The 71032-nt window shown below is 50.0% G+C and overlaps 2 protein-coding genes and 1 long non-coding RNA gene across 50 annotated transcripts; all 3 read left to right on the top strand.

Annotated features, from left to right (window-relative positions):
- Positions 1-14894: 14894 nt before the first annotated feature.
- wdr12 (WD repeat domain 12) lies at positions 14895-38167 on the top strand. Its single transcript, XM_052501452.1, has 13 exons — positions 14895-15028; positions 15561-15655; positions 17776-17870; positions 20637-20743; positions 22772-22887; positions 23056-23210; positions 23355-23400; positions 24297-24388; positions 26681-26821; positions 32002-32107; positions 36352-36484; positions 37328-37400; positions 37622-38167. Exons 1-13 carry the CDS (start codon positions 14988-14990, stop codon positions 37697-37699), a joined length of 1278 nt encoding a protein of 425 aa, XP_052357412.1. The 5' UTR covers positions 14895-14987; the 3' UTR covers positions 37700-38167.
- On the top strand, positions 34754-36119 carry LOC127918181 (uncharacterized). Of its 3 annotated transcripts, none has more exons than XR_008099368.1 (3): positions 34754-34899; positions 35349-35710; positions 36087-36119. It is a non-coding gene; the product is annotated as an uncharacterized LOC127918181 (long non-coding RNA). The 3 variants fall into 3 exon arrangements; XR_008099370.1 differs by lacking the exon at positions 36087-36119 and adding an exon at positions 35800-35841 and having other exon boundaries at positions 35349-35648; XR_008099369.1 differs by lacking the exon at positions 36087-36119 and adding an exon at positions 35759-35841 and having other exon boundaries at positions 35349-35674.
- A 4037-nt stretch (positions 38168-42204) lies between the features above and the next one.
- LOC127918180 (islet cell autoantigen 1-like protein) lies at positions 42205-68633 on the top strand. 46 transcript variants are annotated; one of them, XR_008099329.1, is made up of 9 exons: positions 42205-43520; positions 49655-49788; positions 49897-50071; positions 55854-56398; positions 57014-57248; positions 59247-59545; positions 59610-59706; positions 59803-61490; positions 62673-62693. XR_008099329.1 is itself a non-coding variant. In XM_052501451.1 (9 exons), exons 2-9 carry the CDS (start codon positions 49781-49783, stop codon positions 68551-68553), a joined length of 894 nt encoding a protein of 297 aa, XP_052357411.1. In that variant the 5' UTR covers positions 42205-43520; positions 49655-49780; the 3' UTR covers positions 68554-68633. The 46 variants fall into 46 exon arrangements, 1 of the variants encoding a protein (XP_052357411.1); XR_008099365.1 differs by having other exon boundaries at positions 59247-59813; positions 59964-60017; positions 61135-61490; XR_008099352.1 differs by having other exon boundaries at positions 59247-59813; positions 59964-60017; positions 60445-61490.
- The last annotated feature ends 2399 nt before the right edge of the window (positions 68634-71032 follow it).

The raw sequence follows: 71032 nt of genomic DNA, 5'->3' as shown, positions 1-71032 counted from the left end.
CGCTCACAGAACCAGACGGTGAAAGACAAGGTTCCATCCTATAAGACAACACACGCTCACAGAACCAGACGGTGAAAGACAAGGTTCCATCCTATAAGACAACACACGCTCACAGAACCAGACGGTGAAAGACAAGGTTCCATCCTATAAGACAACACACGCTCACAGAACCAGACGGTGAAAGACAAGGTTCCATCCTATAAGACAACACACGCTCACAGAACCAGACGGTGAAAGACAAGGTTCCATCCTATAAGACAACACACAGCTCACAGAACCAGACGGTGAAAGACAAGGTTCCATCCTATAAGACAACACACGCTCACAGAACCAGACGGTGAAAGACAAGGTTCCATCCTATAAGACAGAACACACGCCATCCTACAGAACCAGACAGTGAAAGACAAGGTTCCATCCTATAAGACAACACACGCTCACAGAACCAGACGGTGAAAGACAAGGTTCCATCCTATAAGACAACACACGCTCACAGAACCAGACGGTGAAAGACAAGGTTCCATCCTATAAGACAACACGCTCACAGAACCAGACGGTGAAAGACAAGGTTCCATCCTATAAGACAACACACGCTCACAGAACCAGACGGTGAAAGACAAGGTTCCATCCTATAAGACAACACACGCTCACAGAACCAGACGGTGAAAGACAAGGTTCCATCCTATAAGACAACACACGCTCACAGAACCAGACAGTGAAAGACAAGGTTCCATCCTATAAGACAACACACGCTCACAGAACCAGACGGTGAAAGACAAGGTTCCATCCTATAAGACAACACACGCTCACAGAACCACAACACACGCTCACAGAACCAGACGGTGAAAGACAAGGTTCCATCCTATAAGACAACACACGCTCACAGAACCAGACGGTGAAAGACAAGGTTCCATCCTATAAGACAACACACGCTCACAGAACCAGACGGTGAAAGACAAGGTTCCATCCTATAAGACAACACACGCTCACAGAACCAGACGGTGAAAGACAAGGTTCCATCCTATAAGACAACACACGCTCACAGAACCAGACGGTGAAAGACAAGGTTCCATCCTATAAGACAACACACGCTCACAGAACCAGACGGTGAAAGACAAGGTTCCATCCTATAAGACAACACACGCTCACAGAACCAGACGGTGAAAGACAAGGTTCCATCCTATAAGACAACACACGCTCACAGAACCAGACGGTGAAAGACAAGGTTCCATCCTATAAGACAACACACGCTCACAGAACCAGACGGTGAAAGACAAGATGCAGTGGTCAAGCTGTAAGTCTGGATGAACTGTTGAATGCAGAGGAGGCAATCATTCGCTTCACCCCCAAAGACAAAGATTTCCAGAGGAGATCTTGACTTTGACAATGACGCCATCTACAGTCAGGAAAGGTAGCAGCACTTTTAAGTTGGATGCAGTGTGTGTGGATGGAGTTCTCAGAGTGGGAGGACGGCTGTGTAAGGCAAGCTATGCCTGAAGAAGTCAAGCACCCTGTCATTCTCTCCAAAGACCTTCACATATCTACACTCATCCTCCACCACATACATCAACAAACAGGACATGGAAGAAATCACATGCTCTCACTTCTCCGTCAAAAGTATTGGATGATCAATGTAAACTCTGCAGCAAGAAACATCCTCTCAGAGTGTTGTGAGCAGAAGGCAAAGAGGCCAGATTGGTGAGCAGAAGGCAAAGAGGACAGATTGGTGAGCAGAAGGCAAAGAGGCCAGATTGGTGAGCAGAAGGCAAAGAGGCCAGATTGGTGAGCAGAAGGCAAAGAGGACAGATTGGTGAGCAGAAGGCAAAGAGGCCAGATTGGTGAGCAGAAGGCAAAGAGGACAGATTGGTGAGCAGAAGGCAAAGAGGCCAGATTGGTGAGCAGAAGGCAAAGAGGACAGATTGGTGAGCAGAAGGCAGAGGCCAGATTGGTGAGCAGAAGGCAAAGAGGCCAGATTGGTGAGCAGAAGGCAGAGGCCAGATTGGTGAGCAGAAGGCAAAGAGGACAGATTGGTGAGCAGAAGGCAGAGGCCAGATTGGTGAGCAGAAGGCAAAGAGGCCAGATTGGTGAGCAGAAGGCAAAGAGGACAGATTGGTGAGCAGAAGGCAAAGCAGAGGCCAGATTGGTGAGCAGAAGGCAAAGAGGACAGATTGGTGAGCAGAAGGCAAAGAGGCCAGATTGGTGAGCAGAAGGCAAAGAGGACAGATTGGTGAGAAGAAGGCAAAGAGGCCAGATTGGTGAGCAGAAGGCAAAGAGGCCAGATTGGTGAGCAGAAGGCAGAGGCCAGATTGGTGAGCAGAAGGCAAAGAGGACAGATTGGTGAGCAGAAGGCAGAGGCCAGATTGGTGAGCAGAAGGCAAAGAGGCCAGATTGGTGAGCAGAAGGCAGAGGCCAGATTGGTGAGCAGAAGGCAAAGAGGCCAGATTGGTGAGCAGAAGGCAAAGAGGCCAGATTGGTGAGCAGAAGGCAAAGAGGCCAGATTGGTGAGCAGAAGGCAAAGAGGCCAGATTGGTGAGCAGAAGGCAAAGAGGCCAGATTGGTGAGCAGAAGGCAAAGAGGCCAGATTGGTGAGCAGAAGGCAAAGAGGACAGATTGGTGAGCAGAAGGCAAAGAGGCCAGATTGGTGAGCAGAAGGCAAAGAGGCCAGATTGGTGAGCAGAAGGCAAAGAGGCCAGATTGGTGAGCAGAAGGCAAAGAGGCCAGATTGGTGAGCAGAAGGCAGAGGCCAGATTGGTGAGCAGAAGGCAGAGGCCAGATTGGTGAGCAGAAGGCAAAGAGGCCAGATTGGTGAGCAGAAGGCAAAGAGGCCAGATTGGTGAGCAGAAGGCAGAGGCCAGATTGGTGAGCAGAAGGCAAAGAGGCCAGATTGGTGAGCAGAAGGCAGAGGCCAGATTGGTGAGCAGAAGGCAGAGGCCAGATTGGTGAGCAGAAGGCAAAGAGGCCAGATTGGTGAGCAGAAGGCAGAGGCCAGATTGGTGAGCAGAAGGCAAAGAGGACAGATTGGTGAGCAGAAGGCAAAGAGGCCAGATTGGTGAGCAGAAGGCAGAGGCCAGATTGGTGAGCAGAAGGCAAAGAGGACAGATTGGTGAGCAGAAGGCAAAGAGGACAGATTGGTGAGCAGAAGGCAGAGGCCAGATTGGTGAGCAGAAGGCAAAGAGGCCAGATTGGTGAGCAGAAGGCAGAGGCCAGATTGGTGAGCAGAAGGCAAAGAGGCCAGATTGGTGAGCAGAAGGCAAAGAGGCCAGATTGGTGAGCAGAAGGCAAAGAGGCCAGATTGGTGAGCAGAAGGCAAAGAGGCCAGATTGGTGAGCAGAAGGCAAAGAGGCCAGATTGGTGAGCAGAAGGCAAAGAGGACAGATTGGTGAGCAGAAGGCAAAGAGGCCAGATTGGTGAGCAGAAGGCAGAGGCCAGATTGGTGAGCAGAAGGCAGAGGCCAGATTGGTGAGCAGAAGGCAAAGAGGCCAGATTGGTGAGCAGAAGGCAAAGAGGCCAGATTGGTGAGCAGAAGGCAGAGGCCAGATTGGTGAGCAGAAGGCAAAGAGGCCAGATTGGTGAGCAGAAGGCAGAGGCCAGGTTGGTGAGCAGAAGGCAGAGGCCAGATTGGTGAGCAGAAGGCAAAGAGGCCAGATTGGTGAGCAGAAGGCAGAGGCCAGATTGGTGAGCAGAAGGCAAAGAGGACAGATTGGTGAGCAGAAGGCAAAGAGGCCAGATTGGTGAGCAGAAGGCAGAGGCCAGATTGGTGATCAGAAGGCAAAGAGGACAGATTGGTGAGCAGAAGGCAAAGAGGACAGATTGGTGAGCAGAAGGCAGAGGCCAGATTGGTGAGCAGAAGGCAAAGAGGACAGATTGGTGAGCAGAAGGCAAAGAGGACAGATTGGTGAGCAGAAGATGACAGATATGCTACTTGAAAGGATCTTCGCTGACATCCAAATCAAATCAAATCAAAACAAATTTTATTTGTCACATACACATGGTTAGCAGATGTTAATGCGAGTGTAGCGAAATGCTTGTGCTTCTAGTTCCGACAATGCAGTGATAACCAACAAGTAATCTAACTATTCCAAAACTACTGTCTTATACACAGTGTAAGGGGATAAGGAACATGTACATAAGGATATATGAATGAGTAGGTGTGGATTACTTTGGTCCAACAGATATCAGAAAAGGATGAGAAAATGTAAAAAGATATGGAGTGATATTTACTGTCCAGTAGAGCAACACACATAGAAATAGCTTACTCTCTTAACACAGACTCGTGGATCAACGCCATAAGAAAATGTATGTGCAGAAGAGGACAAGCACATACCCTTACTTACCCTATCCTAGGTATTCCTTGAAGAGGTGGGGTTTCAGGTGTCTCCGGAAGGTGGTGATTGACTCCGCTGTCCTGGCGTCGTGAGGGAGTTTGTTCCACCATTGGGGGCCAGAGCAGCGAACAGTTTTGACTGGGCTGAGCGGGAACTGTACTTCCTCAGTGGTAGGGAGGCGAGCAGGCCAGAGGTGGATGAACGCAGTGCCCTTGTTTGGGTGTAGGGCCTGATCAGAGCCTGGAGGTACTGAGGTGCCGTTCCCCTCACAGCTCCGTGGGCGAGCACCATGGTCTTGTAGCGGATGCGAGCTTCAACTGGAAGCCAGTGGAGAGAGCGGAGGAGCGGGGTGACGTGAGAGAACTTGGGAAGGTTGAACACCAGACGGGCTGCGGCGTTCTGGATGAGTTGTAGGGGTTTAATGGCACAGGCAGGGAGCCCAGCCAACAGCGAGTTGCAGTAATCAAGACGGGAGATGACAAGTGCCTGGATTAGGACCTGCGCCGCTTCCTGTGTGAGGCAGGGTCGTACTCTGCGGATGTTGTAGAGCATGAACCTACAGGAACGGGACACCGCCTTGATGTTAGTTGAGAACGTCAGGGTGTTGTCCAGGATCACGCCAAGGTTCTTAGCGCTCTGGGAGGAGGACACAATGGAGTTGTCAACCGTGATGGCGAGATCATGGAGCGGGCAGTCCTTCCCGGGAGGAAGAGGAGCTCCGTCTTGCTGAGGTTCAGCTTGAGGTGGTGATCCGTCATCCACACTGATATGTCTGCCAGACATGCAGAGATGCGATTCGCCACCTGGTCATCAGAAGGGGAAAGGAGAAGATTAATTGTGTGTCGTCTGCATAGCAATGATAGGAGAGACCATGTGAGGTTATGACAGAGCCAAGTGACTTGGTGTATAGCGAGAATAAGAGAGGGCCTAGAACAGAGCCCTGGGGACACCAGTGGTGAGAGCGCGTGGTGAGGAGACAGATTCTCGCCACGCCACCTGGTAGGAGCGACCTGTCAGGTAGGACGCAATCAAGCGTGGGCCGCCGGAGATGCCCAACTCGGAGAGGGGGAGAGGAGGATCTGATGGTTCACAGTATCGAAGGCAGCCGATAGGTCTAGAAGGATGAGAGCAGAGGAGAGAGAGTTAGCTTTAGCAGTGCGGAGCGCCTCCGTGATACAGAGAAGAGCAGTCTCAGTTGAATGACTAGTCTTGAAACCTGACTGATTTGGATCAAGAAGGTCATTCTGAGAGAGATAGCGGTAGAGCTGGCCAAGGACGGCACGCTCAAGAGTTTTGGAGAGAAAAGAGAGAAGGGATACTGGTCTGTAGTTGTTGACATCGGAGGGATCGAGTGTAGGTTTTTCAGAGAAGGGGTGCAACTCTCGCTCTCTTGAAGACGGGAGGGACGTAGCCAGCGGTCAGGGATGAGTTGATGAGCGAGGTGAGGTAAGGGAGAGAAGGTCTCCGGAAATGGTCTGGAGAAGAGAGGAGGGGATAGGGTCAAGCGGGCAGGTTGTTGGGCGGCCGGCCGTCACAAGACGCGAGATTTCATCTGGAGAGAGAGGGAGAAAGAGGTCAGAGCATAGGGTAGGGCAGTGTGGGCAGAACCAGCAGTGTCGTTTGACTTAGCAAACGAGGATCGGATGTCATCGACCTTCTTTTCAAAATGGTTGACGAAGTCATCTGCAGAGAGGGGAGGGGGAGGATTCAGGAGGGAGGAGAAGGTGGCAAAGAGCTTCCTAGGGTTAGAGGCAGATGCTTGGAATTTAGAGTGGTAGAAAGTGGCTTTAGCAGCAGAGACAGAGGAGGAAAATGTAGAGAGGAGGGAGTGAAAGGATGCCAGGTCCGCAGGGAGGCGGGATTTTCCTCCATTTCCGCTCGGCTGCCCGGAGCCCTGTTCTGTGAGCTCGCAATGAGTCGTCGAGCCACGGAGCGGGAGGGGAGGACCGAGCCGGCCTGGAGGATAGGGGACATAGGGAGTCAAAGGATGCAGTAAGGGAGGAGAGGAGGGTTGAGGAGGCAGAATCAGGAGATAGGTTGGAGAAAGTTTGAGCAGAGGGAAGAGAAGATAGGATGGAAGAGGAGAGAGTAGCGGGGAGAGAGAGCGAAGGTTGGGACGGCGCGATACCATCCGAGTAGGGGCAGTGTGGGAAGTGTTGGATGAGAGCGAGAGGGAAAAGGATACAAGGTAGTGGTCGGAGACTTGGAGGGGAGTTGCAATGAGGTTAGTGGAAGAACAGCATCTAGTAAAGATGAGGTCAAGCGTATTGCCTGCCTTGTGAGTAGGGGGAAGGTGAGAGGGTGAGGTCAAAAGAGGAGAGGAGTGGAAAGAAGGAGGCAGAGAGGAATGAGTCAAAGGTAGACGTGGGGAGGTTAAAGTCGCCCAGAACTGTGAGAGGTGAGCCGTCCTCAGGAAAGGAGCTTATCAAGGCATCAAGCTCATTGATGAACTCTCCGAGGAACCTGGAGGGCGATAAATGATAAGGATGTTAAGCTTGAAAGGGCTGGTAACTGTGACAGCATGGAATTCAAAGGAGGCAATAGACAGATGGGTAAGGGGAGAAAGAGAGAAAGACCACTTGGGAGAGATGAGGATCCCGGTGCCACCACCCCGCTGACCAGAAGCTCTCGGGGTGTGCGAGAACACGTGGGCGGACGAGGAGAGAGCAGTAGGAGTAGCAGTGTTATCTGTGGTGATCCATGTTTCCGTCAGTGCCAAGAAGTCAAGGGACTGGAGGGAGGCATAGGCTGAGATGAACTCTGCCTTGTTGGCCGCAGATTGGCAGTTCCAGAGGCTACCAGAGACCTGGAACTCCACGTGGGTCGTACGCGCTGGGACCACCAGGTTAGGGTGGTCGCGGCCACGCGGTGTGGAGCGTTTGTATGGTCTGTGCAGAGAGGAGAGAACAGGGATAGACAGACACATAGTTGACAGGCTACAGAAAAGGCTACGCTAATGCAAGGAAATTGGAATGACAAGCGGACTACACGTCTCGAATGTTCAGAAAGTTAAGCTTACGTAGCAAGAATCTTATTGACTAAAATGATTAAAATGATACAGTACTGCTAAAGTAGGCTAGCTGGCAGTAGCTGCGTTGTTGACACTACACTAATCAAGTCGTTCCGTTGAGTGTAATAATTTCTACAGTGCTGCTGTTCGGGGCTAGCTGGCTAGCTAGCAGTGTTGTTTACGTTACGTTGAGTTAAAAGAACGACAATAGCTGGCTAGCTAACCTAGGAAATCGGTCTAGACTACACAATTATCTTTGAAACAAAGACGGCTATGTAGCTAGCTATGTAGCTAGCTACGATCAAACAAATCAAACCGTTGTACTGTAATGAAATGAAAATGTGATACTACCTGTGAATGCGACCGGGTTGTTGGGTTCTATTCAGTAGACGTTGGCTAGCTGTTAGCTGTTAGCTGTTGGCTAGCTAGCAGAGTCTCTTACGTTAAGGACGACAAATAGCTGGCTAGCGAACCTCAGTGAATTAAGATAATCACTCCAAGGCTACACACACTAAACTACACAATTATCTTGAAACAAAGACAGCTATGTAGCTAGCTAACACTGAACTAATCAAGTCGTACAGTTGAGTGAATAGCACTACAGTGATGCTAATCTGTGTGCGTTAGCTAGCGTTGCTAGCTCCTGGGCGAATAGCAGTGAAGGCTACGTTAGGGCGACGAAATACGAAATACGATAATTAATGCAATTATCTCTGATACAAGGACGGCTATGTAGCTAGCTAAGAAGAATGGCGAAGATTATGTAGCTAGCTAACAGTTCTGAGAGAGAAGCTCTCTTTGATGGAGCCATTTTGGCTCATTTATGTGTTGTGTATATGTTGTCTGTCAAGGGTTATTTTGACTTGTTTTCTACACTAAAGGCACTATATGTTGGGTTCATGGGTCACTAGTAACGTGTGTGTATATAGGTAGTACAGGTGACCAGGAAGGGTTAGTACAGGTGACCAGGAAGGGTTAGTACAGGTGACCAGGAAGGGTTAGTACAGGTGAGAGGAAGGGTTAGTACAGGTGAGAGGAAGGGTTAGTACAGGTGACCAGGAAGGGTTAGTACAGGTGACCAGGAAGGGTTAGTACAGGTGACCAGGAAGGGTTAGTACAGGTGACCAGGAAGGGTTAGTACATATTTAAGTATGAAGGTAGAGATGAGGTTATGGTTGTTTCTTGATGTTCCCGAATTCCAGGGCTGGGGCAGTAATCCGTTGATCTTTCGCCGTGTTCTTTGCAGACCGGGTTATTGCGATATGGAGATGGAGATGAGGTGTACCGATTGTTTCTTAACCTTCCCGAGCTCAAAGGCTGGGGCAGTAATCCGTTGTCCTTTCTGGGTCCAATCCAATGCATTGTTGCGTGTTTGTCTGACTGTATTTTCCTTGTTCCCATCCACCTTGTACTTGTTAGTTCACCCCCTAAAATTGCCTTTTGTCTCTGTTTGTTGTTTTGTGTTGTCAACTGGGGAACTTTGCTGGCCGGCTTGCTAGCTGGTTAGCTCGGCCTGGTCTGCTGGCGAGGCTCGCTAGCTGGTTGGCTTAGCCTGGTCGGCTGGTGAGGCTTGCTAGCTGGTTGGCTCGGCCTGGTCTGCTGGGGAGGCTCGCTAGCTGGTTGGCTTAGCCTGGTCGGCTGGTGAGGCTTGCTAGCTGGTTAGCTCGGCCTGGTCTGCTGGCGAGGCTTGCTAGCTGGTTAGCTCGGCCTGGTCTGCTGGCGAGGCTCGTTATCTGGTTGGCTTAGCCTGGTCTGCTGGTGAGGCTTGCTAGCTGGTTGGCTTAGCCTGGTCTGCTGGCGAGGCTCGCTAGCTGGTTGGCTTAGCCTGGTCGGCTGGTGAGGCTTGCTAGCTGGTTGGCTTAGCCTGGTCTGCTGATGAGGCTTGCCAGCTCTCGGCCCTCAAGTTTGGCAGGTGTTGTGTTGGTCAGTGTTCCTTTTTGTTTTCCCCTTAATTCCCCTCACCTAAATTTGTTTGTTAGTTATCCCCCCCCACCCGTTATTCTTTGGTTTGTGTTTTGTTTACTTTTGTCTTTCCCCCCCGGGGAAAAATTTATTTTAAAAAATTACAAAAAAAAAAAAAATCCCTCCTTGTGTCCCTTCCCATTGTTGATAAGATTAGTTTGGTGCTGTGCTAGATAGTTTGTTGTGAGTTCCGTGGTACTGGTAGGCCCAGTTCAGCACAGCCTGGCTGAGCCTGCCAGTTCCTTGGCTGTTTTACACCCCCCCGCACCAGGCCTCCTGTGCGCCTCCCTAGCCCTGCACGTCCTGTGCCAGCTTGGCGCCACAGCTCCCCAATACCTGCTCTGAGCCCGGTGCTTTTACATTCCAGCTCCCTGCATCTGCCGGGCTTGAGGATCCAGCCAGGACGGAGGGTGCCAGCCCTGCTCTCCAGACCGCCAGTGCGTCTCCTCGGCCAGGATTTGTATTTTTTTCAAGATGGCAGTTCAGACGTCTTTTGTCCTCGTCTTGTCGTGTCCTGTATATATATATATATTTACAACTTTTTTCACATACATTTTATTTTTATTTTCCATCAACTCATCTTCAAAACACTCTCCTGCAACCCGCCTCACCAATTTATATTAATAAAAAAGTATTATTTACCTCAAATCTGTAATCCTCCAAGAAGCTAGCCAGAAACTCCAAGAAGCTAGCCAGAAACTAGCCAGAAGCTAGCCAGGAGCTAGCCAGAAGCTAGCCAGGAGCTAGCCAGAAGCTAGCCCAGAAGATAATCCAGAAGCTAATCAGAAGCTAGTTCAGAAGCTAGTTAGCTTCTTTACTGGCAAATCGTTAGTATTCAGCTAACCACGGTTTGTGGTCATCAGCTATCCTTTAGCTTGAAAATCTATCGGCAGTTTTGTATGGCGCAGCGCAGCGCGGCTCGGAACGGAACATACCGGACCAATTTTTCTCTCCATGTCCCTGGATTTCAACTGCTCTCTGGACATTCATACCTGGATCTCACAGCTAGCTAGCTGCTATCCGTGTGACTATCGTCTTTCGTCGATTCCGGAGCAAACATCAATTATTCCGGAGCTAGCCAGCTCGGTCAATCACTCCTGAGTTCCATCAATCACTCCTGGGCTGCAGTCACCTATCCGGACCCGTTTTACTGCCTACGCGGAGCCCCACCGGGCCTTCACAACTGGACTGCCGACGTTATCTACCCGAAGGAGATCCGGCTGGCTCCTCCGTCGCGATGTTACCTGAACGCCCATCTGCGGCCTGCTAGCCGTTAGCTGTCTTACCGGCTGCTCTCAGAATAGACAATCGGACAATTTATTTATTTTTATTATTATTATGTTTCTTCTTGGGCCTCTGTAACTATATCTATTGTTTTTATTTTTGTTGTTGTTGTGTGATTTGGATTAATCCCCTCTACCACACGGAACCCCACTAATCTACTGACGGAACGCAAGAGGTGGCTAATAACAGACCTCCATCCTATGCTAGCTTGCTACCGATGGCCTGGCTAGCTTCTAAATCGCCGTGACCCCAACCAACCTCTCCACTCACTGGACCCTTTTGATCACTCGACTAAGCATGCCTCTCCTTAATGTCAATATGTCTTGTCTATTGCTGTTCTGGTTAGAGTTTATTGGCTTATTTCACTGTAGAGCCTCTAGTCCTGCTCACTATACCTTATCCAACCTATTAGTTCCACCACCCACACATGCAATGACATCTCCTGGTTTCAATGATGTTTCTAGGGACAATATCTCTCTCTTCATCACTCAATACCTAGGTTTACCTCCACTGTATTCACATCCTACCATACCTTTGTCTGTACATTATACCTTGATGGTATTTTATCGCCCCCAGAAACCTCCTTTTACTCTCTGTTCCAGACGTTCTAGACGACCAATTCTTATTGCTTTTAGCCGCACCCTTATTCTACTCCTCCTATGTTCCTCTGGCGATGTAGAGATGAATCCAGGCCCTGCAGTGCCTAGCTCCACTCCTATTCCCCAGGCGCTCTCTTTTGACGACTTCTGTAACCGTAATAGCCTTGGTTTCATGCATGTTAACATTAGAAGCCTCCTCCCTAAGTTTGTTCTATTCACTGCTTTAGCACACTCTGCCAACCCGGATGTTCTAGCTGTGTCTGAATCCTGGCTTAGGAAGACCACCAAAAATTCTGAAATTTTAATTCCAAACGACAACATTTTCAGACAAGATAGAACTGCCAAAGGGGCGGTGTTGCAATCTACTGCAAAGATAGCCTGCAGAGTTCTGTCCTACTATCCAGGTCTGTACCCAAACAATTTGAACTTCTACTTTTAAAAATCCACCTCTCTAAAAACAAGTCTCTCACCGTTGCCGCCTGCTATAGACCACCCTCTGCCCCCAGCTGTGCTCTGGACACCATATGTGAACTGATTGCCCCCCATCTATCTTCAGAGCTCGTGCTGCTAGGCGACCTAAACTGGAACATGCTTAACACCCCAGCCATCCTACAATCTAAACTTGATGCCCTCAATCTCACACAAATTATCAATGAACCTACCAGGTACCTCCCCAAAGCCTTAAACACGGGCACCCTCATAGATATCATCCTAACCAACTTCCCCTCTAAATACACCTCTGCTGTCTTCAACCAAGATCTCAGCGATCACTGCCTCATTGCCTGCATCCGTAATGGGTCAGCGGTCGAACGACCTCCACTCATCACTGTAAAACGCTCCCTGAAACACTTCAACGAGCAGGCCTTTCTAATCGACCTGGCCGGGGTATCCTGGAAGGATATTGATCTCATCCCGTCAGTAGAGGATGCCTGGATATTTTTTTTAAATGCCTTCCTAACCATCTTAAATAAACATGCCCTATTCAAGAAATTTAGAACCAGGAACAGATATAGCTCTTGGTTCTCCCCAGACCTGACTGCCCTTAACCAACACAAAAACATCCTATGGCGTTCTGCATTAGCATCGAACAGCCCCCGTGATATGCAGCTGTTCTGGGAAGCTAGAAACCATTATACACAGGCAGTTAGAAAAGCCAAGGCTAGCTTTTTCAAGCAGAAATTTGCTTCCTGCAACACTAACTCAAAAAAGTTCTGGGACACTGTAAAGTCCATGGAGAATAAGAACACCTCCTCCCAGCTGCCCACTGCACTGAAGATAGGAAACACTGTCACCACTGATAAATCCACCATAATTGAGAATTTCAATAAGCATTTTTCTACGGCTGGCCATGCTTTCCACCTGGCTACTCCTACCCCGGTCAACAGTACTGCACCCCCAACAGCAACTCGCCCAAGCCTTCCCCACTTCTCCTTCTCACAAATCCGTTCAGCTGATGTTCTGAAAGAGCTGCAAAATCTGGACCCCTACAAATCAGCCGGGCTAGACAATCTGGACCCTTTCTTTCTAAAATTATCTGTCGAAATTGTTGCCACCCCTATTACTAGCCTGTTCAACCTCTCTTTTGTGTCGTCTGAGATTCCCAAAGATTGGAAAGCAGCTGCGGTCATCCCCCTCTTCAAAGGGGGGGACACTCTTGACCCAAACTGCTACAGACCTATATCTATCCTACCATGCCTTTCTAAGGTCTTCGAAAGCCAAGTCAACAAACAGATTACCGACCATTTCGACCATTTCGAATCTCACCATACCTTCTATGCAATCTGGTTTCAGAGCTGGTCATGGGTGCACCTCAGCCACGCTCAAGGTCCTAAACGATATCTTAACCGCCATCGATAAGAAACATTACTGTGCAGCCGTATTCATTGATCTGGCCAAGGCTTTCGACTCTGTCAATCACCACATCCTCATCGGCAGACTCGACAGCCTTGGTTTCTCAAATGATTGCCTCGCCTGGTTCACCAACTACTTCTCTGATAGAGTTCAGTGTGTCAAATCGGAGGGTCTGCTGTCCGGACCTCTGGCAGTCTCTATGGAGGTGCCACAGGGTTCAATTCTTGGACCGACTCTCTTCTCTGTATACATCAATGAGGTCGCTCTTGCTGCTGGTGAGTCTCTGATCCACCTCTACGCAGACGACACCATTCTGTATACTTCTGGCCCTTCTTTGGACACTGTGTTAACAACCCTCCAGGCGAGCTTCAATGCCATACAACTCTCCTTCCGTGGCCTCCAATTGCTCTTAAATACAAGTAAAACTAAATGCATGCTCTTCAACCGATCGCTACCTGCACCTACCCGCCTGTCCAACATCACTACTCTGGACGGCTCTGACTCATGTGTAACTCTGTGTCGTTGTATCTGTCGAACTGCTATGCTTTATCTTGGCCAAGTCGCAGTTGCAAATGAGAACTTGTTCTCAACTAGCCTACCTGGTTAAATAAAGGTGAAAATATATATATATATATATATATATATATATATACTACCCACCATTGCGACCTGTACGCTCTTGTTGGCTGGCCCTCGCTTCATACTAGCTTTAAGCACCAACTGTCAGAGCAGCTCACAGATTACTGCACCTGTACATAGCCCACCTATAATTTAGCCCAAACAACTACCTCTTTCCCAACTGTATTTAATTAATTAATTTATTTTGCTCCTTTGCACCCCATTATTTTTATTTCTACTTTGCACATTCTTCCATTGCAAAACTACCATTCCAGTGTTTTACTTGCTATATTGTATTTACTTTGCCACCATGGCCTTTTTTGCCTTTTCCTCCCTTCTCACCTAATTTGCTCACATTGTATATAGACTTGTTTATACTGTATTATTGACTGTATGTTTGTTTTACTCCATGTGCAAAATCAAATCAAATCTAATTTTATTTGTCACATGTGTAACTCTGTGTCGTTGTATCTGTCGAACTGCTTTGCTTTATCTTGGCCAGGTCGCAATTTTAAATGAGAACTTGTTCTCAGCTTGCCTACCTGGTTAAATAAATAAATAAAATAAAAAGGATATCCTGCATCGGCTCTGCGCAATGTGTCTCCCGTGTGTCTGCACCCAGGTTGTGCAGGCCCTTAGTTCGAGACTGCCTCCACTGTCCGGTCTATCCTGTGCCTCCTCCAAGGACCAGGCTGTCTCTCCATCTCCTCCCTCCAGGGTTAGGGTTAGGGTTAGTCTCTTTTGAAAATCCCAGTAGATCCATAAATGTTCTTTGCAGTCACTAAATCATGATGATCAACTACCGAAAGGTGCAGAATTATGGGCAATTACTCTCCTTTTATGCATATTGCACCAAACTATTTCTTACACATCAGATTTGCTTCCTGATAACAAATTAAATACAATTTGATTTAAAGCTTTTTAAAAATGTTATAAACTAGCCCAGAGCCATTCTTAGCTAGCCTGTGGTTAAGAATAATGCAGTGTGAAAAGGCCTTTTAACATGCATTGCTGGCTATCGTAGCGTCTATAATATTCTGTCTATAGCCAGAACATTTTCCTAAATATGCTAAGGAAATGTGGTGCTCGGTGGCTGCTTTCAGGACAACAACAACAAACTATTTTATGTAAAAGCCTATTTTTGTGTGTTGTTGTTGTTGGCTCCAGACAATACTAGAGGAGTAGGGAAAAGTGATCGACTTTTGCCTTTTCTGTGATCCACTAACATGTCTTCCACATCTCACGCAGGCGCGCTGATTCTGACCCACGTGGCATGACGTCCTGCTTGATGTGTTCATCAGCGAATAACTAATACAGTTACTATTCAACAACAGAAGAGATATGTCTCAGTTACAAACCAGGTTCTTTACGGATAACAAAAAGTAAGTATTTATTGTTGAATTGTAAGGATAGCCACTAGCTAGTTAGCTTGCTCGTTTGGCCAGTAAGCTAACTAGTTAGCTCATTTGCTAGCGAGCATGAAGGAGAACTCAATGGGAGTGTTAGCCATGCTGTTGGTAACAGTAATCATATTGTGTCCTTAGCAGACGAGTTGAACAGGAGAACTCAATGGGAGTGTTAGCCATGCTGTTGGTAACAGTAATCATATTGTGTCCTTAGCAGACGAGTTGAACAGGAGAACTCTTGGGAGTGTTAGCCATGCTGTTGGTAACAGTAATCATATTGTGTCCTTAGCAGACGAGTTGCTTTGATAATGTTGATTTATTGAAGTTAATGTGAGTTAGCCTGACCAGGGAAGATTGTAAATAGAAATCCTATGGTTTGCTATGTTTGCTAGCCTAGCTGAATACTACAAGTTTGAAGTTAGTTAGCCAACTATCTATTTGTCTGTAAGCAGTGACTTGGTCATGTTAAATTATTGCTGTAGCATAACCTACCGACGTTGTCCCTCAGATATTCAGTCGATGACGTCCCATTCTCCATCCCTGCTGCCTCAGAGGTACAGGAACTCAGCAACGTCATCAACAAGCTGCTCGAAGCAAAGAATGGTGAGAATAGATTGTAGAATGGTGCTTTTCCATTCGTTGGGGTTTAATGGCGGTTGGCATCTGATATAATGTTGCATTACAGCCACCAACTGTAGCTACCTGTGTCTGTTTCAACCGGGCATTCTGAAGACCTTGATGACTACCTCCACAGTCACTACAAACTTCTGGCACTAACCGGATAACTGTCAACACCTATCAGGGAGAACCTCATGGCACAGCATCAGGGCCAGACTCTATTCCCTCCAGCCACTATATAGCACAGCATCAGGACCAGACTCTATTCCCTCCAGCCACTATATAGCACAGCATCAGGGCCAGACTCTATTCCCTCCAGCCACTATATAGCACAGCATCAGGGCCAGACTCTATTCCCTCCAGCCACTATATAGCAGAGCATCAGGACCAGACTCTATTCCCTCCAGCCACTATATAGCACAGCATCAGGGCCAGACTCTATTCCCTTCAGCCACTACATAGCACAGCATCAGGGCCAGACTCTCCTCCCTCCAGCCACTATATAGCACAGCATCAGGGCCAGACTCTCCTCCCTCCAGCCAGTACATAGCACAGCATCAGGACCAGACTCTCCTCCCTCCAGCCACTACGTAGCACAGCATCAGGGCCAGACTCTATTCTCTCCAGCCACTATATACATTTACATTTAAGTCATTTCAGGGCAGACTCTCTCCCTCCAGCCAGTACATAGCACAGCATCAGGGCCAGACTCTCCTCCAGCCAGTCCAGCCAGCATACATAGCACAGCATCAGGGCCAGACTCTCCTCCCTCCAGCCAGTACATAGCACAGCATCAGGGCCAGACTCTCCTCCCTCCAGCCAGTATATAGCACAGCATCAGGGCCAGACTCTCCTCCCTCCAGCCAGTATATAGCACAGCATCAGGGCCAGACTCTCCTCCCTCCAGCCAGTACATAGCACAGCATCAGGGCCAGACTCACCTCCCTCCAGCCAGTACATAGCACAGCATCAGGGCCAGACTCCTCCCTCCAGCCAGTACATAGCACAGCATCAGGGCCAGACTCTACCTCCCTCCAGCCAGTACATAGCACAGCATCAGGGCCAGACTCTATTCCCTCCAGCCACTATAGCACAGCATCAGGGCCAGACTCATCCCTCCAGCCAGTACATAGCACAGCATCAGGGCCAGACTCTCCTCCCTCCAGCCAGTACATAGCACAGCATCAGGGCCAGACTCTCCTCCCTCCAGCCAGTACATAGCACAGCATCAGGGCCAGACTCTATTCTCTCCAGCCACTATATAGCACAGCATCAAGACCAGACTCTCCTCCCTCCAGCCAGTACATAGCACAGCATCAGGGCCAGACTCTCCTCCCTCCAGCCAGTACATAGCACAGCATCAGGGCCAGACTCTCCTCCCCACAATCACAATGAGACTCCACTTCATGCTACCTGGACCAGCCAGTACATAGCACAGCATCAGGGCCAGACTCTATTCTCTCCAGCCACTATATAGCACACAGAGGTACTGTTATAACCCCTTGAGAGGAGCCCTTTTCCGCAGACTAAAACTTCTCCTTCCCCCAGTTGAACAAAGCTGATCCCTCTGGGAGATGGGGTGAACATATATCAGAGGAGGTTGGTGGCACCTTAATTGGGGAGGATGGACTCGTGATAATGGCTGGAGTGTAATGGTATCAAACACATGGTTTCCATGTGATGCCATTCCATTTGCTCCGTTCCGGACATTATTATGAGCCGTCTTCCCCTCAGCAGCCTCCACTGACATCAATCATAATGAATCCACTTCATGCTACCTGGACTGACTGCAGCTTTCCTAGCTTCCTCTCCACCCACCCTGATACCACAAACAGACCATAACAGCAGACATCTGAGCCCCCCAGGTCTATAGGAAGACGTGTGTCCACACTCAGGAGACCAATATTCCATGTCCACCCACTGCAGAGGTCCACTCCATGTCTTATATGGCCTTTTGTCACATTACACACATTGTTTATCCTTGTAACTATTATTCTCCAATTAAATTATTTCAGGACTGGTGCTGTCTTGGTTTGACCTAGATCACTGATGAATGTATTAGCATCATTGGGTGTCTCATCTTTGTGTGTGCTTTGTTGTTGTAGGGTCTCACAGCCAGATTGAGTTTGACTTCCTGGTGCGAGGTCAGTTCCTGCGGACATCGTTGTTAAATCACATGGAGGCTGAAGGCATCTCAACGGTGAGTAGGACCTCTGGGGGGGTAGTAGGACCTCTGGGGGGGTAGTAGGACCTCTGGGGGTAGGACCTCTGGGGGGGTAGTAGGACCTCTGGGGGGTAGTAGGACCTCTGGGGGGTAGTAGGACCTCTGGGGGGGTAGTAGGACCTCTGGGGGGGTAGTAGGACCTCTGGGGGGGGGTAGTAGGACCTCTGGGGGGTAGTAGGACCTCTGGGGGGGGGGTAGGACCTCTGGGGGGTAGTAGGACCTCTGGGGGGTAGTAGGACCTCTGGGGGGTAGTAGGACCTCTGGGGGGTAGTAGGACCTCTGGGGGGTAGTAGTAGGACCTCTGGGGTAGTAGGACCTCTGGGGGGTAGGGGGTAGGACCTCTGGGGGTAGTAGGACCTCTGGGGGTAGTAGGTAGTAGGACCTCTGGGGGGTAGTAGGACCTCTGGGGGTAGTACGGTAGTAGGACCTCTGGACGGGGGTAGTAGCCCCTCTGGACGGTAGTAGCCCCTCTGGGGGGTAGTAGGACCTCTGGGGGTAGTAGGACCTCTGGGGGTAGTAGGACCTCTGGGGGTAGTAGCACCCTCTGGACGGTAGTAGCCCCTCTGGACGGTAGTAGGACCTCTGGGGGGGTAGTAGGACCCTCTGGACGGTAGTAGGACCCTCTGGGGGGTAGTAGGACCTCTGGACGGTAGTAGGACCTCTGGACGGTAGTAGCCCCTCTGGACGGTAGTAGCCCCTCTGGGGGTAGTAGCCCCTCTGGACGGTAGTAGCCCCTCTGGAGTAGGACCCTCTGGTAGTAGCACCTCTGGGACCCTCTGGTAGTAGGACCCTCTGGAGTAGGTAGTAGCACCCTCTGGACGGTAGTAGCACCCTCTGGACGGTAGTAGGACCTCTGGACGGTAGTAGGACCTCTGGACGGTAGTAGCCCCCTCTGGGTAGTAGGACCCTCTGGACGGTAGTAGGTAGTAGGACCCTCTGGACGGTAGTAGCCCCCTCTGGACGGTAGTAGCCCCCTCTGGACGGTAGTAGCGGTAGTAGCCCTCTGGACGGTAGTAGCACCCTCTGGACCCCCCTCTGGACGGTAGTAGCACCCTCTGGACGGTAGTAGCACCCTCTGGACGGTAGTAGGACCCTCTGGACGGTAGTAGCCCCTCTGGACGGTAGTAGCACCCTCTGGACGGTAGTAGCACCCTCTGGACGGTAGTAGCCCCTCTGGACGGTAGTAGGACCCTCTGGACGGTAGTAGCACCCTCTGGACGGTAGTAGCACCCTCTGGACGGTAGTAGCACCCTCTGGACGGTAGTAGCACCCTCTGGACGGTAGTAGCCCCTCTGGACGGTAGTAGGACCTCTGGACGGTAGTAGCACCCTCTGGACGGTAGTAGCACCCTCTGGACGGTAGTAGCACCCTCTGGACGGTAGTAGCACCTCTGGACGGTAGTAGGACCTCTGGACGGTAGTAGCACCTCTGGACGGTAGTAGGACCTCTGGACGGTAGTAGCCCCCTCTGGACGGTAGTAGGACCCCTCTGGACGGTAGTAGCCCCTCTGGGTACGGTAGTAGCCCCCTCTGGACCCTCTGGACGGTAGTAGCCCCTCTGGACGGTAGTAGCCCCTCTGGACGGTAGTAGCACCCTCTGGACGGTAGTAGCCCCTCTGGACGGTAGTAGCCCCTCTGGACGGTAGTAGCCCCCTCTGGACGGTAGTAGCACCCTCTGGACGGTAGTAGCCCCTCTGGACGGTAGTAGCCCCCTCTGGACGGTAGTAGCCCTCTGGGGGTAGCACCCTCTGGTAGTAGCCCCCTCTGGACGGTAGTAGGCCCTCTGGACGGTAGTAGGACCCTCTGGACGGTAGTAGGACCTCTGGACGGTAGTAGGACCTCTGGACGGTAGTAGCACCCTCTGGACGGTAGTAGCCCCTCTGGACGGTAGTAGCCCCTCTGGACGGTAGTAGCCCCTCTGGACGGTAGTAGCCCCTCTGGACGGTAGTAGGACCCTCTGGACGGTAGTAGGTAGTAGCCCCCTCTGGACGGTAGTAGGACCTCTGGACGGTAGTAGCCCCTCTGGACGGTAGTAGCCCCCTCTGGACGGTAGTAGCCCCCTCTGGACGGTAGTAGCCCCCTCTGGACGGTAGTAGGACCTCTGGACGGTAGTAGCCCCTCTGGACGGTAGTAGCCCCTCTGGACGGTAGTAGCCCCCTCTGGACGGTAGTAGGACCCCTCTGGACGGTAGTAGCCCCCTCTGGACGGTAGTAGCCCCCTCTGGCCCCCTCTGGTAGTAGCCCCTCTGGACGGTAGTAGCCCCCTCTGGACGGTAGTAGCCCCTCTGGACGGTAGTAGCCCCCTCTGGACGGTAGTAGCCCCTCTGTAGTAGCCCCTCTGGGTAGTAGCCCCCTCTGGACGGTAGTAGCCCCCTCTGGACGGTAGTAGCCCCCTCTGGACGGTAGTAGCACCCTCTGGACGGTAGTAGCCCCCTCTGGACGGTAGTAGCCCCCTCTGGACGGTAGTAGCCCCTCTGGACGGTAGTAGCACCCTCTGGACGGGGACCTCTGGACGGTAGTAGCCCCCTCTGGACGGTAGTAGCCCCCTCTGGACGGTAGTAGCCCCCTCTGGACGGTAGTAGCCCCCTCTGGACGGTAGTAGCCCCCTCTGGACGGTAGTAGCCCCCTCTGGACGGTAGTAGGACCCCTGGATGGTAGTAGGACCCCTGGACAGTAGGGCTTACGCGTAGCCTGCCTAGTATGCCAATGTGACTTGAAGCGTGTTTTGTGTGTGTGTGTTACAGGAAGATGTGGTGGAGATCGAGTATGTGGAGAGGTTCACCGCTCCCCAACCAGAGGAGTGTATGATGCATGATGACTGGATCAGCTCAGTGGAGGCAGACTCTGAATGGTAAGAGGCATGACGTCTAACCCAGACTGAATGGTGAGAGACATGACGTCTAACCCAGACTGAATGGTGAGAGGCATGACGTCTAACCCAGACTGAATGGTAAGAGGCATGACGTCTAACCCAGACTGAATGGTAAGAGGCACGACGTCTAACCCAGACTGAATGGTAAGAGGCGTGACGTCTAACCCAGACTGAATGGTAAGAGACATGACGTCTAACCCAGACTGAATGGTGAGAGACCCTAACCCAGACTGAATGGTAAGAGGCATGACGTCTAACCCAGACTGAATGGTAAGAGACATGACGTCTAACCCAGACTGAATGGTAAGAGACATGACGTCTAACCCAGACTGAATGGTAAGAGACATGACGTCTAACCCAGACTGAATGGTAAGAGACATGACGTCTAACCCAGACTGAATGGTAAGAGACATGACGTCTAACCCAGACTGAATGGTAAGAGACATGACGTCTAACCCAGACTGAATGGTAAGAGACATGACGTCTAACCCAGACTGAATGGTGAGAGACATGACGTCTAACCCAGACTGAATGGTAAGAGACATGACGTCTAACCCAGACTGAATGGTAAGAGACATGACGTCTAACCCAGACTGAATGGTAAGAGACATGACGTCTAACCCAGACTGAATGGTAAGAGACATGACGTCTAACCCAGACTGAATGGTAAGAGACATGACGTCTAACCCAGACTGAATGGTAAGAGACATGACGTCTAACCCAGACTGAATGGTAAGAGACATGACGTCTAACCCAGACTGAATGGTAAGAGACATGACGTCTAACCCAGACTGAATGGTAAGAGACCCTAACCCAGACTGAATGGTAAGAGACATGACGTCTAACCCAGACTGAATGGTAAGAGACCCTAACCCAGACTGAATGGTAAGAGACATGACGTCTAACCCAGACTGAATGGTAAGAGACCCTAACCCAGACTGAATGGTAAGAGACCCAGACTGAATGGTAAGAGACATGACGAATGGTAAGAGACCCTAACCCAGACTGAATGGTGAGAGACATGACGTCTAACCCAGACTGAATGGTGAGAGACCCTAACCCAGACTGAATGGTGAGAGACATGACGTCTAACCCAGACTGAATGGTAAGAGACATGACGTCTAACCCAGACTGAATGGTAAGAGACATGACGTCTAACCCAGACTGAATGGTAAGAGACATGACGTCTAACCCAGACTGAATGGTAAGAGACATGACGTCTAACCCAGACTGAATGGTAAGAGACATGACGTCTAACCCAGACTGAATGGTAAGAGACATGACGTCTAACCCAGACTGAATGGTAAGAGGCATGACGTCTAACCCAGACTGAATGGTAAGAGACATGACGTCTAACCCAGACTGAATGGTAAGAGACATGACGTCTAACCCAGACTGAATGGTAAGAGACATGACGTCTAACCCAGACTGAATGGTAAGAGACATGACGTCTAACCCAGACTGAATGGTAAGAGACATGACGTCTAACCCAGACTGAATGGTAAGAGACCCTAACCCAGACTGAATGGTGAGAGACATGACGTCTAACCCAGACTGAATGGTGAGAGACCCTAACCCAGACTGAATGGTAAGAGACCCTAACCCAGACTGAATGGTGAGAGACATGACGTCTAACGCAGACTGAATGGTGAGAGACCCTAACCCAGACTGAATGGTAAGAGACCCTAACCCAGACTGAATGGTGAGAGACCTGACGTCTAACCCAGACTGAATGGTAAGAGACATGACGTCTAACCCAGACTGAATGGTAAGAGACATGACGTCTAACCCAGACTGAATGGTAAGAGACATGACGTCTAACCCAGACTGAATGGTGAGAGACATGACGTCTAACCCAGACTGAATGGTAAGAGACCCTAACCCAGACTGAATGGTAAGAGACATGACGTCTAACCCAGACTGAATGGTAAGAGACATGACGTCTAACCCAGACTCTGAATGGCAGAGACCCTAACCCAGATACCCTGTTAATGATGTCTGCTCCAGGATCCTGACGGGTTCCTATGATAAGACGGCCAGGATCTGGTCTCTGGAGGGCAAGGCTGTGATGACGGTGGCCGGACACACGGACGTGGTGAAGGACGTGGCCTGGGTCAGGAGAGGTGAGGGGAGGGTCACTTGGAGCTGAGTTGCTGGTGTTTTTACAGTTGTTGTTTTTAAAACATGGGGGGCCAAATAAAATCACCCGCGGGCCAAATTCAGCCTGAGGGCCGCCTGTTGGGGAACGTTGGTCTTGATCGTCTCATCCTGACACCCCTATGTTCGTCTAGATGGCCTGACCTCACTGCTGCTCACGGCCTCTCTGGACCAAACCATTCTGCTGTGGGAGTGGAACTCTGAGAGGAACAAGCTGAAAGCTAGACACTGTTGCCGTGGACACGCTGGGAGTGTTGACACTATCGCCACGGATCCCACACGCACCAAGGTGACAGGGGGGTAGGAGGAGAAGACGGGGGGAGGAAACATGGGGGAGGGGGGACATGGGGGAGGAGAAGACTGGGGGGATATGCAGCTGTCAACATCACTGCTCAGCAACTAATAGATTTATTTTTGTCTCCATTCCTCTCAGTTCTGCAGTGGTTCCTGGGACAAGATGCTGAAGATCTGGTCAGCAGGTACTATTGGACTCTGGGTTGTCTGGTACAGTCCTACTGGACTCTGGGTTGTCTGGTACAGTCCTATTGGACTCTGGGTTGTCTGGTACAGTCCTACTGGACTCTGGGTTGTCTGGTACAGTCCTACTGGACTCTGGGTTGTCTGGTACAGTCCTACTGGACTCTGGGTTGTCTGGTACAGTCCTACTGGACTCTGGGTTGTCTGGTACAGTCCTACTGGACTCTGGGTTGTCTGGTACAGTCCTATTGGACTCTGGGTTGTCTAGTACAGTCCTATTGGACTCTGGGTTGTCTGGTACAGTCCTATTGGACTCTGGGTTGTCTGGTACAGTCCTATTGGACTCTGGGTTGTCTGGTACAGTCCTATTTGTCTGGTACAGTCTATTGGACTCTGGGTTGTCTGGTACAGTCCTATTGGACTCTGGGTTGTCTGGTACAGTCCTATTGGACTCTGGGTTGTCTGGTACAGTCCTATTGGACTCTGGGTTGTCTGGTACAGTCCTATTGGACTCTGGGTTGTCTGGTACAGTCCTACTGGACTCTGGGTTGTCTGGTACAGTCCTATTGGACTCTGGGTTGTCTGGTACAGTCCTACTGGACTCTGGGTTGTCTGGTACAGTCCTATTGGACTCTGGGTTGTCTGGTACAGTCCTATTGGACTCTGGGTTGTCTGGTACAGTCCTATTGGACTCTGGGTTGTCTGGTACAGTCCTATTGGACTCTGGGTTGTCTGGTACAGTCCTACTGGACTCTGGGTTGTCCGGTACAGTCCTACTGGACTCTGGGTTGTCTGGGATGATAATGGAGTTAGATTGGTTCACAGCTCCATGTATATATAGTATCCATGTTAACTATGTATCTCTCTCTCCCTGCTGACTGTTCTGTTGTCCTGCCAGTGGCCACAGAGGAGGAGGAGGAGGAGGTGGTAGAGGAGCCTCCCAGCAGACCCAGAAAGAAACAGAAGACTGAACAGCTTGGACTGACCAGGGTGAGGAGAGCAGCCTAACCCAGACTAGCCCAGACTAACCCAGACTAACCCTATCAGACTGACCAGGGTGAGGAGAGCAGACTAACCCAGACTAACCCTATCAGACTGACCAGGGTGAGGAGAGCAGACTAACCCAGACTAACCCTATCAGACTGACCAGGGTGAGGAGAGCAGACTAACCCAGACTAACCCTATCAGACTGACCAGGGTGAGGAGAGCAGACTAACCCTATCAGACTGACCAGGGTGAGGAGAGCAGCCTAACCCAGACTAACCCTATCAGACTGACCAGGGTGAGGAGAGCAGCCTAACCCAGACTAACCCTATCAGACTGACCAGGGTGAGGAGAGCAGCCTAACCCAGACTAACCCTATCAGACTGACCAGGGTGAGGAGAGCAGCCTAACCCAGACTAACCCTATCAGACTGACCAGGGTGAGGAGAGCAGACTAACCCTATCAGACTGACCAGGGTGAGGAGAGCAGACTAACCTAGACTAACCCTATCAGACTGACCAGGGTGAGGAGAGCAGCCTAACCCAGACTGACCAGGGTGAGGAGAGCAGCCTAACCCAGACTAACCCTATCAGACTGACCAGGGTGAGGAGAGCAGACTAACCCAGACTAACCCTATCAGACTGACCAGGGTGAGGAGAGCAGACTAACCCAGACTAACCCTATCAGACTGACCAGGGTGAGGAGAGCAGACTAACCCAGACTAACCCTATCAGACTGACCAGGGTGAGGAGAGCAGACTAACCCAGACTAACCCTATCAGACTGACCAGGGTGAGGAGAGCAGACTAACCCAGACTAACCCTATCAGACTGACCAGGGTGAGGAGAGCAGCCTAACCCAGACTAACCCTATCAGACTGACCAGGGTGAGGAGAGCAGCCTAACCCAGACTAACCCTATCAGACTGACCAGGGTGAGGAGAACAGACTAACCCAGACTAACCCTATCAGACTGACCAGGGTGAGGAGAGCAGACTAACCCAGACTAACCCTATCAGACTGACCAGGGTGAGGAGAGCAGACTAACCCAGACTAACCCTATCAGACTGACCAGGGTGAGGAGAGCAGACTAACCCAGACTAACCCTATCAGACTGACCAGGGTGAGGAGAGCAGACTAACCCTATCAGACTGACCAGGGTGAGGAGAGCAGACTAACCCAGACTAACCCTATCAGACTGACCAGGGTGAGGAGAGCAGACTAACCCTATCAGACTGACCAGGGTGAGGAGAGCAGACTAACCCAGACTAACCCTATCAGACTGACCAGGGTGAGGAGAGCAGACTAACCCTATCAGACTGACCAGGGTGAGGAGAGCAGACTAACCCTATCAGACTGACCAGGGTGAGGAGAGCAGCCCCTCATGGTATTATCCAGGGTTAGGGGCTCCCAGGGCTCCAGTTGATCAGTAGTGTATCATAGTATTAATCATCTTAACCAAAGCCCCATATACTACCCACCATCATTTACAAAATAGCCTCCAACACTCAACAAATTGGATGCAGTCTATCACAGTGCCATCCGTTTTGTCACCAAAGCCCCATATACTGCCCACCACTGCGACCTGTACGCTCTCTTTGGCTGGCCCTCACTTCATACTCGTCGCCAAACCCACTGGCTCCAGGTCATCTACAAGTCTCTGCTAGGTAAAGCCCTGCCTTATCTCAGCTCACTGGTCACCATAGCAGCACCCACCCATAGCACACGCTCCAGCAGGTATATCTCACTGGTCACCCCCAAAGCCAATTCCTCCTTTGGTCGTCTTTCCTTCCAGTTCTCTGCTGCCAATGACTGGAACGAACTGCAAAAATCACTGAAGCTGGAGACTCATATCTCCCTCACTAACTTTAAGCACCAGCTGTCAGAGCAGCTCACAGATCACTGGACATGTACATAGCCCATCTGTAAATAGCCCATCCAACTACCTCATCCCCATACTGTATGTATGTATTTATCTGGCTCCTTTGCACCCCAGTGTCTCTACTAGCTCATTCATCTTCGGACATCTATCACTCCAGTGTTTCATTGCCATATTGTAATTACTTCACCACTATGGCCTATGTATTGCCTTACCTCCCTTATCTTAACTCATTTGCACACCCTGTATATAGATGTTTTCTACTGTATTATTGACTGTATGTTTGTTTTACTCCATGTGTAACTCTGTTGTTTGTGTCGAACTGCATTGCTTTATCTTGGCCAGGGCGCAGTTGTAAATGAGAACCTGTTCTCAATTAGCCTACCTGGTTAAATAAAACGCATAAAATCTTCCTCTTCTAGACACCCCTCATGACATTGTCTGGTCACAACGAGGCGGTGTCGTCTGTCCTCTGGTTGGACAGTGAGGAGATCTGCAGTGCATCCTGGGACCACACCATCCGCCTCTGGGATGCCGAGACCGGAAGCGTGAAGACCACACTGGTGAGAGACTCTAACCCCAGACCACGAGACTCTAACCCCAGACCACGAGACTCTAACCCCAGACCACGAGACTCTAACCCCAGACCACGAGACTCTAACCCCAGACCACGAGACTCTAACCCCAGACCACGAGACTCTAACCCCAGACCACGAGACTCTAACCCCAGACCACACTGGTGAGAGACTCTAACCCCAGACCACACTGGTGAGAGACTCTAACCCCAGACCACGAGACTCTAACCCCAGACCACGAGACTCTAACCCCAGACCACGAGACTCTAACCCCAGACCACGAGACTCTAACCCCAGACCACGAGACTCTAACCCCAGACCACGAGACTCTAACCCCAGACCACGAGACTCTAACCCCAGACCACGAGACTCTAACCCCAGACCACGAGACTCTAACCCCAGACCACGAGACTCTAACCCCAGACCACACTGGTGAGACTCTAACCCCAGACCACGAGACTCTAACCCCAGACCACACTGGTGAGAGACTCTAACCCCAGACCACGAGACTCTAACCCCAGACCACGAGACTCTAACCCCAGACCACGAGACTCTAACCCCAGACCACGAGACTCTAACCCCAGACCACGAGACTCTAACCCCAGACCACGAGACTCTAACCCCAGACCACGAGACTCTAACCCCAGACCACGAGACTCTAACCCCAGACCACGAGACTCTAACCCCAGACCACGAGACTCTAACCCCAGACCACGAGACTCTAACCCCAGACCACGAGACTCTAACCCCAGACCACGAGACTCTAACCCCAGACCACGAGACTCTAACCCCAGACCACACTGGTGAGAGACTCTAACCCCAGACCACACTGGTGAGAGACTCTAACCCCAGACCACACTGGTGAGAGACTCTAACCCCAGACCACGAGACCACCACTGGTGAGAGACTCTAACCCCAGACCACACGAGACTCTAACCCCAGACCACACTGGTGAGAGACTCTAACCCCAGACCACTAGACCACCACACTGGTGAGAGACTCTAACCCCAGACCACACTGGTGAGAGACTCTAACCCCAGACCACAGACTCTAACCCCAGACCACACTGAGACTCTAACCCCAGACCACGAGACTCTAACCCCAGACTCAACCCCAGACCACACTGGTGAGAGACTCTAACCCCAGACCACACTGGTGAGAGACTCTAACCCCAGACCACACTGGTGAGAGACTCTAACCCCAGACCACACTGGTGAGAGACTCTAACCCCAGACCACACTGGTGAGAGACTCTAACCCCAGACCACACTGGTGAGAGACTCTAACCCAGACCACACTGGTGAGAGACTCTAACCCCAGACCACACTGGTGAGAGACTCTAACCCCAGACCACACTGGTGAGAGACTCTAACCCCAGACCACACTGGTGAGAGACTCTAACCCCAGACCACACTGGTGAGAGACTCTAACCCCAGACCACACTGGTGAGAGACTCTAACCCCAGACCACACTGGTGAGAGACTCTAACCCCAGACCACACTGGTGAGAGACTCTAACCCCAGACCACACTGGTGAGAGACTCTAACCCCAGACCACACTGGTGAGAGACTCTAACCCCAGACCACACTGGTGAGAGACTCTAACCCCAGACCACGAGACTCTAACCCCAGACCACACTGGTGAGAGACTCTAACCCCAGACCACACTGGTGAGAGACTCTAACCCCAGACCACACTGGTGAGAGACTCTAACCCCAGACCACGAGACTCTAACCCCAGACCACACTGGTGAGAGACTCTAACCCCAGACCACACTGGTGAGAGACTCTAACCCCAGACCACACTGGTGAGAGACTCTAACCCCAGACCACACTGGTGAGAGACTCTAACCCCAGACCACACTGGTGAGAGACTCTAACCCCAGACCACACTGGTGAGAGACTCTAACCCCAGACCACACTGGTGAGAGACTCTAACCCCAGACCACACTGGTGAGAGACTCTAACCCCAGACCACACTGGTGAGAGACTCTAACCCCAGACCACGAGACTCTAACCCTAGACCACACTGGTGAGAGACTCTAACCCCAGACCACACTGGTTAGAGACTCTAACCCCAGACCACACTGGTGAGAGACTCTAACCCCAGACCACACTGGTGAGAGACTCTAACCCCAGACCACACTGGTGAGAGACTAACCCCGGACCACACTGGTGAGAGACTCTAACCCCAGACCACACTGGTGAGAGACTCTAACCCCAGACCACACTGGTGAGAGACTCTAACCCCAAACCACACTGGTGAGACTCTAACCCCAGACCACACTGGTGAGAGACTCTAACCCCAGACCACACTGGTGAGACTCTAACCCCAGACCACACTGAGACTCTAACCCCAGACCACACTGGTGAGACTCTAACCCCAGACCACACTGGACCACACTGAGACTCTAACCCCAGACCACACTGGTGAGAGACTCTAACCCCAGACCACACTGGTGAGAGACTCTAACCCCAGACCACACTGGTGAGAGACTCTAACCCCAGACCACACTGGTGAGAGACTCTAACCCCAGACCACACTGGTGAGAGACTCTAACCCCAGACCACACTGGTGAGAGACTCTAACCCCAGACCACACTGGTGAGAGACTCTAACCCCAGACCACACTGGTGAGAGACTCTAACCCCAGACCACACTGGTGAGAGACTCTAACCCCAGACCACACTGGTGAGAGACTCTAACCCCAGACCACACTGGTGACTCTAACCCCAGACCACACTGGTGAGAGACTCTAACCCCAGACCACACTGGTGAGAGACTCTAACCCCAGACCACACTGGTGAGACTCTAACCCCAGACCACACTGGTGAGACTCTAACCCCAGACCACACTGGTGAGAGACTCTAACCCCAGACCACACTGGTGAGAGACTCTAACCCCAGACCACACTGGTGAGAGACTCTAACCCCAGACCACGAGACTCTAACCCCAGACCACACTGGTGAGAGACTCTAACCCCAGACCACACTGGTGAGAGACTCTAACCCCAGACCACACTGGTGAGAGACTCTAACCCCAGACCACACTGGTGAGAGACTCTAACCCCAGACCACACTGGTGAGAGACTCTAACCCCAGACCACACTGGTGAGAGACTCTAACCCCAGACCACACTGGTGAGAGACTCTAACCCCAGACCACACTGGTGAGAGACTCTAACCCCAGACCACACTGGTGAGAGACTCTAACCCCAGACCACACTGGTGAGAGACTCTAACCCCAGACCACACTGGTGAGAGAACCCCAGACTCTAACCCCAGACCACACTGGTGAGAGACTCTAACCCCAGACCACACTGGTGAGAGACTCTAACCCCAGACCACGAGACTCTAACCCTAGACCACACTGGTGAGAGACTCTAACCCCAGACCACACTGGTGAGAGACTCTAACCCCAGACCACACTGGTGAGAGACTCTAACCCCAGACCACACTGGTGAGAGACTCTAACCCTAGACCACACTGGTGAGAGACTCTAACCCCAGACCACACTGGTGAGAGACTCTAACCCCAGACCACGAGACTCTAACCCCAGACCACACTGGTGAGAGACTCTAACCCCAGACCACACTGGTGAGAGACTAACCCCAGACCACGAGACTCTAACCCCAGACCACGAGACTCTAACCCCAGACCACGAGACTCTAACCCCAGACCACACTGGTGAGAGACTCTAACCCCAGACCACACTGGACTCTAACCCCAGACCACGAGACTCTAACCCCAGACCACACTGGTGAGAGACTCTAACCCCAGACCACACTGGTGAGAGACTCTAACCCCAGACCACACTGGTGAGAGACTCTAACCCCAGACCACACTGGTGAGAGACTCTAACCCCAGACCACACTGGTGAGAGACTCTAACCCCAGACCACACTGGTGAGAGACTCTAACCCCAGACCACACTGGTGAGAGACTAACCCCAGACCACACTGGTGAGAGACTAACCCCAGACCACACTGGTGAGAGACTCTAACCCCAGACCACACTGGTGAGAGACTCTAACCCCAGACCACACTGGTGAGAGACTCTAACCCCAGACCACACTGGTGAGAGACTCTAACCCCAGACCACACTGGTGAGAGACTCTAACCCCAGACCACACTGGTGAGAGACTCTAACCCCAGACCACACTGGTGAGAGACTAACCCCAGACCACACTGGTGAGAGACTAACCCCAGACCACGAGACTCTAACCCCAGACCACACTGAGACTCTAACCCCAGACCACGAGACTCTAACCCCAGACCACTGGTGAGACTCTAACCCCAGACCACGGTGAGACTCTAACCCCAGACCACACTGAGACTCCACACTGGTGAACCCCAGACCACACTGGTGAGAGACTCTAACCCCAGACCACACTGGTGAGAGACTCTAACCCCAGACCACACTGGTGAGAGACTCTAACCCCAGACCACACTGGTGAGAGACTCTAACCCCAGACCACACTGGTGAGAGACTCTAACCCCAGACCACACTGGTGAGAGACTCTAACCCCAGACCACACTGGTGAGAGACTCTAACCCCAGACCACACTGGTGAGAGACTAACCCCAGACCACACTGGTGAGAGACTCTAACCCCAGACCACGAGACTCTAACCCCAGACCACACTGGTGAGAGACTCTAACCCTAGACCACACTGGTGAGAGACTCTAACCCCAGACCACACTGGTGAGAGACTCTAACCCCAGACCACACTGGTGAGAGACTCTAACCCCAGACCACACTGGTGAGAGACTCTAACCCCAGACCACACTGGTGAGAGACTCTAACCCCAGACCACACTGGTGAGAGACTCTAACCCCAGACCACACTGGTGAGACTCTAACCCCAGACCACACTGAGACTCTAACCCCAGACCACACTGGTGAGAGACTCTAACCCCAGACCACGAGACTCTAACCCCAGACCACAGTGGTGAACTCTAACCCCAGACCACACTGGTGAGAGACTCTAACCCCAGACCACACTGGTGAGAGACTCTAACCCCAGACCACACTGGTGAGAGACTCTAACCCTAAACCACACTGGTGAGAGACTCTAACCCTAAACCACACTGGTGAGAGACTCTAACCCCAGACCACACCCCTCACAACCTCTTAGTTGATGACTGATTGGTTAATCTTCTCTTCGTATCTATAGACTGGCAGTAAGGTGTTTAACCACATCTCCTATTCTCCACTGTGTCGTCGCCTGGCCTCTGGCAGCACTGACAGACACGTCAGGCTGTGGGACCCTCGCTCTAAAGGTCACAACTAAATCTAACTTCATTTAAATATCTCTGTGCACTTCCCAATGTACATTACAACATCTCTATGTGAGTGTATTTGTATTTATTATGGATCCCCATTAGTTCCTGCCAAGGCAGCAGCTACTCTTCCTGGGGTTTATTATGGATCCTCATTAGTTCCTGACAAGGCAGCAGCTACTCTTCCTGGGGTTTATTATGGATCCCCATTAGTTCCTGCCAAGGCAGCAGCTACTCTTCCTGGGGTTTATTATGGATCCCCATTAGTTCCTACCAAGGCAGCAGCTACTCTTCCTGGGGTTTATTATGGATCCCCATTAGTTCCTGCCAAGGCAGCAGCTACTCTTCCTGGGGTTTATTATGGATCCCCATTAGTTCCTGCCAAGGCAGCAGCTACTCTTCCTGGGGTTTATTATGGATCCCCATTAGTTCCTGCCAAGGCAGCAGCTACTCTTCCTGGGGTTTATTATGGATCCTCATTAGTTCCTGCCAAGGCAGCAGCTACTCTTCCTGGGGTTTATTATGGATCCTCATTAGTTCCTGCCAAGGCAGCAGCTACTCTTCCTGGGGTCCAGCAACATTAAGGCAGTTTATACATTTTTAAATATTACTTGACATTACATTTCATAACACTTTTCACAATACATTAAGTGTGTTCCCTCAGACCACTACTCTACAATACATTAAGTGTGTTCCCTCAGACCACTACTCTACTACCACATATCTACAATACAGTTGTGGCCAAAAGTTTTGAGAATGACACAAATATTAATTTTCACAAAGTTTGCTGCCTCAATGTCTTTAGATATTTTTGTCAGATGTTACTATGGATACTGAAGTATAATTACAAGCATTTCATAAGTGTCGAAGGCTTTTATTGACAATTACATGAAGTTGATGCAAAGAGTCAATATTTGCAGTGTTGACCCTTCTTTTTCAAGAACTCTGCAATCCGCCCTGGCATGCTGTCAATTAACTTCTGGGCCACATCCTGACTGATGGCATGCTGTCAATTAACTTCTGGGCCACATCCTGACTGATGGCATGCTGTCAATTAACTTCTGGGCCACATCCTGACTGATGGCATGCTGTCAATTAACTTCTGGGCCACATCCTGACTGATGGCATGCTGTTAATTAACTTCTGGGCCACATCCTGACTGATGGCATGCTGTCAATTAACTTCTGGGCCACATCCTGACTGATGGCATGCTGTTAATTAACTTCTGGGCCACATCCTGACTGATGGCATGCTGTTAATTAACTTCTGGGCCACATCCTGACTGATGGCATGCTGTCAATTAACTTCTGGGCCACATCCTGACTGATGGCATGCTGTCAATTAACTTCTGGGCCACATCCTGACTGATGGCATGATGTTAATTAACTTCTGGGCCACATCCTGACTGATGGCATGCTGTCAATTACCTTCTGGGCCACATCCTGACTGATGGCATGATGTTAATTAACTTCTGGGCCACATCCTGACTGATGGCATGATGTTAATGAACTTCTGGGCCACATCCTGACTGATGGCAGCCCATTCTTGCATAATCAATGCTTGGAATTTGTCAGAATTTGTGGGTTTTTGTTTGTCTACCCGATTGACATGACAAGCTTCTGGGTTTCCTGGCTGATGGCATGATGTCAGTTAATTTGGGCCATCCTGGCAAAGAGGGCCACTTAGGCATGATTCAATCATACTGGGCCACATCCTGACTCATGGCATGCTGTCAATTAACTGTGGGCCACATCCTGGCTGATGGCATGATGTTATTAACGTCTGTGCCACATCCTGACTCATGGCATGCTGTCAATTAACTTTGGGCCACATCCTGTGATGGCATGATGTTAATTAACTTCTGTCCTGACTGGCATGTGTATTAACTTGTGGGCCACATCCTGTGATGGCATGATGTTATTAACTTGTGTGCCACATCCTGTGTGGCATGATGTTATTAACGTGTGTGTACATCCTGTGTGTGTGGCATGTGTTAATTAACGTGTGTGTCCTGTGATGGCATGTGTTAATTAACAAGCGTGTCCTGTAGTGTGCGTGTGTTATCGTGTGTGTGTAGTGTGCGTGTGTTATCGTGTGTGTGTGTAGTGTGCGTGTGTTATCGTGTGTGTGTGTTAGTGTGCGTGTGTTATCGTGTGTGTAGTGTTCAGTGTGGCAAAGTGTGTTATCGTGTGTGTGTGTAGTGTGCGTGTGTTATCGTGTGTGTGTAGTGTGCGTGTGTTATCGTGTGTGTAGTGTGTGTGTTATCGTGTGTTAGTGTGTGTGTGTGTAGTGTGCGTGTGTTATCGTGTGTGTGTAGTGTGGGTGTGTTATCGTGTGTGTAGTGTGTGTGTTAGTGTGTGTGTGTAGTGTGCGTGTGTTATCGTGTGTGTAGTGTGTGTGTGTAGTGTGCGTGTGTTATCGTGTGTAGTGTGTGTACGTGTGTAGTGTGTGTAGTGTGTGTGTGTTTCTCTTCACAGCCCCTGTTCCATAAGTGTGTGTAGTGTGTGTGTGTAGTGTGTGTGTTTCTCTTCACAGTGTTCCATAAGGTGTGTGTAGTGTGTGTGTGTTTGTGTGTTGTTTCTTCACAGCCCCTCTGTTCCATAAGGTGTGTGTAGTGTGTGTGTGTGTGTTTTCTCTTCACAGCCCCCTCTGTTCCATAAGGTGTGTGTAGTGTGTGTGTGTAGTGTGTGTAGTGTGTGTGTTTCTCTTCACAGCCCCCTCTGTTCCATAAGGTGTGTGTAGTGTGTGTAGTGTGTGTGTGTTTCTCTTCACAGTCCCCTCTGTTCCATAAGGTGTGTGTAGTGTGTGTGTGTAGTGTGTGTAGTGTGTGTGTTTTCTCTTCACAGTCCCCTCTGTTCCATAAGGTGTGTGTAGTGTGTGTGTGTGTGTGTGTAGTGTGTGTGTGTGTGTGTTTCTCTTCACAGTCCCCTCTGTTCCATAAGGTGTGTGTAGTGTGTGTGTGTGTGTGTGTGTGTAGTGTGTGTGTGTGTGTGTGTGTGTAGTGTGTGTAGTGTGTGTGTGTTTTCTCTTCACAGTCCCCTCTGTTCCATAAGGTGTGTGTAGTGTGTGTAGTGTGTGTGTGTGTGTGTTTCTCTTCACAGTCCCCTCTGTTCCATAAGGTGTGTGTAGTGTGTGTGTGTGTGTGTGTTTCTCTTCACAGTCCCCTCTGTTCCATAAGGTGTGTGTAGTGTGTGTGTGTGTGTGTGTGTTTTTCTCTTCACAGTCCCCTCTGTTCCATAAGGTGTGTGTAGTGTGTGTAGTGTGTGTGTGTTTCTCTTCACAGTCCCCTCTGTTCCATAAGGTGTGTGTAGTGTGTGTAGTGTGTGTGTGTGTTTCTCTTCACAGTCCCCTCTGTTCCATAAGGTGTGTGTAGTGTGTGTAGTGTGTGTGTGTTTCTCTTCACAGTCCCCTCTGTTCCATAAGGTGTGTGTAGTGTGTGTAGTGTGTGTGTGTTTCTCTTCACAGCCCCCTCTGTTCCATAAGGTGTGTGTAGTGTGTGTAGTGTGTGTGTTTCTCTTCACAGTCCCCTCTGTTCCATAAGGTGTGTGTAGTGTGTGTAGTGTGTGTGTGTGTTTCTCTTCACAGTCCCCTCTGTTCCATAAGGTGTGTGTAGTGTGTGTAGTGTGTGTGTAGTGTGTGTAGTGTGTGTAGTGTGTGTGTGTTTCTCTTCACAGTCCCCTCTGTTCCATAAGGTGTGTGTAGTGTGTGTAGTGTGTGTGTGTTTCTCTTCACAGTGTGTGTTCCATAAGGTGTGTGTAGTGTGTGTAGTGTGTGTAGTGTGTGTGTGTGTGTGTGTGTGTGTGTTTCTCTTCACAGTCCCCTGTTCCATAAGGTGTGTGTAGTGTGTGTAGTGTGTGTGTAGTGTGTGTAGTGTTCACAGTCCCCTCTGTTCCATAAGGTGTGTGTGTGTGTAGTGTGTGTGTGTGTGTAGTGTGTAGTGTGTTTCTCTTGTGTGTGTGTAGTCCCTCTGTTCCATAAGGTGTGTGTAGTGTGTAGTGTGTGTGTAGTGTGTGTGTAGTGTGTGTAGTGTGTAGTGTGTGTAGTGTGTGTGTTTCTCTTCACAGTCCCCTCTGTTTCATAAGGTGTGTGTAGTGTGTGTGTGTGTGTGTAGTGTGTGTGTGTGTGTGTTTCTCTTCACAGTCCCCTCTGTTTCATAAGGTGTGTGTAGTGTGTGTGTGTAGTGTGTGTGTTTCTCTTCACAGTCCCCTCTGTTTCATAAGGTGTGAATTAATCTGTTTGTGTAGACGGGTCGTTGGTGTTGCTGTCTCTTACCTCTCACAGCGGCTGGGTCACAGCGGTGAAGTGGGCTCCTTCCCATGAGCACCAACTGGTGTCTGGTTCCCTCGACAACCTGGTCAAACTCTGGGACACCAGGAGGTCTGTATGCTGTAGGGGTTAGGGGGTGGTAGGGGTTAGAGGCTGGGGGTGGTAGGGGTTAGAGGCTGGGGGTGGTAGGGGTTAGAGGCTGGGGGTGGTAGGGGTTAGAGGCCGGGGGTGGTAGGGGTTAGAGGCCGGGGGTGGTAGGGGTTAGAGGCCGGGGGGTGGTAGGGGTTAGAGGCCGGGGGGGTGGTAGGGGTTAGAGGCCGGGGGTGGTAGGGGTTAGAGGCCGGGGTGGTGGTAGGGGTTAGAGGCCGGGGTGGTGGTAGGGGTTAGAGGCGGGGTTCTGGTGGGGTTAGAGGCCGGGGTGGTGGTAGGGGTTAGAGGGGGTTCTGGGGTGGTGGTAGGGGTTAGAGACGGGGTTCTTGGGGTTAGAGGCCGGGGTGGTGGGGGTTAGAGACCGGGGTTCTGGGGGTTAGAGACGGGGTTCTGGGGGTTAGAGACGGGGTTCTGGGGGTTAGAGACCGGGGGGTGGTGGGGGTTAGAGACGGGGTTCTGGGGGTTAGAGGCTGGGGTGGTAGGGGTTAGAGTGTGTGTAGTGTGTGTGTTTCTCCCCCCCTCTGCTGGGGTGCTAGGGGTTAGAGGCTGGGGGTGCTAGGGGTTAGAGGCCGGGGGTTCTGGGGGTTAGAGGCGGGGGTCTGGGGGTTAGAGGCTGGGTTCTGGGGGTTAGAGACTGGGTTCTGGGGGTTAGAGGCTGGGGGTGGTAGGGGTTAGAGACTGGGTTCTGGGGGTTAGAGACGGGGTTCTGGGGGTTAGGGACTGGGTTCTGGGGGTTAGAGTTCTGGGGGTTAGAGACGGGGTGGTGGGGGATCTAGTGTTACAAAAGTGTGTTTTGTATTCCAGCTGCAAGACCCCTTTGTATGATGTGTCTGCCCATGAGGACAAGGTGCTCTGTGTGGATTGGACTGACAGCAGGGTGAGACACCAGCACACATCTAGCCTGTATTAACCTGGAGAGACAACAACACACATCTAGCCTGTATTAACCTGGAGAGACAACAACACACATCTAGCCTGTATTAACCTGGAGAGACAACAACACACATCTAGCCTGTATTAACCTGGAGAGACAACAACACACATCTAGCCTGTATTCTGTTCAACGTTTTGTGTTCCCTCTGTCTCTTCCTCTTGCAGTTGATGTTGAGTGGAGGAGCTGACAACAAGCTGTACACATACAGATACACAGCCTGCGAGACAGACGCTGGAGCGTAGACGAGACAGACCCTGGAGCGTAGACGAGACAGACTGGAGACAGACGCTGGAGCGTAGACGAGACAGACTGGAGACAGACCCTGGAGTGGAGACAGACCCTGGAGCGTAGACGAGACAGACTGGAGACAGACCCTGGAGTGGAGACAGACCCTGGAGCGTAGACGAGACAGACTGGAGACAGACCCTGGAGCGTAGACGAGACAGACTGGAGACAGACCCTGGAGTGGAGACAGACCCTGGAGCGTAGACGAGACAGACTGGAGACAGACCCTGGAGCGTAGACGAGACAGACTGGAGACAGACCCTGGAGCGTAGACGAGACAGACTGGAGACAGACGCTGGAGCGTAGACGAGACAGACTGGAGACAGACCCTGGAGCGTAGACGAGACAGACTGGAGACAGACCCTGGAGTGGAGACAGACCCTGGAGCGTAGACGAGACAGACTGGAGACAGACCCTGGAGTGGAGACAGACCCTGGAGCGTAGACGAGACAGACTGGAGACAGACCCTGGAGTGGAGACAGACCCTGGAGCGTAGACGAGACAGACTGGAGACAGACTGGAGACAGACCCTGGAGCGTAGACGAGACAGACTGGAGACAGACCCTGGAGCGTAGACGAGACAGACTGGAGACAGACTGGAGACAGACGCTGGAGACAGACGCTGGAGCGTAGACGAGACAGACTGGAGACAGACCCTGGAGCGTAGACGAGACAGACTGGAGACAGACTGGAGACAGACCCTGGAGCGTAGACGAGACAGACTGGAGACAGACCCTGGAGCGTAGACGAGACAGACTGGAGACAGACTGGAGACAGACTGGAGACAGACTGGAGACAGACTGAGACAGACTGGAGACAGACTGGAGACAGACTGGAGACAGACAGACTGGAGACAGACCCTGGAGCGTAGACGAGACAGACTGGAGACAGACTGGAGACAGACCCTGGAGCGTAGACGAGACAGACTGGAGACAGACCCTGGAGCGTAGACGAGACAGACTGGGGGACAGACCCTGGAGCGTAGACGAGACAGACTGGAGACAGACCCTGGAGCGTAGACGCTGGACAGACTGGAGACAGACTGGAGACAGACGCTGGAGCGTAGACGAGACAGACTGGAGACAGACCCTGGAGCGTAGACGACAGACTGGAGACAGACTGGAGACAGACCCTGGAGCGTAGACGAGACAGACTGGAGCGTAGACTGGAGACAGACTGGAGACAGACCCTGGAGCGTAGACTGAGACAGACTGGAGACAGACCCTGGAGAGCGTAGACTGAGACAGACTGGAGACAGACCCTGGAGCGTAGACGAGACAGACTGGAGACAGACCCTGGAGCGTAGACGAGACAGACTGGAGACAGACCCTGGAGCGTAGACGAGACAGACTGGAGACAGACCCTGGAGCGTAGACGAGACAGACTGGAGACAGACCCTGGAGCGTAGACGAGACAGACTGGAGACAGACCCTGGAGCGTAGACGAGACAGACTGGAGACAGACCCTGGAGCGTAGACGAGACAGACTGGAGACAGACTGGAGCGTGGACAGACTGGAGCGTGGAGCGTAGACGAGACAGACTGGAGAGAGACAGACCTGGAGCGTAGACGAGACAGACTGGAGACAGACCTGGAGCTGGAGACAGACTGGAGACAGACCCTGGAGACAGACAGACTGGAGACAGACGCTGGAGCGTAGACGAGACAGACTGGAGCGTAGACAGACAGACTGGAGACAGACCCTGGAGCGTAGACGAGACTGAGACAGACCTGGAGCGTAGACGAGACAGACTGGAGACAGACCCTGGAGCGTAGACGAGACAGACTGGAGACAGACCCTGGAGCGTAGACGAGACAGACTGGAGACAGACCCTGGAGCGTAGACGAGACAGACTGGAGACAGACTGGAGACAGACCCTGGAGCGTAGACGAGACAGACTGGACAGACCCTGACTGGAGACAGACCCTGGAGCGTAGACGAGACAGACTGGAGACAGACCCTGGAGCGTGACGAGACAGACTGGAGACAGACCCTGGAGCGTAGACGAGACAGACTGGAGACAGACGCTGGAGCGTAGACGAGACAGACTGGAGACAGACCCTGGACAGACTGGAGACAGACCCTGGAGCGTAGACGAGACAGACTGGAGACAGACCCTGGAGCGTGAGACAGACCCTGGAGCGTAGACGAGACAGACTGGAGACAGACCCTGGAGTGGAGACAGACCCTGGAGCGTAGACGAGACAGACTGGAGACAGACCCTGGAGCGTAGACGAGACAGACTGGAGACAGACGCTGGAGCGTAGACGAGACAGACTGGAGACAGACCCTGGAGCGTAGACGAGACAGACTGGAGACAGACCCTGAGACTGACTGAAACAGAGACAGACCCTGGAGACAGACCCTGGAGCGTGGAGCGTAGACGAGACAGACTGGAGACAGACCCTGGAGCGGAGACAGACCCTGGAGCGTAGACGAGACAGACTGGAGACAGACCCTGGAGTGGAGACAGACCCTGGAGCGTAGACGAGACAGACTGGAGACAGACCCGTGGAGACAGACTGGAGACAGACCCTGGAGCGTAGAGAGACAGACTGGAGACAGACCCTGGAGCGTAGACGAGACAGACTGGAGACAGACCCTGGAGCGTAGACGAGACAGACTGGAGACAGACTGGAGCGTAGACAGACCCTGGAGCGTAGACGAGACAGACTGGAGACAGACCCTGGAGCGTAGACGAGACAGACTGGAGACAGACGCTGGAGCAGACGCTGGAGCGAGAGACAGACCCTGGAGACGAGACAGAGACAGACCCTGGAGCGTAGACGAGACAGACTGGAGACAGACCCTGGAGCGTAGACGAGACAGACTGGAGACAGACCCTGGAGACGAGAGCGTAGACAGACTGGAGACAGACCCTGGAGCGTAGACGAGACAGACTGGAGACAGACCCTGGAGCGTAGACGAGACAGACTGGAGACAGACCCTGGAGCGTAGACGAGACAGACTGGAGACAGACCCTGGAGCGTAGACGAGACAGACTGAGACAGACTGGAGACAGACTGGAGCGGAGCGTAGACGAGACAGACTGGAGACAGACGCTGGAGCGTAGACGAGACAGACTGGAGACAGACCCTGGAGCGTAGAGACAGACCCTGGAGCGTAGACGAGACAGACTGGAGACAGACCCTGGAGCGTAGACGAGACAGACTGGAGACAGACCCTGGAGCGTAGACGAGACAGACTGGAGACAGACTGGAGACAGACCCTGGAGCGTAGACGAGAGACAGACAGACCCTGGAGACAGACCCTGGAGACAGACAGACTGGAGACAGACCCTGGAGCGTAGACGAGACAGACTGGAGACAGACCCTGGAGCGTGGAGACGAGACAGACTGGAGACAGACCCTGGAGCGTAGACGAGACAGACTGGAGACAGACCCTGGAGCGTGGAGACGAGACAGACTGGAGACAGACCCTGGAGCGTAGACGAGACAGACTGGAGAGACAGACCCTGGAGCGTAGACGAGACAGACTGGAGACAGACGCTGGAGCGTAGACGAGACAGACTGGAGACAGACCAGACCCTGGAGCGAGACAGACTGAGACAGACTGGAGACAGACAGACTGGAGCGTAGACGAGACAGACTGGAGACAGACCCTGGAGCGTAGACGAGACAGACTGGAGACAGACCCTGGAGCGTAGACGAGACAGACTGGAGACAGACGCTGGAGCGTAGACGAGACAGACTGGAGACAGACCCTGGAGCGTAGACGAGACAGACTGGAGACAGACTGGAGACAGACCCTGGAGCGTAGACGAGACAGACTGGAGACAGACCCTGGAGCGTAGACGAGACAGACTGGAGACAGACTGGAGACAGACCCTGGAGCGTAGACGAGACAGACTGGAGACAGACGCTGGAGCGTAGACGAGACAGACTGGAGACAGACCCTGGAGCGTAGACGAGACAGACTGGAGACAGACTGGAGACAGCTGGAGCGTAGACGAGACAGACTGGAGACAGACCCTGGAGCGTAGACGAGACAGACTGGAGACAGACTGGAGACAGACCCTGGAGCGTAGACGAGACAGACTGGAGACAGACCCTGGAGCGTAGACGAGACAGACTGGAGACAGACCCTGGAGCGTAGACGAGACAGACTGGAGACAGACCCTGGAGCGTAGACGAGACAGACTGGAGACAGACTGGAGACAGACCCTGGAGCGTAGACGAGACAGACTGGAGACAGACCCTGGAGCGTAGACGAGACAGACTGGAGACAGACGCTGGAGCGTAGACGAGACAGACTGGAGACAGACCCTGGAGCGTAGACGAGACAGACTGGAGACAGACGCTGGAGCGTAGACGAGACAGACTGGAGACAGACCCTGGAGCGTAGACGAGACAGACTGGAGACAGACCCTGGAGCGTAGACGAGACAGACTGAGACAGACTGGAGACAGACTGGAGACAGACCCTGGAGCGTAGAGACAGAGACAGACTGGAGACAGACCCTGGAGCGTAGACGAGACAGACTGGAGACAGACCCTGGAGCGTAGACGAGACAGACTGGAGACAGACTGGAGACAGACCCTGGAGCGTAGACGAGACAGACTGGAGACAGACCCTGGAGCGTAGACGAGACAGACTGGAGACAGACCCTGGAGCGTAGACGAGACAGACTGGAGACAGACGCTGGAGACAGACTGGAGACAGACCCTGGAGCGTAGACGAGACAGACTGGAGACAGACTGGAGACAGACCCTGGAGCGTAGACGAGACAGACTGGAGACAGACCCTGGAGCGTAGACGAGACAGACTGGAGACAGACCCTGGAGCGTAGACGAGACAGACTGGAGACAGACATAGCACCTGTTTTTATTTCTCTGATGTATTGCCTGTTGATTAAAGTCTTTCGTGATGTAGATATGTGTATTTATGAACTACCACAGTTGTGTCGATGGAGGCTGTTCTTCATGATGTAAGATAGCCACGGTGACATACTGTTTTTGAAGATACAGCTCGTCTCCATGTTAATACTGTGTATGTATGTAGCCACATCGTTTCCAGATTAAACTACTGTGTGGAGAACCATCAGTGGTGGGTCTCTATACTGCCCTCTCTTGGGACAGATTCATAGATCATACTGTGCCATTATAATTCCCACTGTCGTTGTTAATCAGAATGTCTGTCTACATCCATGATATACCAGTGTTTTAAATACAATAACTACCCAGTCATCAGTTTTTAAGATCTTTCTATTTTCTGCAGCAGCTTTTATTTAGGGTTGTAATTCTTGAAGATGTCTGTTTTGCTTTGTGGTGCCCTGCAAACATAACATATTTCTCCTGCACCTCCTTGAGGTTGCGGTTAGTGTCCTTCGGGACGTTTTAAAATATAATTTCCCTCCAACTGGTTTGACCTGTGATGTTGAGACGTCTCCGCAGCGACCGGACGGAGGGAACAGACACGTTGCATATCCTGTTTCTGTGCGTCAGTTGGTTGGTGCTACTAACGTGACCTGGATACTCTGACTGCTGGACAACATGACTTCCTGACAGCTTCGTTCAACGGTAAAGACTCAACAATGTGATGATGCAAGACGTGTTGCGTTTATATATATATAGGCAACGTATCCGCAGACCAGGTCATCTGGACTAGTTAACGTTACATTGGGTACAACTAGCAGGTTATACTGATGTAGGTTAGGAGCAAATTAGCTGCGCGTCCTGGAAAACATTTACGAGTTGCAACAGGAACCAGCAACATTTTTCTTCCTGAACACAGAGGTTGAGAAGACAGCAGGTTTGTGGTAAGATAACGGCATTGATCTCGCTTGACCTGGGCAGCTACAGGCAGCTGGCTCGACATACATTAACAATAGCAGCTGTCTGCCTCATTATGGTTAACCTGCTGGCGACGACAGGTGTCGAGCCCTGTTCTTAGTGCAGGAACACCAGGATGAATACAAGGAGAATACAGACAATGAGGACATATACTGGGGAGGTCCAACACATGACATTATACGAAGACTTTAAAACATACACACCTATTGATTTGAACAGCTTTCTTATTGGATGAATGGAGAATGTTCTTAATGTACTGCTTGACCTCATGGAAGAGTGGGTTTTTTATTACTGAATTTACATCACATGTCGAGATACATTTATAATACTCAAAAGTTTTATGTATTATTGTTTTTTTGTTTTTACACTACTGATAATTTCAAAATAATATTTATTTCTATCTTTAACAATGTGAAGAGGGTTTTGTTCCCCCCTGTCGACCTCATTTCATGGATAAAAAAACAACAAATGAAAGTTACACCAGGGGTCGATATCATTTGGGTCAAAATAAATCATATCCGAGTCTTTCAAATGAACATTAATAGTATTTTATTTATTTAATAAAATCTTCTAACTCACTCCAAAATCATTAGAACAGTCCCAAAATAAATGTTCGGGAGTCTCTGGGTCACAACCACAAAATACACATTTGTTACCAATAGCTATTTTAAATCTGTGCATAATAAAGGTCTTTACAGGGTAGATTCTATGAATGAGTTGGTATGACACTTCTTTCACCTTATTAGATATACAATATTTACCAGATAACAACTAAACGTTGTTCCAGTTCACATGTCCGAGGGCTGCATTCCAGTTCACTTGTCCGAGGGCTGCATTCCAGTTCACTTGTCCGAGGGCTGCATTCCAGTTCACTTGTCCGAGGGCTGCATTCCAGTTCACTTGTCCGAGGGCTGCATTCCAGTTCACTTGTCCGAGGGCTGCATTCCAGTTCACTTGTCCGAGGGCTGCATTCCAGTTCACTTGTCCGAGGGCTGCATTCCAGTTCACTTGTCCGAGGGCTGCATTCCAGTTCACTTGTCCGAGGGCTGCATTCCAGTTCACTTGTTCCGAGGGCTGCATTCCAGTTCACTTGTCCGAGGGCTGCATTCCAGTTCACTTGTCCGAGGGCTGCATTCCAGTTCACTTGTCCGAGGGCTGCATTCCAGTTCACTTGTCCGAGGGCTGCATTCCAGTTCACTTGTCCGAGGGCTGCATTCCAGTACATTCTAGCAGAGGGAATAGTAACATCTTGACATGGTTTTCATATATACATGTTATTACATTTATAGTTTATAAAATGTAAATTCCTTCTTGCTGTATTGAGGCTATAAAATCTTCAACAGTTGCACTTGGGAGTATTGTTATGTTCTCCTAACAGAAGAATAGCACCTTTAGGGACAGCTCTAACAACTATTTGATACTCCTCAGGAGTGAATGTAACATTGTGTGTTCTCATGAAGTCTGCATAATCATATAGTTATTATTCAATAATTATTATTCGATAATCATATAGTTTTCCATCATTATTCAATAATGGTATAACCCAGATAATGCTGTTGCCAAACCAGTTCTTGAAAAACAAAGACTTGTTTTTGTATTTTATGTCTTTATTCTTCCAGATTGTATGTCTGTGGGGGAAATTATGTTTGTACATGAGGTTCCAAGTTAGAAGTACTTGTTTATGAAAGTTAGCAAGCTTGATAGTGTCTTTACCCACATCAAAGTTGCATTTGACTAAGACTTCTAGACCACCAATCTGTTGGAATATTACATTAGGGATTATATTCCAAATGCAATCCTTATTTCTTAAATAGTTTTGTGTCCATTTCATCTGAAATATTATATTACAGGTTTTAAAATCAAGAGCATTCAACCCTCCCTCACCCTGGGTGTTACATATTTCCGCTTTTCTTAAATAATGAGGTTTATTCCTCCATATGAAGTTAAATAATTTAGTATCAACCATTGTAGTTAATGACAGAGGAACATCCAAGGCAGGGGAGGTATAAACTCATCTGGACCTTCAGATTGATAAAAGTTCACATCCAGATGAAGATCTCTTAACAACCAGGAGTTAAATCTCTTTCTAGTTTCCTCAACAATAGGAGAGACATTTAAGTTGGCCCTTTCTTTCTGATCTTTGCTAACTTTAATACGAAGATATGTGATCACATCTTTCACAGGGATATTACATACTGAGTTTAAGTCCCATCTTTCACAGGGATATTACATACTGAGTTTAAGTCCCTTCTTTCACAGGGATATTACATACTGAGTTTAAGTCCCATCTTTCACAGGGATATTACATACTGAGTTTAAGTCCCATCTTTCACAGGGATATTACATACTGAGTTTAAGTCCCATCTTTCACAGGGATATTACATACTGAGTTTAAGTCCCATCTTTCACAGGGATATTACATACTGAGTTTAAGTCCCGTCTTTCACAGGGATATTACATACTGAGTTTAAGTCACATCTTTTCAACAAATGTAAATGTCCTAATATTCAGAGATAAACCAGATGCATGTGAGAAGGTAGGCCTGACCACCGACAAAACAATGAGACAGCCTATAGGGAGGAGCTTAGAGACCTGGCAGTGTGTTGCCAGGACAACAAACTCTCAATGTGAGCAAGACAAAGGAGCTGATTGTGGACTACAGGAAAAGGCCCCCATTAACATCAACGTGGCTGTAGTGGAGCAGCCCACTCCTGAGGAGTATCAAATAGTTGTTAGAGCTGTCCCTAAAGGTGCTATTCTTCTGACAGAGCTTCAAGTTACTTGGTGTCACCAATGATCTATCATGGTCCAAACACACCAAGACAGTCATGAAGAGGACATGACAACACCTCCACATTGACTCTGTACCGTAACACCCTGTATATAGCCTCCACATTGACTCTGTACTGGTACCCCCTGTATATAGCCTCCACATTGACTCTGTACCGTAACACCCTGTATATAGCCTCCACATTGACTCTGTACCGTAACACCCTGTATATAGTCTCCACATTGACTCTGTACTGGTACCCCCTGTATATAGCCTCCACATTGACTCTGTACTGGTACCCCCTGTATATAGCCTCCACATTGACTCTGTACTGGTACCCCCTGTATATAGCCTCCACATTGACTCTGTACTGGTACCCCCTGTATATAGCCTCCACATTGACTCTGTACCGTAACACCCTGTATATAGCCTCCACATTGACTCTGTACTGGTACCCCCTGTATATAGCCTCCACATTGACTCTGTACCGTAACACCCTGTATATAGCCTCCACATTTTTATTTATATATTTTTTATTTCACCTTTATTTAACCAGGTAGGCTAGTTGAGAACAAGTTCTCATTTGCAACTGCGACCTGGCCAAGATAAAGCATAGCAGTGTGAACAGACAACACAGAGTTACACATGGAATAAACAATTAACAAGTCAATAACACAGTAGAAAAAATGGGCAGTCTATATGCAATGTGTGCAAAAGGCATGAGGAGGTAGGCGAATAATACAATTTTGCAGATTAGCACTGGAGTGATAAATGATCAGATGGTCATGTACAGGTAGAGATATTGGTGTGCAAAAGAGCAGAAAAGTAAATAAATAAAAACAGTATAAAAACAGTATGGGAATGAGGTAGGTGAAAATGGGTGGGCTATTTTCCTATAGACTATGTACAGCTGCAGCGATCGGTTAGCTGCTCGGATAGCTGATGTTTGAAGTTGGTGAGGGAGATAAAAGTCTCCAACTTCAGCGATTTTTGCAATTCGTTCCAGTCACAGGCAGCAGAGTACTGGAACGAAAGGCGGCCAAATGAGGTGTTGGCTTTAGGGATGATCAGTGAGATACACCTGCTGGAGCGCGTGCTACGGATGGGTGTTGCCATCGTGACCAGTGAACTGAGATAAGGCGGAGCTTTACCTAGCATGGACTTGTAGATGACCTGGAGCCAGTGGGTCTGGCGACGAATATGTAGTGAGGGCTAGCCGACTAGAGCATACAAGTCGCAGTGGTGGGTGGTATAAGGTGCTTTAGTGACAAAACGGATGGCACTGTGATAGACTGCATCCAGTTTGCTGAGTAGAGTGTTGGAAGCCATTTTGTAGATGTCATCGCCGAAGTCGAGGATCGGTAGGATAGTCAGTTTTACTAGGGTAAGCTTGGCAGCGTGAGTGAAGGAGGCTTTGTTGCGGAATAGAAAGCCGACTCTTGATTTGATTTTCGATTGGAGATGTTTGATGTGAGTCTGGAAGGAGAGTTTGCAGACATTGACTCTGTACTGGTACCCCCTGTATATAGCCTCCACATTGACTCTGTACCGGTACCCCCTGTATATAGCCTCCACATTGACTCTGTACCGGTACCCCCTGTATATAGCCTCCACATTGACTCTGTATCGGTACCCCCTGTATATAGCCTCCACATTGACTCTGTACCGGTACCCCCTGTATATAGCCTCCACACTGACTCTGTACCGGTACCCCCTGTATATAGCCTCCACATTGACTCTGTACCGGTACCCCCTGTATATAGTCTCCACATTGACTCTGTACCCCCTGTATATAGCCTCCACATTGACTCTGTACCGGTACCCCCTGTATATAGTCTCCACATTGACTCTGTACCCCCTGTATATAGCCTCCACATTGACTCTGTACCGGTACCCCCTGTATATAGCCTCCACATTGACTCTGTACCGGTACCCCCTGTATATAGCCTCCACATTGACTCTGTACCGGTACCCCCTGTATATAGCCTCCACATTGACTCTGTACCGGTACCCCCTGTATATAGCCTCCACATTGACTCTGTACCGTAATACCCTGTATATAGCCTCCACATTGACTCTGTACCGTAACACCCTGTATATAGCCTCCACATTGACTCTGTACCGTAACACCCTGTATATAGCCTCCACATTGACTCTGTACCATAACACCCTGTATATAGCCTCCACATTGACTCTGTACCATAACACCCTGTATATAGCCTCCACATTGACTCTGTACCATAACACCCTGTATATAGCCTCCACATTGACTCTGTACTGTAACACCCTGTATATAGCCTCCACATTGACTCTGTACCGTAACACCCTGTATATAGCCTCCACATAGACTCTGTACCGTAACACCCTGTATATAGCCTCCACATAGACTCTGTACCGTAGCACAGTTGGTAGAGCATGGCGCTTGTAACGCCAGAGTAGTGGGTTCGATTCCCGGGACCACCCATACGTAGAATGTATGCACACATGTAAGTCGCTTTGGATAAAAGCGTCTGCTAAATGGCATTTATTATTATTATTATTACCCTGTATATAGCCTCCACATTGACTCTGTACCGTAACACCCTGTATATAGCCTCCACATTGACATCTGCCTTTTCATCTGTCTTTGCTGTCAAAAGCATCCCAATGTTGTTTTGCATCTCAAGAAGTGGCGTACCCTCTTGGGTGTCGGGGTCGTAAGGTAACGACCTGAACCGGGGACTGGAAGGGCGCAAGTTGTCAGCATTGTTGTCCGTGCACTTCACATTTCAAAAGAGGACCAAGACCATCTGTTAATTGTCCATCTGATGTCCATTTTTCCCCCTTTGGTTCTGGAAGTTTCTATGTAAGACAAGCTAGTTTTTAAGCTAGCTAGCTGATCTGGCTATCTAGTGTCGTCGCTAACTTAAGAGTTTTAGAGGTTAATAACTTGCAGAAAGTAATCAATTACTTTGGTTAACAAACTAAATCATATTCATACAGGGTTTTATGACCTTAGAAATGACCAGATGGTCATATATGGGTGAGGAAATCAAATAATTCCTTCAGCAAACAAAAAGCACATCTGCGCTGACCGCCATCTTGTGCCTCGTAATGGACAGTCATTTCACCTGTTTATGTTAATACCACAGCAGGTGACCTGTCAATAAGCACACTCCCTTTTTGTATTTAGGGCGCATGGCTACTGAAGAAGTTTTGCACCACAACCACTTCAACAATGACCTCTCGTATCTTGTCAACTAGATTTATAGGCTTTCTAACAGGTTCAAGTATGGGGATTAAACCACATGCATCTGACATCCACAACGTTCTCAATCTCCACTATTTCAGGCTGCGTGTAACAGAACAACCGGAACAGAGCTGAAGATTAGATGGACGGGTGTAGCAGCTAATCATCTCCACTATTTCAGGCTGCGTGTAACAGAACAACCGGGACAGAACAGAGCTGAAGATTAGATGGACGGGTATGTAGCAGCTAATCATGACTTAAGTCACTGTCTTTAAAAGTCTTAAATCAATTAAAGAAAATGCATGAGATGTAATCTCGGGGAAACCCTAACCACCCCCTCCAGGTTTGCAGGTGACATACTGAGCGGTGGCCGGGCGTTGCTAGGCGAGGACAGCTCGGTCATGGCCCGCATGCAGAAGAAGTTTTGGAAGACGAAGCAGGTTCTGATCAAGGCCACAGGGAAGAAGGAGGATGAGTACGTGGTGGCTTCTGATGCCGACCTCGACGCCAAGCTGGAGGTAGGACCCTGACCTTTAACCCCTAACTCTAACGTGGTGTCTTCTGATGCCGACCTCGACGCCAAGCTGGAGGTAGGACCCTGACCTTTAACCCCTAACTCTAACGTGGTGTCTTCTGATGCCAACCTCGACGCCAAGCTGGAGGTAGGACCCTGACCTTTAACCCCTAACTCTAACGTGGTGTCTTCTGATGCCAACCTCGACGCCAAGCTGGAGGTAGGACCCTGACCTTTAACCCCTAACTCTAACGTGGTGTCTTCTGATGCCGACCTCGACGCCAATGTTATTTTTAATTTATTTTACCTTTATTTAACCAGGTAGGCAAGTTGAGAACACCTTTATTTAACCAGGTAGGCAAGTTGAGAACAAGTTCTCATTTACAATTGCGACCTGGCCAAGATAAAGCAAAGCAGTTCGACAGATACAACGACACAGAGTTACACATGGAGTAAAACAAACATACAGTCAATAATACAGTATAAACAAGTCTATATACAATGTGAGCAAATTAGGTGAGAAGGGAGGTAAAGGCAAAAAAAGGCCATGGTGGAAAAGTAAATACAATATAGCAAGTAAAACACTGGAATGGTAGTTTTGCAATGGAAGAATGTGCAAAGTAGAAATAAAAATAATGGGGTGCAAAGGAGCAAAATAAATAAATAAATAAAACACAGTTGGGAAAGAGGTAGTTGTTTGGGCTAAATTATAGGTGGGCTATGTACAGGTGCAGTAATCTGTAAGATGCTCTGACAGTCGGTGCTTAAAGCTGGTGAGGGAGATAAGTGTTTCCAGTTTCAGAGATTTTTGTAGTTCGTTCCAGTCATTGGCAGCAGAGAACTGGAAGGAGAGGCGGCCAAAGAAAGAATTGGTTTTGGGGGTGACCAGAGAGATATACCTGCTGGAGCGTGTGCTACAGGTGGGAGATGCTATGGTGACCAGCGAGCTGAGATAAGGGGGGACTTTACCTAGCAGGGTCTTGTAGATGACATGGAGCCAGTGGGTTTGGCGACGAGTATGAAGCGAGGGCCAGCCAACAAGAGCGTACAGGTCGCAATGGTGGGTAGTATATGGGGCTTTGGTGACAAAACGGATGGCACTGTGATAGACTGCATCCAATTTGTTGAGTAGGGTATTGGAGGCTATTTTGTAAATGACATCGCCAAAGTCGAGGATTGGTCGGATGGTCAGTTTTACAAGGGTATGTTTGGCAGCATGAGTGAAGGATGCTTTGTTGCGAAATAGGAAGCCAATTATAGATTTAACTTTGGATTGGAGATGTTTGATATGGGTCTGGAAGGAGAGTTTACAGTCTAACCAGACACCTAGGTATTTGTAGTTGTCCACGTATTCTAAGTCAGAGCCGTCCAGAGTAGTGATGTTGGACAGGCGGGTAGGTGCAGGTAGCGATCCGTTGAAGAGCATGCATTTAGTTTTACTTGTATTTAAGAGCAATTGGAGGCCACGGAAGGAGAGTTGTATGGCATTGAAGCTTGCCTGGAGGGTTGTTAACACAGTGTCCAAAGAAGGGCCGGAAGTATACAGAATGGTGTCGTCTGCGTAGAGGTGGATCAGAGACTCACCAGCAGCAAGAGCGACCTCATTGATGTATACAGAGAAGAGAGTCAGTCCAAGCTGGAGGTAGGACCCTGACCTTTAACCCCTAACTCTAACGTGGTGTCTTCTGATGCCGACCTCGACGCCAAGCTGGAGGTAGGACCCTGACCTTTAACCCCTAACTCTAACGTGGTGTCTTCTGATGCCGACCTCGACGCCAAGCTGGAGGTAGGACCCTGACCTTTAACCCCTAACTCTAAAGTGGTGTCTTCACCCACTGTTACTCAGAGAGAGTGAGAGTCTCATGTGTCCAATTATCTCTGTGTTACTAACTGAACCACACGTTCTGTTTCCTGTTCAATTCTCTCTGTGTTACTAACTGAACCACACGTTCTGTTTCCTGTCCAATTCTCTCTGTGTTACTAACTGAACCACACGTTCTGTTTCCTGTCCAATTCTCTCTCTGTGTTACTAACTGAACCACACGTTCTGTTTCCTGTCCAATTCTCTCTGTGTTACTAACTGAACCACACGTTCTGTTTCCTGTCCAATTATCTCTGTGTTACTAACTGAACCACACGTTCTGTTTCCTGTCCAATTCTCTCTCTGTGTTACTAACTGAACCGCACGTTCTGTTTCCTGTCCAATTATCTCTGTGTTACTAACTGAACCACACGGTCTGTTTCCTGTCCAAATATCTCTCTGTGTTACTAACTGAACCACACGTTCTGTTTCCTGTCCAATTCTCTCTGTGTTACTAACTGAACCACACGTTCTGTTTCCTGTCCAATTCTCTCTGTGTTACTAACTGAACCACACGTTCTGTTTCCTGTCCAATTCTCTCTGTGTTACTAACTGAACCACACGTTCTGTTTCCTGTCCAATTCTCTCTGTGTTACTAACTGAACCACACGTTCTGTTTCCTGTCCAATTCTCTCTCTGTGTTACTAACTGAACCACACGTTCTGTTTCCTGTCCAATTCTCTCTGTGTTACTAACTGAACCACACGTTCTGTTTCCTGTCCAATTATCTCTCTGTGTTACTAACTGAACCACACGTTCTGTTTCCTGTCCAATTATCTCTCTGTGTTACTAACTGAACCACACGTTCTGTTTCCTGTCCAATTCTCTCTGTGTTACTAACTGAACCGCACGTTCTGTTTCCTGTCCAATTCTCTCTGTGTTACTAACTGAACCGCACGTTCTGTTTCCTGTCCAATTCTCTCTGTGTTACTAACTGAACCGCACGTTCTGTTTCCTGTCCAATTCTCTCTGTGTTACTAACTGAACCGCACGTTCTGTTTCCTGTCCAATTCTCTCTGTGTTACTAACTGAACCACACGTTCTGTTTCCTGTCCAATTATCTCTCTGTGTTACTAACTGATCAGAGTAAGATAGCTCCGCAGTTCTGTCTGTATAGTACATTAGCAGACAGATATAACAGTAGTGTGTCTATATGATCAGAGTAAGATAGCTCTGCACCCACTGTTACTGTCTGTCTGGAACCACTGTTACTGTCTGTCTGGAACCACTGTTACTGTCTGTCTGGACCCACTGTTACTGTCTGTCTGGAACCACTGTTACTGTCTGGCTGGCTGGACCCACTGTTACTGTCTGTCTGGCTGGACCCACTGGTACTGTCTGGCTGGAACCACTGTTACTGTCTGGCTGGCTGGACCCACTGTTACTGTCTGTCTGGCTGGACCCACTGGTACTGTCTGGCTGGAACCACTGTTACTGTCTGGCTGGCTGGACCCACTGTTACTGTCTGTCTGGCTGGACCCACTGGTACTGTCTGGCTGGAACCACTGTTACTGTCTGGCTGGCTGGACCCACTGTTACTGTCTGGCTGGCTGGACCCACTGTTACTGGCTGGCTGGACCCACTGTTACTGTCTGGCTGGCTGGACCCACTGTTACTGTCTGGCTGGCTGGACCCACTATTACTGGCTGGCTGGAACCACTGTTACTGTCTGTCTGGACCCACTGTTACTGTCTGTCTGGACCCACTGGTACTGTCTGTCTGGAACCACTGTTACTGTCTGTCTGGACCCACTGTTACTGTCTGGCTGGAACCACTGTTACTGTCTGGCTGGCTGGACCCACTGTTACTGTCTGGCTGGCTGGACCCACTGTTACTGTCTGGCTGGCTGGACCCACTGTTACTGTCTGTCTGGCTGGACCCACTGGTACTGTCTGGCTGGAACCACTGTTACTGTCTGGCTGGCTGGACCCACTGTTACTGGCTGGCTGGACCCACTGTTACTCTTTGGCTGGCTGGACCCACTGTTACTGTCTGGCTGGACCCACTGTTACTGTCTGGCTGGACCCACTGTTACTGTCTGGCTGGACCCACTGTTACTGTCTGGCTGGACCCACTGTTACTGTCTGGCTGGACCTACTGTTACTGTCTGGCTGGACCCACTGTTACTGTCTGGCTGGACCCACTGTTACTGTCTGACTGGACCCACTGTTACTGTCTGTCTGGCTGGACCCACTGGTACTGTCTGGCTGGCTGGACCCACTGTTACTGTCTGTCTGGCTGGACCCACTGTTACTGTCTGTCTGGCTGGACCCACTGTTACTGTCTGGCTGGCAGGACCCACTGTTACTGTCTGGCTGGACCCACTGTTACTGTCTGGCTGGCTGGACCCACTGTTACTGTCTGGCTGGCTGGACCCACTGGTACTGTCTGGCTGGCTGGACCCACTGTTACTGTCTGTCTGGCTGGACCCACTGTTACTGTCTGTCTGGCTGGACCCACTGTTACTGTCTGTCTGGCTGGACCCACTGTTACTGTCTGTCTGGCTGGACCCACTGTTACTGTCTGTCTGGCTGGACCCACTGTTACTGTCTGGCTGGCTGGCTGGACCCACTGTTACTGTCTGGCTGGCTGGACCCACTGTTACTGTCTGGCTGGACCCACTGTTACTGTCTGGCTGGACCCACTGTTACTGTCTGGCTGGACCCACTGTTACTGTCTGGCTGGACCCACTGTTACTGTCTGGCTGGACCCACTATTACTGTCTGGCTGGACCCACTGTTACTGTCTGGCTGGACCCACTATTACTGTCTGGCTGGACCCACTATTACTGTCTGGCTGGACCCACTATTACTGTCTGGCTGGACCCACTATTACTGTCTGGCTGGACCCACTATTACTGTCTGGCTGGACCCACTATTACTGTCTGGCTGGACCCACTATTACTGTCTGGCTGGACCCACTGTTACTGTCTGGCTGGACCCACTATTACTGTCTGGCTGGACCCACTGTTACTGTCTGGCTGGCTGGACCCACTGTTACTGTCTGGCTGGCTGGACCCACTGTTACTGTCTGGCTGGACCAGGCTGGACCCACTGTTACTGTCTGGCTGGACCCACTGTTACTGTCTGGCTGGCTGGACCCAATGTTACTGTCTGGCTGGCTGGACCCACTGTTACTGTCTGGCTGGCTGGACCCAATGTTACTGTCTGGCTGGCTGGACCCACTGTTACTGTCTGTCTGGCTGGACCCACTGTTACTGTCTGACTGGCTGGACCCACTGTTACTGTCTGTCTGGCTGGACCCACTGTTACTGTCTGACTGGCTGGACCCACTGTTACTGTCTGGCTGGCTGGACCCACTGTTACTGTCTGGCTGGCTGGACCCACTGTTACTGTCTGGCTGGACCCACTGTTACTGTCTGACTGGCTGGACCCACTGTTACTGTCTGGCTGGCTGGACCCACTGTTACTGTCTGGCTGGCTGGACCCACTATTACTGTCTGGATGGACCCACTGTTACTGTCTGGATGGACCCACTGTTACTGTCTGGCTGGACCCACTGTTACTGTCTGTCTGGATGGACCCACTGTTACTGTCTGTCTGGATGGACCCACTGTTACTGTCTGGATGGACCCACTGTTACTGTCTGGCTGGACCCACTGTTACTGTCTGTCTGGACCCACTGTTACTGTCTGTCTGGCTGGACCCACTGTTACTGTCTGGCTGGACCCACTGTTACTGTCTGTCTGGACCCACTGTTACTGTCTGTCTGGATGGACCCACTGTTACTGTCTGTCTGGACCCACTGTTACTGTCTGGATTGTATAGTGTATGTTTGCACTCACACACCCGTTGTCCTATCTGTCTGTAGTTGTTCCACTCGGTACAGACCACCTCCACTGTTACTGTCTGGATTGTATAGTGTATGTTTACACTCACACACCCGTTGTCCTGTCTGTCTGTAGTTGTTCCACTCGGTACAGACCACCTCCACTGAGCTGTTGAAGGTGATTGAGAAATACCAGCGAAGGATCACACGTGAGTTACCCCTGTTACTACGGTTACCACTTTATTAAAGACAGACCAGGAAATAGACAGGATAATACTGTTCTATTCACAGAGAACCCCACTCTCCCTTCTTGTGTGTTCCAGACCTGTCTCAGGAGGGTTAGGTTATGTTGAGGTTGGGTTAGGTTATGTTGAGGTTATGACATTCCTGGGTCCAGACCTGTCTCAGGAGGGTTAGGTTATGTTGAGGTTGGGTTAGGTTATGTTGAGGTTATGACATTCCTGGGTCCAGACCTGTCTCAGGAGGGTTAGGTTATGTTGAGGTTGGGTTAGGTTATGTTGAGGTTGGGTTAGGTTATGTTGAGGTTATGACATTCCTGGGTCCAGACCTGTCTCAGGAGGGTTAGGTTATGTTGAGGTTGGGTTAGGTTATGTTGAGGTTATGACATTCCTGGGTCCAGACCTGTCTCAGGAGGGTTAGGTTATGTTGAGGTTGGGTTAGGTTATGACATTCCTGGGTCCAGACCTGTCTCAGGAGGGTTAGGTTATGACATTCCTGGGTCCAGACCTGTCTCAGGAGGGTTAGGGTTAGGTTATGACATTCCTGTGTTCCTGACCTGTCTCAGGAGGGTTAAGTTATGACATTCCTGGGTCCAGACCTGTCTCAGGAGGGTTAGGTTATGACATTCCTGTGTTCCTGACCTGTCTCAGGAGGGTTAAGTTATGACATTCCTGGGTCCAGACCTGTCTCAGGAGGGTTAAGTTATGACATTCCTGTGTTCCTGACCTGTCTCAGGAGGGTTAAGTTATGACATTCCTGGGTCCAGACCTGTCTCAGGAGGGTTAGGTTATGACATTCCTGGGTCCAGACCTGTCTCAGGAGGGTTAAGTTATGACATTCCTGGGTCCAGACCTGTCTCAGGAGGGTTAGGGTTAGGTTATGACATTCCTGTGTTCCAGACCTGTCTCAGGAGGGTTAGGTTATGTTGAGGTTGGGTTAGGTTATGTTGAGGTTATGACATTCCTGGGTCCAGACCTGTCTCAGGAGGGTTAGGTTATGACATTCCTGGGTCCAGACCTGTCTCAGGAAGGTTAGGTTATGTTGAGGTTGGGTTAGGTTATGTTGAGGTTATGACATTCCTGGGTCCAGACCTGTCTCAGGAGGGTTAGGTTATGTTGAGGTTGGGTTAGGTTATGTTGAGGTTATGACATTCCTGTGTTCCAGACCTGTCTCAGGAGGGTTAGGTTATGTTGAGGTTGGGTTAGGTTATGTTGAGGTTATGACATTCCTGTGTTCCAGACCTGTCTCAGGAGGGTTAGGTTATGTTGAGGTTGGGTTAGGTTATGTTGAGGTTATGACATTCCAGGGTCCAGACCTGTCTCAGGAGGGTTAGGTTATGTTGAGGTTATGACATTCCTGTGTCCAGACCTGTCTCAGGAGGGTTAGGTTTAGGTTATGTTGAAGTTATGACATTCCTGTGTTCCTGACCTGTCTCAGGAGGGTTAGGTTATGTTGAGGTTGGGTTAGGTTATGTTGAGGTTATGACATTCCTGGGTTCAGACCTGTCTCAGGAGGGTTAAGTTATGACATTCCTGGGTCCAGACCTGTCTCATGAGGGTTAAGTTATGACATTCCTGGGTCCAGACCTGTCTCAGGAGGGTTAGGGTTAGGTTATGTTGAGGTTATGACATTCCTGGGTCCAGACCTGTCTCAGGAGGGTTAAGTTATGACATTCCTGGGTCCAGACCTGTCTCAGGAGAGTTAGGTTATGGTGAGGTTGGGTTAGGTTATGACATTCCTGTGTTCCAGACCTGTCTCAGGAGGGTTAAGTTATGACATTCCTGGGTCCAGACCTGTCTCAGGAGAGTTAGGTTATGGTGAGGTTGGGTTAGGTTATGACATTCCTGTGTTCCAGACCTGTCTCAGGAGGGTTAGGTTATGTTGAGGTTGGGTTAGGTTATGACATTCCTGGGTCCAGACCTGTCTCAGGAGGGTTAAGTTATGACATTCCTGGGTCCAGACCTGTCTCAGGAGGGTTAGGTTATGTTGAGGTTATGACATTCCTGGGACCAGACCTGTCTCATGAGGGTTAGGGTTAGGTTATGTTGAGGTTATGACATTCCTGGGTCCAGACCTGTCTCAGGAGGGTTAGGTTATGACATTCCTGGGTCCAGACCTGTCTCAGGAGGGTTAGGTTATGACATTCCTGGGTCCAGACCTGTCTCAGGAGGGTTAGGTTATGACATTCCTGGGTTCCAGACCTGTCTCAGGAGGGTTAGGTTATGACATTCCCTGGGTCCAGACCTGTCTCAGGAGGGTTAGGTTATGACATTCCTGGGTTGTCTCAGGAGGGTTAGGTTATGACATTCCTGGGTCCAGACCTGTCTCAGGAGGGTTAGGTTATGACATTCCTGGGTTCCAGACCTGTCTCATGAGGAGGTTATGTTGAAGTTATGACATTCCTGTGTTCCTGGCCTGTCTCAGGAGGGTTAAGTTATGACATTCCTGGGTCCAGACCTGTCTCAGGAGGTTATGTTGAGGTTAGGTTATGACATTCCTGGGTCCAGACCTGTCTCAGGAGGGTTAGGTTATGACATTCCTGGGTCCAGACCTGTCTCAGGAGGGTTGAGGTTATGACATTCCTGGGTCCAGACCTGTCTCAGGAGGGTTAGGTTATGTTGAGGTTGGGTTAGGTTATGTTGACATGACATTCCTGTGTTCCAGACCTGTCTCATGAGGGTTAGGTTATGTTGAGGTTGGGACATTCCTGTGTTCCTGGCCTGTCTCAGGAGGGAAGTTATGACATTCCTGTCCAGACCTGTCTCAGGAGGGTTAGGTTATGACATTCCTGGGTTCCAGACCTGTCTCAGGAGGGTTAGGTTATGACATTCCTGGGTCCAGACCTGTCTCAGGAGGTTATGTTGAGGTTATGACATTCCTGGGTCCAGACCTGTCTCAGGAGGGTTAGGTTATGACATTCCTGTGTTCCAGACCTGTCTCATGAGGGTTAGGTTATGTTGAAGTTATGACATTCCTGTGTTCCTGGCCTGTCTCAGGAGGGTTAGGTTATGTTGAGGTTATGACATTCCTGGGTCCAGACCTGTCTCAGGAGGGTTAGGTTATGACATTCCTGGGTCCAGACCTGTCTCAGGAGGGTTAGGTTATGACATTCCTGGGTCCAGACCTGTCTCAGGAGGGTTAGGTTATGACATTCCTGGGTCCAGACCTGTCTCAGGAGGGTTAGGTTATGACATTCCTGGGTCCAGACCTGTCTCAGGAGGGTTAGGTTATGACATTCCTGGGTCCAGACCTGTCTCATGAGGGTTAGGTTATGTTGAGGTTGGGTTAGGTTATGACATTCCTGTGTTCCAGACCTGTCTCAGGAGGGTTAGGTTATGTTGAGGTTGGGTTAGGTTATGTTGAGTTTATGACATTCCTGGGTCCAGACCTGTCTCAGGAGGGTTAGGTTATGTTGAGGTTGGGTTAGGTTATGTTGAGGTTATGACATTCCTGTGTTCCTGACCCGTCTCAGGAGGGTTAGGTTATGTTGAGGTTGGGTTAGGTTATGTTGATGTTATGACATTCCTGTGTTCCAGACCTGTCTCAGGAGGGTTAGGTTATGTTGAGGTTGGGTTAGGTTATGTTGAGGTTATGACATTCCTGTGTTCCAGACCTGTCTCAGGAGGGTTAGGTTATGTTGAGGTTGGGTTAGGTTATGACATTCCTGTGTTCCATACCTGTCTCAGGAGGGTTAGGTTATGTTGAGGTTATGACATTCCTGTGTTCCAGACCTGTCTCAGGAGGGTTAGGTTATGTGGAGGTTGGGTTAGGTTATGTTGAGGTTATGACATTCCTGTGTTCCAGACCTGTCTCAGGAGGGTTAGGTTATGGTGAGGTTGGGTTAGGTTATGTTGAGGTTATGACATTCCTGTGTTCCAGACCTGTCTCAGGAGGGTTAGGTTATGTTGAGGTTGGGTTAGGTTATGTTCAGGTTATGACATTCCTGTGTTCCAGACCTGTCTCAGGAGGGTTAGGTTATGGTGAGGTTGGGTTAGGTTATGTTGAGGTTATGACATTCCTGTGGTCCAGACCTGTCTCAGGAGGGTTAGGTTATGTTGAGGTTGTGACATTCCTGTGTTCCAGACCTGTCTCAGGAGGGTTAGGTTATGTTGAGGTTGGGTTAGGTTATGTTGAGGTTATGACATTCCTGTGTTCCAGACCTGTCTCAGGAGGGTTAGGCTATGTTGAGGTTGGGTTATGTTGAGGTTATGACATTCCTGGGTCCAGACCTATCTCAGGAGGGTGAGGTTATGACATTCCTGGGTCCAGACCTGTCTCAGGAGGGTTAGGTTATGACATTCCTGTGTTCCAGACCTGTCTCATGAGGGTTAGGTTATGTTGAGGTTATGACATTCCTGGGTCCAGACCTGTCTCAGGAGGGTTAGGTTATGTTGAGGTTGGGTTAGGTTATGTTGAGGTTATGACATTCCTGTGTTCCAGACCTGTCTCAGGAGGGTTAGGCTATGTTGAGGTTGGGTTATGTTGAGGTTATGACATTCCTGTGTTCCAGACCTGTCTCAGGAGGGTTAGGTTATGTTGAGGTTATGACATTCCTGTGTTCCAGACCTGTCTCATGAGGGTTAGGTTATGTTGAGGTTATGACATTCCTGGGTCCAGACCTGTCTCAGGAGGGTTAGGTTATGTTGAGGTTGGGTTAGGTTATGTTGAGGTTATGACATTCCTGTGTTCCAGACCTGTCTCAGGAGGGTTAGGCTATGTTGAGGTTGGGTTATGTTGAGGTTATGACATTCCTGTGTTCCAGACCTGTCTCAGGAGGGTTAGGCTATGTTGAGGTTAGGTTATGTTGAGGTTATGACATTCCTGGGTCCAGACCTGTCTCAGGAGGGTTAGGTTATGTTGAGGTTGGGTTAGGTTATGTTGAGGTTATGACATTCCTGTGTTCCAGACCTGTCTCAGGAGGGTTAGGCTATGTTGAGGTTGGGTTAGGTTATGTTGAGGTTATGACATTCCTGGGTCCAGACCTGTCTCAGGAGGGTTAGGTTATGTTGAGGTTGGGTTAGGTTATGTTGAGGTTATGACATTCCTGTGTTCCAGACCTGTCTCAGGAGGGTTAGGCTATGTTGAGGTTGGGTTATGTTGAGGTTATGACATTCCTGTGTTCCAGACCTGTCTCAGGAGGGTTAGGTTATGTTGAGGTTGGGTTAGGTTATGTTGAGGTTATGACATTCCTGTGTTCCAGACCTGTCTCAGGAGGGTTAGGTTATGTTGAGGTTGGGTTAGGTTATGTTGAGGTTATGACATTCCTGTGTTCCAGACCTGTCTCAGGAGGGTTAGGTTATGGTGAGGTTGGGTTAGGTTATGTTGAGGTTATGACATTCCTGTGTTCCAGACCTGTCTCAGGAGGGTTATGTTGAGGTTGGGTTAGGTTATGACATTCCTGTGTTCCAGACCTGTCTCAGGAGGAGAATGAGTTGGGGATGTTTCTGAGGTGCCAGGCAGAACACGACCGCACCAAGGCTGGCAACATGATGGATGCAACTAGCAAGGCCCTGTGTGCCTCGGCCAAGCAGAGGTCAGAACCATCATAACCCCTAACCCAGCAAGGCCCTGTGTTACCCGCCCCAGAGTTAATACTGGATCTGCTATGTTAATGTGTCAGGCTGGTCCTGTGCCCACCCCCAGAGTTAATAATGGATCTGCTATGTTAATGTTTGTGTCAGGCTGGTCTTGTGCCCGTCCCCAGAGTTAATACTGGATCTGCTATGTTAATATATCAGGCTGGTCCTGTGCCCACCCCCAGAGTTAATAATGGATCTGCTATGTTAATATATCAGGCTGGTCCTGTGCCCACCCCCAGAGTTAATAATGGATCTGCTATGTTAATATATCAGGCTGGTCCTGTGCCCACCCCCAGAGTTAATAATGGATCTGCTATGTTAATATATCAGGCTGGTCCTGTGCCCACCCCCAGAGTTAATACTGGATCTGCTATGTTAATATATCAGGCTGGTCCTGTGCCCACCCCCAGAGTTAATACTGGATCTGCTATGTTAATATATCAGGCTGGTCCTGTGCCCACCCCCAGAGTTAATACTGGATCTGCTATGTTAATATATCAGGCTGGTCCTGTGCCCACCCCCAGAGTTAATACTGGATCTGCTATGTTAATGTGTCAGGCTGGTCCTGTGCCCACCGTCCAGAGTTAATACTGGATCTGCTATGTTAATGTGTCAGGCTGGTCCTGTGCCCACCCCCAGAGTTAATACTGGATCTGCTATGTTAATATATCAGGCTGGTCCTGTGCCCACCCCCAGAGTTAATACTGGATCTGCTATGTTAATATATCAGGCTGGTCCTGTGCCCACCCCCAGAGTTAATACTGGATCTGCTATGTTAATATGTCAGGCTGGTCCTGTGCCCACCCCCAGAGTTAATACTGGATCTGCTATGTTAATATATCAGGCTGGTCCTGTGCCCACCCCCAGAGTTAATACTGGATCTGCTATGTTAATGTGTCAGGCTGGTCCTGTGCCCACCGTCCAGAGTTAATACTGGATCTGCTATGTTAATGTGTCAGGCTGGTCGTGTGCCCACCCCCAGAGTTAATACTGGATCTGCTATGTTAATGTGTCAGGCTGGTCCTGTGCCCACCCCCAGAGTTAATACTGGATCTGCTATGTTAATGTTTATGTGTCAGGCTGGTCCTGTGCCCACCCCCAGAGTTAATACTGGATCTGCTATGTTAATATGTCAGGCTGGTCCTGTGCCCGCCCCCAGAGTTAATACTGGATCTGCTATGTTAATGTTTATGTGTCAGGCTGGTCCTGTGCCCACCCCCAGAGTTAATACTGGATCTGCTATGTTAATGTTTATGTCAGGCCCAGAGTTAATACTGGATCTGCTATGTTAATGTTTATGTGTCAGGCTGGTCCTGTGCCCACCCCCAGAGTTAATACTGGATCTGCTATGTTAATATATCAGGCTGGTCCTGTGCCCACCCCCAGAGTTAATACTGGATCTGCTATGTTAATGTTTATGTGTCAGGCTGGTCCTGTGCCCACCCCCAGAGTTAATACTGGATCTGCTATGTTAATATATCAGGCTGGTCCTGTGCCCGCCCCCAGAGTTAATACTGGATCTGCTATGTTAATGTTTATGTGTCAGGCTGGTCCTGTGCCCACCCCCAGAGTTAATACTGGATCTGCTATGTTAATGTTTATGTGTCTGGCTGGTCCTGTGCCCACCCCCAGAGTTAATACTGGATCTGCTATGTTAATACTGGATCTGCTATGTGTCAGGCTGGTCCTGTGCCCACCCCCAGAGTTAATACTGGATCTGCTATGTTAATGTTTATGTGTCAGGCTGGTCCTGTGCCTGCTATGTTAATGTGTCAGGCTGGTCCTGTGCCCCCCCCAGAGTTAATACTGGATCTGCTATGTTAATGTTTATGTGTCAGGTGTCCCGCCCCCAGGCTGGTCCCTGTGCCCACCCCCAGAGTTAATACTGGATCTGCTATGTTTTATGTGTCAGGCTGGTCCCCCAGAGTTAATACTGGATCTGCTATGTTAATGTTTATGTGTCAGGCTGGTCCTGTGCCCACCCCCAGAGTTAATACTGGATCTGCTATGTTAATGTTTAGGCTGGTCCTGTGCCCAGTTAATACTGGATCTGCTATGTTAATGTGTCAGGCTGGTCCTGTGCCCACCCCCAGAGTTAATACTGGATCTGCTATGTTAATGTTTATGTGTCAGGCTGGTCCTGTGCCCGCCCCCAGAGTTAATACTGGATCTGCTATGTTAATGTGTCAGGCTGGTCCTGTGCCCGCCCCCAGAGTTAATACTGGATCTGCTATGTTAATGTTTATGTGTCAGGCTGGTCCTGTGCCCGCCCCCAGAGTTAATACTGGATCTGCTATGTTAATGTTTGTGTCAGGCTGGTCCTGTGCCCACCCCAGAGTTAATACTGGATCTGCTATGTTAATGTTTATGTGTCAGGCTGGTCCTGTGCCCGCCCCCAGAGTTAATACTGGATCTGCTATGTTTATGTGTCAGGCTGGTCCTGTGCCCGCCCCCAGAGTTAATACTGGATCTGCTATGTTAATGTTTATGTGTCAGGCTGGTCCTGTGCCCACCCCCAGAGTTAATACTGGATCTGCTATGTTAATGTGTCAGGCTGGTCCTGTGCCCGCCCCCAGAGTTAATACTGGATCTGCTATGTTAATGTTTATGTGTCAGGCTGGTCCTGTGCCCGCCCCCAGAGTTAATACTGGATCTGCTATGTTAATGTTTATGTGTCAGGCTGGTCCTGTGCCCGCCCCCAGAGTTAATACTGGATCTGCTATGTTTATGTGTCAGGCTGGTCCTGTGCCCGCCCCCAGAGTTAATACTGGATCTGCTATGTTAATGTTTATGTGTCAGGCTGGTCCTGTGCCCGCCCCCAGAGTTAATACTGGATCTGCTATGTTTATGTGTCAGGCTGGTCCTGTGCCCGCCCCCAGAGTTAATACTGGATCTGCTATGTTAATGTTTATGTGTCAGGCTGGTCCTGTGCCCGCCCCCAGAGTTAATACTGGATCTGCTATGTTAATGTTTATGTGTCAGGCTGGTCCTGTGCCCGCCCCCAGAGTTAATACTGGATCTGCTATGTTAATGTTTATGTGTCAGGCTGGTCCTGTGCCCGCCCCCAGAGTTAATACTGGATCTGCTATGTTAATGTTTATGTTTCAGGCTGGTCCTGTGCCCACCCCCAGAGTTAATACTGGATCTGCTATGTTAATGTTTATGTGTCAGGCTGGTCCTGTGCCCGCCCCCAGAGTTAATACTGGATCTGCTATGTTTATGTGTCAGGCTGGTCCTGTGCCCGCCCCCAGAGTTAATACTGGATCTGCTATGTTAATGTTTATGTGTCAGGCTGGTCCTGTGCCCGCCCCCAGAGTTAATACTGGATCTGCTATGTTAATGTTTATGTGTCAGGCTGGTCCTGTGCCCGCCCCCAGAGTTAATACTGGATCTGCTATGTTAATGTTTATGTGTCAGGCTGGTCCTGTGCCCGCCCCCAGAGTTAATACCTGCTATGTTAATGTTTATGTGTCAGGCTGGTCCTGTGCCCGCCCCCCAGAGTTAGTTAATACTGGATCTGCTATGTTAATGTTTATGTCAGGCTGGTCCTGTGCCCACCCCCAGAGTTAATACTGGATCTGCTATGTTAATGTGTCAGGCTGGTCCTGTGCCCGCCCCCAGAGTTAATACTGGATCTGCTATGTTAATGTTTATGTGTCAGGCTGGTCCTGTGCCCGCCCCCAGAGTTAATACTGGATCTGCTATGTTAATGTTTATGTGTCAGGCTGGTCCTGTGCCCGCCCCCAGAGTTAATACTGGATCTGCTATGTTAATGTTTATGTGTCAGGCTGGTCCTGTGCCCACCCCCAGAGTTAATACTGGATCTGCTATGTTAATGTTTATGTGTCAGGCTGGTCCTGTGCCCACCCCCAGAGTTAATACTGGATCTGCTATGTTTATGTGGCTGGTCAGGCTGGTCCTGTGCCCGCCCCCCCCAGAGTTAATACTGGATCTGCTATGTTAATGTTTATGTGTCAGGCTGGTCCTGTGCCCGCCCCCAGAGTTAATACTGGATCTGCTATGTTAATGTTTATGTGTCAGGCTGGTCCTGTGCCCGCCCCCAGAGTTAATACTGGATCTGCTATGTTAATGTTTATGTGTCAGGCTGGTCCTGTCTGCCCGCCCCTGTGCAGAGTTAATACTGGATCTGCTATGTTAATGTTTATGTGTCAGGCTGGTCCTGTGCCCGCCCCCAGAGTTAATACTGGATCTGCTATGTTAATGTTTATGTGTCAGGCTGGTCCTGTGCCCGCCCCCAGAGTTAATACTGGATCTGCTATGTTAATGTTTATGTGTCAGGCTGGTCCTGTGCCCGCCCCCAGAGTTAATACTGGATCTGCTATGTTAATGTGTCAGGCTGGTCCTGTGCCCGCCCCCAGAGTTAATACTGGATCTGCTATGTTAATGTTTATGTGTCAGGCTGGTCCTGTGCCCACCCCCAGAGTTAATACTGGATCTGCTATGTTAATGTTTATGTGTCAGGCTGGTCCTGTGCCCGCCCCCAGAGTTAATACTGGATCTGCTATGTTTATGTGTCAGGCTGGTCCTGTGCCCACCCCCAGAGTTAATACTGGATCTGCTATGTTAATGTGTCAGGCTGGTCCTGTGCCCGCCCCTACACCGGATGGAGCAGGAGGTGGAGACGTTTCGGCGGCGTGCGATCGCTGACACGCTCCTGACAGTGACCCGGATGGAGAAATCCAGGACGGAATACCGTGGAGCGCTGCTCTGGATGAAGGACGTCTCTCAGGAACTCGACCCGGACACCTGTAAACATCTGGACAAGTTCCGCAAGGTGTGTTACCCTGTGTGTATGGCCCACCAGGTGCTGTGTGTGTTAACCTGTGTGTATGGCCCACCAGGTGCTGTGTGTGTTAACCTGTGTGTATGGCCCACCAGGTACTGTGTGTGTTAACCTGTGTGTATGGCCCACCAGGTGCTGTGTGTGTTAACCTGTGTGTAGTGTTCACCAGGTACTGTGTGTGTTAACCTGTGTGTATGGCCCACCAGGTGCTGTGTGTGTTAACCTGTGTGTAGTGTTCACCAGGTACTGTGTGTGTTAACCTGTGTGTATGGCCCACCAGGTACTGTGTGTGTTAACCTGTGTGTATGGCCCACCAGGTACTGTGTGTGTTAACCTGTGTGTGTGGCCCACCAGGTACTGTGTGTGTTAACCTGTGTGTAGTGTTCACCAGGTACTGTGTGTGTTAACCTGTGTGTATGGCCCACCAGGTACTGTGTGTGTTACCCTGTGTGTGTGGCCCACCAGGTACTGTGTGTGTTAACCTGTGTGTGTGGCCCACCAGGTGCTGTGTTTGTGGCCCACCAGGTGCTGTGTGTGTTAACCTGTGTGTAGTGTTCACCAGGTACTGTGTGTGTTAACCTGTGTGTATGGCCCACCAGGTGCTGTGTGTGTTAACCTGTGTGTATGGCCCACCAGGTACTGTGTGTGTTAACCTGTGTGTGTGGCCCACCAGGTACTGTGTGTGTTAACCTGTGTGTATGGCCCACCAGGTACTGTGTGTGTTAACCTGTGTGTGTGGCCCACCAGGTGCTGTGTTTGTGGCCCACCAGGTGCTGTGTGTGTTAACCTGTGTGTAGTGTTCACCAGGTACTGTGTGTGTTAACCTGTGTGTATGGCCCACCAGGTGCTGTGTTTGTGGCCCACCAGGTGCTGTGTGTGTTAACCTGTGTGTAGTGTTCACCAGGTACTGTGTGTGTTAACCTGTGTGTATGGCCCACCAGGTGCTGTGTGTGTTAACCTGTGTGTATGGCCCACCAGGTGCTGTGTGTGTTACCCTGTGTGTATGGCCCACCAGGTGCTGTGTGTGTTACCCTGTGTGTATGGCCCACCAGGTGCTGTGTGTGTTAACCTGTGTGTATGGCCCACCAGGTGCTGTGTGTGTTAACCTGTGTGTATGGCCCACCAGGTACTGTGTGTGTTAACCTGTGTGTGTGGCCCACCAGGTGCTGTGTGTGTTAACCTGTGTGTAGTGTTCACCAGGTGCTGTGTGTGTTAACCTGAGTGTATGGCCCACCAGGTACTGTGTGTATGGCCCACCAGGTACTGTGTGTGTTAACCTGTGTGTATGGCCCACCAGGTGCTGTGTGTGTTAACCTGTGTGTATGGCCCACCAGGTGCTGTGTCAGTGATTGTAAGTCGCTCTGGATAAGAGCGTCTGCTAAATGACTTAAATGTAAATGTTAACCTGTGTGTATGGCCCACCAGGTGCAGTCCCAGGTCAGAGGTTCGAAGGACCTGTTTGAGAAGCTGAAGAACGATGTGTGTCAGAAGGTTGACATGCTGGGAGCCTCCCGTTGTAACATGCTGTCTCACTCTCTCTGCACATACCAGGTCTGTCTGTCTGTCTGTCTGTCTGTCTGTCTGTCTGTCTGTCTGTCTGTCTGTCTCCTTCCTTCCTTCCTTCCTTCCTTCCTTCCTTCCTTCCTTCCTTCCTTCCTTCCTTCCTTCCTTCCTACCAGGTCTATCTGTCTGTCGTTGCATAGTAGTGGTCTGTGTGTGTGTTAATACAGTCTCTTTCCAGATCACCCTCCTCCAGTTCTGGGAGAGGACCGCCTGTGTGATGAGTGGGATTCGTGAGTCTTTTAAAGGCCTTGTCCCCTACCAGTTCACCACTCTCAAGGTACGTGTGGGACGGGTTGTACGTACATTACAAGTCTGTGTGTTTGTTTGTTTTGTTTCCATGGCGTTGTAACAATAGATGGTGGTGTGTGTGTGTGTAGATGGGGTGTGTGTGTGTGTGTGTGTAGATGGGGGGGTGTAGATGGGGGTGTGTGTAGATGGGGTGTGTGTGTGTGTTGTAACCGTAGATGGGGTGTGTGTGTGTAGATGGGGTGTGTGTGTGTAGATGTGGTGTGTGTGTCTAGATGTGGTGTGTTGTAACCGTAGATCGTGTGTGTTGTCAGGACCTCCGGGACCCTCTGGAGCAGCTGACTGATTTAGACCTAACCAACCAGGACCATAACAAAGAGAAGGCCATACAGAGTAACAGGTGAGAACATCCTGGTCCCTCTGACAGACCTAACCAACCAGGACCATAACAAAGAGAAGGCCATACAGAGTAACAGGTGAGAACATCCTGGTCCCTCTGACAGACCTAACCAACCAGGACCATAACAAAGAGAAGGCCATACAGAGTAACAGGTGAGAACATCCTGGTCCCTCTGACAGACCTAACAAACCAGGACCATAACAAAGAGAAGGCCATACAGAGTAACAGGTGAGAACATCCTGGTCCCTCTGACATCATCTCATCTCCTGTCCTCCACTCCTCTCTTAGGAGATAGAACTGAGTCATGGTGGATAGCTGTTAGTCCAGAGATAGAACTGAGTCAGGGTGGATAGCTGTTAGTCCAGAGATAGAACTGAGTCAGAGTGGATAGCTGTTAGTCCAGAGATAGAACTGAGTCATGGTGGATAGCTGTTAGTCCAGAGATAGAACTGAGTCAGAGTGGATAGCTGTTAGTCCAGAGATAGAACTGAGTCATGGTGGATAGCTGTTAGTCCAGAGATAGAACTGAGTCATGGTGGATAGCTGTTAGTCCAGAGATAGAACTGAGTCAGGGTGGATAGCTGTTAGTCCAGAGATAGAACTGAGTCAGAGTGGATAGCTGTTAGTCCAGAGATAGAACTGAGTCAGGGTGGATAGCTGTTAGTCCAGAGATAGAACTGAGTCATGGTGGATAGCTGTTAGTCCAGAGATAGAACTGAGTCAGAGTGGATAGCTGTTAGTCCAGAGATAGAACTGAGTCATGGTGGATAGCTGTTAGTCCAGAGATAGAACTGAGTCAGGGTGGATAGCTGTTAGTCCAGAGATAGAACTGAGTCAGGGTGGATAGCTGTTAGTCCAGAGATAGAACTGAGTCAGGGTGGATAGCTGTTAGTCCAGAGATAGAACTGAGTCAGGGTGGATAGCTGTTAGTCCAGAGATAGAACTGAGTCATGGTGGATAGCTGTTAGTCCAGAGATAGAACTGAGTCATGGTGGATAGCTGTTAGTCCAGAGATAGAACTGAGTCAGGGTGGATAGCTGTTAGTCCAGAGATAGAACTGAGTCATGGTGGATAGCTGTTAGTCCAGAGATAGAACTGAGTCAGGGTGGATAGCTGTTAGTCCAGAGATAGAACTGAGTCAGAGTGGATAGCTGTTAGTTCAGAGATAGAACTGAGTCAGAGTGGATAGCTGTTAGTCCAGAGATAGAACTGAGTCAGAGTGGATAGCTGTTAGTTCAGAGATAGAACTGAGTCAGGGTGGATAGCTGTTAGTCCAGAGATAGAACTGAGTCAGAGTGGATAGCTGTTAGTCCAGAGATAGAACTGAGTCAGAGTGGATAGCTGTTAGTTCAGAGATAGAACTGAGTCAGGGTGGATAGCTGTTAGTCCAGAGATAGAACTGAGTCATGGTGGATAGCTGTTAGTCCAGAGATAGAACTGAGTCATGGTGGATAGCTGTTAGTCCAGAGATAGAACTGAGTCAGGGTGGATAGCTGTTAGTCCAGAGATAGAACTGAGTCATGGTGGATAGCTGTTAGTCCAGAGATAGAACTGAGTCATGGTGGATAGCTGTTAGTCCAGAGATAGAACTGAGTCAGGGTGGATAGCTGTTAGTCCAGAGATAGAACTTGATGATTGAATTAGAGGCGTGCATGGCCACGCAGTCGTGGGTGAACAGGGAGTACAAGAGAGGGCTCAGAACGCACCCTTGTGCAGCCCCAGTGTTGAGGATCAGCGGGGTGGAGATGTTATCGCCTACTCTCACCACCTGGGGGCGGCCCGTCAGGAAGTCCAGTACCCAGTTGCACAGGGCGGGGTCGAGACCCAGGGTCTCAAGCTTGATGACTAGTTTGGAGGGTACTATGGTGTTAAATGCTGAGCTGTAGTCGATGAACAGCATTATCACATAGGTATTCCTCTTGTCCAGGTGGGTTAGGGCAGTGTGCAGTGTGGTGGCGATTACATCGTCTGTGGACCTATTAGGGCGGTAAGCAAATTGGAGTGGGTCTAGGGTGTCAGGTAGGGTGGAGGTGATATGGTCCTTGACTAGTCTCTCAAAGCACCTCAGGATGACGGTGGCAGTGTCAGTGGCACTGTATTGTCCTCAAAGCGAGCAAAGAAGTTATTTAGTCTGTCTGGGAGCAAGACATCCTGGTCCGCAACGGGGCTGGTTTTCTTTTTGTAATCCGTGAGTGACTGTAGACCCTGCCACATACCTCTTGTGTCTGAGCCGTTGAATTGCGACTCTACTTTGTCTCTATACTGACTCTTAGCTTGTTTGATTGCCTTGCGGAGGGAATAGCTACACTGTTTGTATTCAGTCATGTTTCTGGTCACCTTGCCCTGATTAAAAGCAGTGGTTTGCGCTTTCAGTTTCGCGCGAATGCTGCCATCAATCCACGGTTTCTGGTTTGGGAATATTTTAATAGTTGCTATGGGTACGACATCGCCAATGCACTTTCAAATTAACTCGCTCACGGAAT

The sequence above is a fragment of the Oncorhynchus keta genome, unplaced genomic scaffold, assembly GCF_023373465.1.
Source record: "Oncorhynchus keta strain PuntledgeMale-10-30-2019 unplaced genomic scaffold, Oket_V2 Un_contig_1361_pilon_pilon, whole genome shotgun sequence".
NCBI classification, from domain to species: Eukaryota; Metazoa; Chordata; class Actinopteri; order Salmoniformes; family Salmonidae; genus Oncorhynchus; species Oncorhynchus keta.
This window is presented reverse-complemented; position numbering and strand designations above follow the sequence as displayed.

Bases quoted from the DNA above. Each gene is read 5' to 3' on its own strand.
- LOC127918180 (XM_052501451.1), top strand. The intron at 50,072-55,853 runs GTAGGACCCTGA...GTCTGTCTGTAG, and splicing joins ACCTCGACGCCAAGCTGGAG to TTGTTCCACTCGGTACAGAC. The intron at 61,491-66,132 runs GTCAGAACCATC...TTAATGTGTCAG, and splicing joins TGTGCCTCGGCCAAGCAGAG to GCTGGTCCTGTGCCCGCCCC.
- wdr12 (XM_052501452.1), top strand. From the start codon at position 14,988: ATGTCTCAGTTACAAACCAGGTTCTTTACGGATAACAAAAA. The intron at 17,871-20,636 runs GTGAGTAGGACC...TGTGTGTTACAG, and splicing joins AGGCTGAAGGCATCTCAACG to GAAGATGTGGTGGAGATCGA. The intron at 23,401-24,296 runs GTACTATTGGAC...TTGTCCTGCCAG, and splicing joins GCTGAAGATCTGGTCAGCAG to TGGCCACAGAGGAGGAGGAG.